The 60,948-nt window shown below is 36.6% G+C and overlaps 3 protein-coding genes and 2 long non-coding RNA genes across 9 annotated transcripts; 2 read left to right on the top strand and 3 right to left on the bottom strand.

Moving 5' to 3' along the window:
* The first annotated feature begins 23,798 nt into the window (after window positions 1-23,798).
* On the top strand, window positions 23,799-24,707 carry LOC110901662 (toll/interleukin-1 receptor-like protein). The gene is made up of 2 exons (XM_022148472.1): window positions 23,799-24,274; window positions 24,392-24,707. The coding sequence occupies exons 1-2, from the start codon at window positions 23,799-23,801 to the stop codon at window positions 24,705-24,707; spliced, it is 792 nt and encodes a 263-aa protein (XP_022004164.1).
* A 10,903-nt stretch (window positions 24,708-35,610) lies between these two features.
* Window positions 35,611-36,006, top strand: LOC110901663 (disease resistance protein RPV1-like). The gene has a single exon (XM_022148473.1). It carries the CDS (start codon window positions 35,611-35,613, stop codon window positions 36,004-36,006), a length of 396 nt encoding a protein of 131 aa, XP_022004165.1.
* A 2,462-nt stretch (window positions 36,007-38,468) lies between these two features.
* Window positions 38,469-39,917, bottom strand: LOC110901664. Its single transcript, XM_035982351.1, has 3 exons — window positions 39,054-39,917; window positions 38,777-38,989; window positions 38,469-38,687 (listed from the first exon to the last, which is right to left on the bottom strand). The coding sequence occupies exons 1-3, from the start codon at window positions 39,915-39,917 to the stop codon at window positions 38,469-38,471; spliced, it is 1,296 nt and encodes a 431-aa protein (XP_035838244.1).
* A 3,263-nt stretch (window positions 39,918-43,180) lies between these two features.
* On the bottom strand, window positions 43,181-46,057 carry LOC110899279. Of its 5 annotated transcripts, none has more exons than XR_004877622.1 (9): window positions 45,589-46,057; window positions 45,346-45,430; window positions 45,121-45,169; window positions 44,739-45,048; window positions 44,511-44,550; window positions 44,329-44,393; window positions 44,142-44,194; window positions 43,970-44,053; window positions 43,181-43,866 (listed from the first exon to the last, which is right to left on the bottom strand). It is a non-coding gene; the product is annotated as an uncharacterized LOC110899279 (long non-coding RNA). The 5 variants fall into 5 exon arrangements; XR_004877624.1 differs by having other exon boundaries at window positions 44,511-44,553; XR_004877623.1 differs by having other exon boundaries at window positions 44,511-44,569.
* Window positions 46,058-48,122: 2,065 nt separating this feature from the next.
* LOC110899280 lies at window positions 48,123-49,808 on the bottom strand. Its single transcript, XR_002570087.2, has 2 exons — window positions 49,733-49,808; window positions 48,123-49,019 (listed from the first exon to the last, which is right to left on the bottom strand). It is a non-coding gene; the product is annotated as an uncharacterized LOC110899280 (long non-coding RNA).
* Window positions 49,809-60,948: the final 11,140 nt, after the last annotated feature.

The following is a 60,948-nucleotide window of genomic DNA, read 5'->3' on the forward strand; positions in this document are numbered from 1 at the left end:
AACAAGTACAATTTGAAGATAGGCTACAAACACTTGGTTTTCAATGTTTATCGTATTAGGATTTTTTTAGTTATTTGATGTTTTAGCTGGTATTTCTATTAGAATGTTTTATACGCTTTCGATACACATGTTTTATATAATTTTGGGTTTTCGTGATCTTATTAGACTTTTTATATAATTTTGTAATATTATTAATTATGTAATTTTTATGAAAAAAGCAGGGAAAATGAAAAATCAAGCTGAATAAAAAACCAATATTCAAGCAATCACAAAATGGTAGCAAATAATTCAACAAGCTCGCTAAATACCCACCAGTTTTCAATGAAAATGGTGGTTAAATGGTGGCAAATCGGTAGCAAACATTGTGGTTAAATGGTGGCAAATCGGTAGCAAACAATGTGGACCATAGCAAACTTTTCAATGAAAATGGTGGTTAAATGGTGGCAAATCGGTAGCAAACATGGTGGTTAAATGGTGGAAAATCGGTAGCAAATAAGGTGGACCGTAGCAAACAAGAACCGGTGGCAAATAATTTTGACCAATTTTGTGGTGGCAAAAGTAAGGTGGCAAAATATAAAAATGGTGGCTATTTGGTGGCATTAGGGCAATTGACACGGGTGTTTTTGTCACAGCATTTTCGGTGGCGAAATGGTGACAATAGGGAAATTGCTACTGTTTTGTGACCAAAAGTTTAATGACAAAAACCCTCTTTTCTAGTAGTGAATGCTATGGTTCTTGTGTTGGATACAGTAAAACCGGTATGATTCCTTTGCTCCGATTTCGCAAAAAGATAATTAGTGTAAATATGTTCTTAGGTTTAACCTCTTTAATTTAGCTTAAATTGAAAAACCACAAAAAGATTTTGCTCTCTTGTTTCTATGTGCTAGTTATCTTATTAAGAATACTCTAGGGTTGTGAAAATTATTTAAATAAGATTTTAAATATCAAGTTCGGTAAGTTTAAAATAAGTTTTCTCATGGAAAATCGGTCGTGTAAGATACATCTAAGTGTGTGTGGGAAATTTCGTAAATTTAAAAGGGTTCGATAAAACTTTGTTCCAAACAGTAATATTTTCTTGTTTCGAAATGTTCGTGTTTCTGAAGTAAAAAGATTTGTTGTTTGAAAGCTTCACAATTTTTATGTCAAGTTGAACAAGTTTAGGGGTTCAGTGCAAATTTAAAATTATCTGGTTCGAGCCTCTATGTGAACGGGATTAAATTTATCCGGTCCGATTTTTTAAACAAATGAGTGGTCCGAATTTTTTTTTTGTTGTTACCAAACCGTGGACCAACCTTAAACACCCCCCCCCTAGTCCGAGTTTTCTTCCCTCACTCTCATTCTTCTCTTGTTCAATCCTCAGAGAGTTTCTTTTTTCCAAACCGAGTTCGCACCTCCTTTCTCACCTCCATACTTCTTCCTTCTTCTTGCAAGTTCTTGTTTGTTGTGATTAAAACCCTAAGTCTTCTTCAAGGTATGTAATCTCTAATCTTTACATCTCCATGGTCTCAAACTTGGTAAGATTTTTTGATTTCTAGGGCTTGGATTTGAACTTAGTGTTCATGTTTCTTGTTAAATTCATGCTTGAATCTTTTTGCTTTCTTACTAATTGATGATATTATTTGATGTTATTGAACTTCTTGAAGTTAGGGTTTCGTAAGAAAATTTGGGGGTTTTGTGTTTGGCTTCAAGAACTTGGTGTTCTTGAGATTGGGGGTTTTGAATATTGAAGAATAATGATTGTTTGAGTTAATTTTGAGCCTCGATTAGTAGAAATTTTGTGAAAATGTGTTTGAGTATGCTTGATTAGGTAACTATTTGTTTGTTTGAAAGAAGTTTTAGTAAAGTTCTTGGTTGGTGTTTTTGGCGCGAAACTTGGTTGTTCTTATGAAGAAGATGACTAGTTTTTTGAAAATTTCACCTTTTTGATCCATCATGAAAGAAGTTTTCTTGTTTGTTGTGTTAAAATCTTTGAGATTCAACCTTTCTCTCTTCCATAAGTTCGGAAGGATCAAAGACTTGATTCGGTGATAAGATTTTAACTCAATGTTCCGAGTTTTTCATGTGTGATAATGTCCGAGTTTTACCGTTCCGTGTTTCTGAGTTTTGAACAGAGTCTTTTCAGCTCTTAGATTTGTTCAAACAGTTTTTCAAATTCCGAGTTTTGGTCAAAGATAGTTGTTCCGAGTTGTACGAGGGTCCGAGTTTTTTTAACCAGCAAGTCTACTGTGTTCCTGAGTTTTACTGTCCGAGTTTTACTCATGTTCAGTTCCGAGTTTTGTTAACAAAATTCTTCAACTCTGAGTTCTGTTAAAAGATCAAATGTCTGAGTTTTATGTGTCTCCGAGTTGTTTTAAAGCAATGAAAGAAGTCCATGGTCGATGAACTGTTCTGAGTTTCAAGAGTCTGTGTTTTGGTTTTAATGCTATCCGAGTTTACTCCGAGTCTGATGGTTCCGAGTTTTAAAGGTTTGATTTTAATATTATCCGAGCTGTTTACTCCGAGTTTTAGATAGAAGGTCAAAAGTCTGAGTTTTATCAATGTTAAACAGGTCTTCAACTGTTCAAAAGTCTGAGGTTTAGTACGTGGGTCCGAGTATTGAAGTCCGAGTTATTGGTATATGTTCCGAGTCTTAAACAAGAGATTCCGAGTTTTAAACAGTAAGACAGTCTGTTGAAAGTGATTCCGAGTTTTACAGTTTTAAAGAAAGGTTTCCGTGTTTTAAATTGTTTCTTCTTTGTTCCGAGTTTTCAAACCTGTTATGTTTATTCCGTGTTTTTCTTTTCAAAACTGATTCAGTGATTCCGAGGTTCATCTTTCAAGTGCTCCGACTTTTAACAGTTCTGTGTCCGACTTTTAATTGTTCTAAACCTGTGTCCGACTGTTAACAGTTCTGAACCTGTTCCGACTTTTAACAGTTCTGAACCTGTTCCGACTTTGAACCTGTTCCGACTTTTTCAACAATTTAGGACTGTCTGATTTTTCAAATGTCTGAACTTTCATCACAGTCTAAGTCCTTTAAATGTGTTTTCACTAAACTGTTTCCAGGTTTGACTGTTCGAGGTTTATTTTTTTATACGTTAACTGTGTGTTCATACTTTTGAAGTTCAAAATTACAGCAGTCTGTGTGACAGTAATTTTGCCACAAAATTGAATATTGAAGTTTACGGTGTGTAAACCGTATGCTGACTGTTCTGCAATTATAACTAATGCATGTGTTTCGTTTTTGGTTTGTTTTCCAACAGAGATGGCAGAACAACCTCGTCCTGTTCGTGAGTTTCATCGTAATCACAATCAAATTGCATTACTAAACGAGAACGTTCGTGGTGGAGCCGAATATACTGATATTATACGTTTTCTTCGAAATTCAAGAATTGGTTTCGCGATTTCAAAAAATATTCACCAAGTGCAAGCGTATATTGAGGATTTTTGGCGTACGGCTCAGATTGTTGATGATTCTATCGAAGCTACTGTTTCTGTAAGCTCTATTGTTATCACGGAGGCAGTTATTCGTGCGGCTTTGCGTTTTGGTGATTTAGATCATGGAAACACGTGCTATGTGCGGGAAATCCGTGAATGCGGGGTTAGATCTTTCGGCTACGTTGGTTCTTTTACCAGGAAGGAGATCTACAAGGGATTGATTATTGGGCAATGGAGATACTTCTTTCATGTGTTGATGCAGTGTTTGTCTGCACGAAAATCGGGAACTGATACGATGGGTCATGATCTTCTTTCTGCAATGATTGGATTAACTTACAACCAGCCGTACAATTTCTCACAGATGATTCTCCAAGCTCTCAAACACCAGATTGGTCTGAAGGCAAATGATAAGCATTTGATGATTATGTATCCTCGTTTTCTTTGTCTTATTTTTCGACATTTGTTGCCGAATCCTTCGTTCGAAGGAACTCTACCTGCCTACACTCAAGCACCCATGCCTATTCGTATTTTCACTGATTGTGCCAGGGTTAACGAGTCCAAAAGGACTGATGCTCGCCCTGTTATGACTCCCTTTCGTGGTGCTATTCTTCAAGGAAACTACAATCCAGAAATTGATCCGAATTGGTTAAACATTAGAAGTGGTGTTGATCAAATCTTTGTTGGAGATGCTCACGAGCCCGTGGTTGTTCAACCTCAGGTTGATCTTCAACAACCACCGGTTAATCTTCCGGAACCTGAACCCATTCAAGAACCAGTGATTTCTGAACCAGTTGTTGTTGCTTCTATTCAAGAAACTGTGTCCATACAAGCTCCAGTTTCTACGTCTTCAACAACAGGAGTTGCTGTAGAAACTGATGATGTGATTTTAGAGCTTGATGCAGCTCTAGATGCAGGTCCGTCCTCCCGTACAGTTGACAAAGGGAAGCGTCCTATGGAAGAAGTTTCTGTGGATGAATCCGTTAATGATATGCCATCTGAAAAGCAATACCTTTTGTTAGTTATGAAGGAACTTCAAGATCGTATCACACCTTCTGAAAGGAACAAACTTGAGTTATTTCACGCAAAGGTTGCTTCTTTCGGTCCCTCTTCCGATTGGAGTATACATTTAGCCAGTTGGAATGATAAAGCCAATGATTTGGATTCAATCTTTTTTAGCTCGTCCTCTTCTGATGATGATGATGAAGACCGTCGTCGTCCTGATACTGATACTGTCCGTGTGCCAGTTCCTCTCAGGACGTATAAGCGACAACGTGTTGCTGTTCCGGATCTTCAGTCTTCGAGTCCGATAGTTGCTTCGGTCACGGTTACATCCAGCTCTGCTCCATCAGACTCCAGAGGTCTTCTAAATATGGAGTTATCTGTAGCTCTCCCGTCACTGTCTTCCTCACTTCCATTCACTTCTTTTGTGGAAGCTACCAGTATGGCAACTTCTCTTCAACCAGTAACGCCGATGATGTCTTCTCCGATTCCTGCAGTACCATTATTTGGGTCGTTATCTTCTCAAATGGGTACGGGTAATGTGTTTACCTTCTCAGGAAGTTCTTCTTTGCAAGCGCTAGATACACGACAAGCACGTCCGAAGGTTGCTTTCGGTCCGAGTCCGCCAGTGCGATCGAAGAAAGGATCTCTGCGTCCTCCAGTTCTACCATCTTCAGGTCCTAGGCCATCTAGTGCACAGCCGTCTGGCTCAAGACCTCCTGCTCCTAGATCTTCTACAGTTTCTGCTTCGAGACCCTCAAGTTCAGGTCAAGAGCAGAATTTTCAGGAATTTGTTCCTGGCAAATTTCAGGATGCAGCCAAGGTTATGGTACAACACAAGACTCAGATCTCTAGGCAGCAGAAAGAAATTGCCTTCTTGAAGAAAAGGGATGCAGTTCGAGACCAGCAGATGGCCCAGCTTTTTCGTCTAACCAAAGATCAGAGTGTTCAGTTGGGTAAGTTCATAACACAAGATGCCTCGACGTCTGCCCGTCAACAGACTTTTGGTTAGTACTACGGATCGGCTTCTCGGCATTGTGACAGATCTCGTGTCACTCCTTGCTGCTCAGGGGGAGATTTGGCTTCGGATTTTCAGGTTCAGGCTAAATGCAAGATGGATAAACTAAAGAAAATCGGAGACGATCTTGACAAGGACAAGGATCCCAACGCAGCGAAGCAGGGGGAGCAGTCAAGGAGCGCACGTGCTCCTGAAGCTGCAACCTCGGCTCATGTTGAGGGGGAGTCCTCGGGTGCAGCTGAAGGGGGAGATAAAGGCCATGTAGATTCTGATACAGGTGCCCTATCTGATTCTGAGTTAGATCCTGCTGCTGATTTGGTTTTAGGAGCTGGTGAAGTGGTTGAGGAAATGGTTGAAGATTGGCGAACCGATGACGACCTAGCTGGTAAGTTCAATTTCATTGAGACTACGAAAAGGAAGAGGATTGAGTACGAGTCCTTACCGGTCAACAGTGATGTTATCAGAGGCTTTGTGTTTGGCTGTGAAATGCCCGAAGAAATCTTTAATCCTATACGAATTCCCGAGGAAGTTAGCTTGGCAGCTCACAAATGGTTTAGAAATCTTCGAGATGAAACTCAAAGGAAGAGGTATTTATCCACAAAAGTTGTGTATTCGGGTCAGATTCGAAGTTGGGATTTCGATGAGCAGCACGGCCTGGTAATGATCAAAAGGACCGATGGGGTACAGTATTTCAGGCCAAGGGCCAAGTTCCTTCAGACTCTTCCAGCTCGTGATCTCCATCACATTGCTCAGCTCGATCTCAACAACAATACAAACGTTGCTAGTATCAGAGGATTGATTCCTCATCTCGTTGCTGAGAGTCGAGAAAGTAAACGGAAGATGTTCAAGCCAGCACTCGGTCGAGGAGTTAAGTACTTAAACAAGCTCATTGGTAAAGAAGAATGGAAGATGGTCTATCCTCCAGCGAGATGCCTCCATAAAATTCCTATGCGAAAGTTTGATCTCGATAAATTTGACAACATAGGTTATTGGTATCTCAATGGCAAGACTGGGGAAGCTGTGATTACCGAAAAGATAGTGACGGTTGAGATTGCTAAAGTTCTGGATCCGATTTGGCTTGTCAACCTTAGAGAAGCACATCTGAAGAAGCTTTGACGCCTGCCTCTAAAATACAATGAAGAAGATCGTGTTCTAGCTGATCAGTTCATCAAGGTGGTTCAGTTCTGTGTGAAGAACAAGGTCTGGGCAGGAAGCAGCTACTCGAAGAGAGGATGAAGATCTCAAGACCAATGAAGACCATGCACTGATCAAGGGGGAGTTTGTTAATGCACTTTAGGTGATAAGTGCATGTCTCCCATTTTATAGGGTCTTTTTTGTACATATATTGAAACTTAGTCCTAGCTTTATCCTTGGACATTTTGTCCAAGTTTTAGGCTAGACTTTTGTCTGAGTTTTGTTTAGGACAAAAGTCAGAGTTCTGCTTTGTGTAGTTTGTTTGTCCGGGCTTTCTAGTTTGTCTTGAAAGTCCGGGGTATGCCTTGTATTTATACCTTTATGTGGAATAGACAAGGCGGCGATTCTGTGCACCTAACCCTAATCATTGTGTGTGTTTTGTCTGGCAGCTACTGTGTGTGAGTGACGTCATTCATCTTCCTCATCAAGAATACTCAGTGTATTCTTGATTTCTCTCACAAATCTTTGCATTCTAGTGTTTCATCTACAGTGGTTAATCATCAGGTGGATTCCGCACACCTGTTGGTGGCTTTAGCTGAGTGAGATCTAGGATTAGGAGGCCTTACAGGTGGATTGGAAATAAACTGGACCATAATATTCACCACCTCTATCAGTACGTAGATTTTTAATCAATTCCTTTTGATGCAATTCTACTTCTTGTTTATATATTTTAAATTTATCTAAAGTTTCATATTTTGCATGTAACAAGTAGACATAACAAAACCTAGAAGCATCATCAACAAAGGTCACAACATATTTTATTTCTAAGCGAGGGAGTATTATGAAAATCACATAAGTCAGAATGAATGAGTTCTAAAACCTTAGATTCTCTTTTGACATCTTTAAGAGGTTTTCTTGTTATCTTGGTTAACTTGCAGGTGTGACATTGATTATTATTCATATCAAAAGCAGGTATCAAGCTCATTTTAGACATGTCTTTCATTCTAAAATAATTAACATGTCCTAACCTAGCATGCCATATTTAACACCCCAAAAATGCCTAATATGAAAATTAAGTGAAAATAAATAAAAACTTAACCTAGCTAATGGAAAAATGTTATAACTACAAGTATAAGATGTGTAGTGTGTAAATTAAAAAGGTGAACAAAGTGTAGGGACCAAAGTTGTTAAGGTGTCACAACTTACATAATTAAAAGAAAAAAGAAAATCAAAACAGACACTAGGGTGTGTGTCTGGGCGATTGTACGAGCAGGAGACAAGGGTGAAACCCTAGTTTCACCAAATCCATCCAATTAAGAAGGAAATTCAAGGAAAAATCGAATGCATGAAGCCTTAATTCGAACATCAAACCTTGTTCATTAACATGGTAAGTTCAATTTCGTGATTTGATGAATTTCAAGAAATGGGTTTCATCTCAATCATGAGTTTTGATATGATATGTGAAAGTTTGATGTTAGAACTACCTTGTAGAACAGAAATCATGTTTTAATTTAGGTTAATTGAAAGATTTTAATATAGTTTCACTTATGAGAATGTGTTATGAATAAGGTGAACAAGGTGGGTATAATTATGTGAAAAATTAACTATGATGTCCTTGTGATACTAGGAATCTTTAGATAATTTGGTGTAGGAGGAAAGTTAGTCATGAATTTGATTGAATGTTGATGAAATTCTAGAAGGACTAGTTAGAATCATGTCCTAGGATGATGGTGTTTAGTGTCCTACGAATGCGAAACCCGCCAAGTGTTCGATGAAATGCTTAAAAGAATATATATGTGAGATTCGGAAAATTATGATAATGTTGCTTTATGATTATACATGTAAATAATGAAATGATGTTCGGATGGACTAAATGGTGGAACGAATATGTAATTGTAGGCGTGAAGAAAGAAAGTTCAAGTCGTAGGAAAACGGAAAACACACAAGATCGAGGTATGTTGTACTCCGACATAAATTCTATTTAGTTGTTAAATGTTTTTGTTTAAAAAGTTTAGGCTTTGCTATATGATTGTATATGTGAAATGAATAGCATAACCCGTGTGAACGGGTTATTGGTAAAGAGTGTTTATGAATGGAAACATAGTATAGTCGGGTTGTTTAAAACAACTTGAGAAAATGTATGTTATTACGTATACTAACTCTTATTAGTATATTGTTACTTATACCAAAACCATAATGTGATGTTTGTGGTAATTCATTAGTAAATGGTTTAAAACATTTTGAATGGTTTACATGAACCGTAGATTGTAAATGAAATTTGCTTATGACTGGCCCTTTATGGGGTAACTGGGTAAAGAGAAAGTAAGTAGAAAAGGAAAAGAATTTGTTCGTAGTAAACGAACCGAATGAAAGTTTAGTCATGGATGATATTATCCGTCATTAACGGATAATTTATGAATGAATGAAATTTTACTCGATCCGTTACTCACGGGTTTGAGTGTATGTAAATGTTTGAAAGGAATGTATTCACCCGTTGTTGGTGAATCGAATGAAGATTATGTACGAATTAAGTGCCCGTCTCAACGGGACAAGAATGGCATGATAAATCCCAAAATTTGAAGTTGTATGTTTAACCCGTTTCATGGGGCGAATAATGAGTATATAAGGTGAATGTACGAATGGGATTAAAGTTGTATTACTAGTTTAGAAGTAACGTAACTAACAAGTTTTAAACTTGATGTTTGATGTAGGTAAATCCTTGGCTTCATAGCTTGGCGACTCGAAACGAACACCCTCGATATCACGCCCATCTAGCGCTTCCGAAGATATCTATTAGTGTGGTCTTAGTTTTTGGTCATATGTACTTTTAACATAAGTAATCTTTTGGTGTCCTTGTGAATGGTTAAAACTTGGTTAGTTGTAGCTTTTGGTTTTTGAGGCGACTTAAACTTGTTTGTTTTTCTTTGGTTTATGAAAATGGGTCTTTTAAGTTAAGGCGTTTTATTGTCAAGCAGGAAATCGATTATTTACGAATGGGTCATGCCCAAATTTTTGCAAAAGTTTATATGCTTTCGTTCAAATTAAGAAGTTTAGAGTTTAGGGCGTTTCAAGTTGGTATCAGAGCCTAGGTTTGAGGGATTTGAACACAATGAAGTGTTCGGACTCAAACCGAAAGCTCGTAAGAATGGGTGTGTTCGCTTTGAGACGCAAACAGAGGTAAATATTCTAAGAAAATTTTTATATAGTAATTGGTGTGTTCGCCCCCCCCCCCCCCAAAGTTGGACAAATGAAATGGGAGCTAAACATTTGCTTATATCAGATCTGGCGCCGCACACAGTTGTGTCGTTAAGTGACACAGTTGTGTGGACCATTGATGCTTGTTGCTGATATCAGGGTGTGTGGCAAGGCTGACACAGCTGTGTGACATTGTACTCAGATAACCAACACAGCTGTGTCTGGGCAAAATTTCCACAAACTTCATATTTTTCTTGAGTTTTCTGCAACGAATCACCAACAAGCTTTCCAAAACTACAATATTCAAATAAAACACAATTAAATGTCGAGTCAATCGAATTTGTAACCAGAAATATATAAAATGGGGGATGATATGTATTAATAATATGTATATTTACCGACATATCAATAATGAAATGTAAAATTGATTGTAGTATGATAAAATGAGTTAACTATGATGAAGGAGAGTATGAAAATAAATCTAATAAATAAAATGAATGTTTCATGTAGATGGCAGACAATGTCAACGTGAATGATAATGTAGCGGCAAGAAATGAATGACGAATGTAAGAGGTTGAGTTTAACACGTATGATGATGAATAATGAATGGAGTAAATACAGATTAAATTACTTCGATGTGTAAAAAGAATATGATTTGTTAATAAATGAAAATGAAAACGATGAGATTAGTGGTAAATTAACTTGAAGAATGTGAGTTAGATGGAATCCGTATGAGGATTCGAATAAATGTATGCTTGATCAGAATTATGCATTAGAGGCTTGTACATTGTGCTTGAATGGTGTGATATTTATGTGTATTTAATGATTTGCTTTGTTTTGAGTAAGAGGCGAATATGTGCTAAATGTGAATCATAAGAGCTTATTAGCAAAGGATATGTTGGAATTATGTTATATAGTTAACTTGAATGATATTTGCTATTTGTAGAATCATGAAGCATTAGCATGTGAAAGTACGTGAAAGTGAATGTATATGTGTATTGTTAGAGGATTACGTAAATCGTATATATCATACAATACGAGTATGAAATGTGTAGAATATTAATATTATGGCCTATCGTATTTAGAGGATTACATGTTCAAAAGTTTAAAGTGTTTAAGCAAGATAGTTGATTTTATAAAAGTCAACAATATAGGGATATAATGGAATGACAATTAGACACAAATGTTAAAGTAAAGAGTTAATGTGTTATGTATTACGTGATTTACGTGTTATGCTTGATGATAGTTTAGTTGTATGGGTTGGAAATGAGATAAGTAATAATAAATGTCTCATTATTACGAAATTTGACTAAGGAAAGTCAATTAACGTAGGAATAGAAAGAAAATGAATAGTTGTATGTATGCTCACATAAGCTAACAATGTTACGAATGTGATAATATGTAAGAATGGAAATCTTGTCAATTGATTCAAGCATAGATGGAAAGCAGGGTAAGAGGAAGCAATGAGGCAAGCATGAACATGAACACTAAAGGTAAGTGATTTCACAATCACTTCGAATATATCTACATGAAGACGTATACGTGTTTGAATATTCGAAATCAAAGTGAAACGTATAAATAAATAAGAAATGTTATGGTACGTTTTGTTGAAATGGTTGGCATAATGTTAAACCGGTAAGACCTCATTATAAGGGTAAATCGGTCATAAATTTTTAGTTGAGAAGTTTTAAGGCGGAAATGAGAACTTGGTAATGTTGATGAAAGATATGGAAAGAATATTAGTTGAGATGTTAGCTAAAGACATTTTGTAAATATGTTCGAATTGAAAGTAAGTAGAACGCGTACTACAATACTTATATACAATAAGTACTAAGTGGTGATTGACTTTAAAAGGGCAAATTGTAGAGTCAGTAAATAATAATTATTTACAAATTTTGGAAGTATTACGTAAGAAATGCAACATGTAATGTAGGATACTCATTAGTAAGAGACATGTTAGAGAACGTAGGTGAATTAACGCCAAATACAGTGAACGAACAAATGGAAATGGTATATTAAAGGATGGTCGTGTATTGACCGAAGGTCGAGAAAAACACGAGAATCATCTCACTTATGCCCGATCAAGCTAGTAAAGAGGGGTCTAACGATTCTTAAAGGATCGAATCAATATAAGAAAGAAAGATAAGAATGAAAAGTTTAAGCTTACGATTGAATGTGAATCAAACTTAAGAAAGAATGGTGGGAACCCCACTAGAAATTGGATGTAGAGTGTCGCGTAGAGACGCGCAACATGAATTAGGACATGGAATAAAGTGTTAAGACACAATACTTGAAGTTGAATGTAGAAGATTAATACGAAAACGTATCATAAGAAATGAAATGGTAAATGAAACAATAGAAGAAAGAAAGGTACGGATGAAAATGTTTGAATCTGAGAAATGAATTCAACCATGTAAGGAATGAAAGGTTTGATCCGTAAGCAAACACGGATCAAACCAGTAAGAATGGAAGTTAATAAATTAAAAGTTCGAATCTGTAAGTGAAGACGGATTAAACAAGTAAGAATAAAAAAAAGAGAAGAACGAAACTCAAATGAGTAAATATTTTTAAAAGTGGATATTAATTTAAGTTATGTTTTAAATCTTGTGTATATATAAATATATGCAAACACGTTTGTATGTAAGAACGGTTGAAAGAACAAATGAGTCATACGGGTCAAATGGCGATCGCCATTTGAACCCGGTATTTAATGTTCGATTTGTTAAGTTTTATGCTTATAGGTGAGCATAATGTATGGGCATGCATTGTGACAGTTTGGAAAGTAATAACCGTCGCAAAGTATGAATAACGAGTCAAGGGATTTGACCCGCGCCAAGTATGTATAAAGAGGTTATGTTTTTATTAGGAGCTTAGGGCTCGATTAGAGAGTGATGTGTCAGAATAGGATAACTGATACACATATGTTAGAATGTATTTACAATTAGACTTTCGAAAAATCAAACGAAGTAAATGAAGTCCTTGCAAGTATGCAAGAATAAAGTACGAATGTGTACCTCGATACGCCCACAATAAGTAAGAGGTGTTAGTCTGACCTTGAAAGGTTAAACTGCGAGAGTTGGCGAAATGACCAATAAAATAAATGGATAGTATGTAAGAAATGGAACGTATGATATGTTTTAGCATGTACGTAAGAAATTTGCGAAAGAGACATAGGCGAACAAACACCATGTAGGACGCAATTATGAAAAGTTATGTGATAACTAATTATTTATAGATAAATATGATGGAATTCTTAGTGAGATGATAGTACGAATTAAGTGCCCGTCTCAACGGGACAAGAATGGCATGATAAATCCCAAAATTTGAAGTTGTATGTTTAACCCGTTTCATGGGGCGAATAATGAGTATATAAGGTGAATGTACGAATGGGATTAAAGTTGTATTACTAGTTTAGAAGTAACGTAACTAACAAGTTTTAAACTTGATGTTTGATGTAGGTAAATCCTTGGCTTCATAGCTTGGCGACTCGGAACGAACACCCTCGATATCACGCCCATCTAGTGCTTCCGAAGATGTCTATTAGTATGGTCTTAGTTTTTGGTCATATGTACTTTTAACATAAGTAATCTTTTGGTGTCCTTGTGAATGGTTAAAACTTGGTTAGTTGTAGCTTTTTGTTTTAAGGCGACTTAAACTTGTTTGTTTTTTTTTTTTTTTGGTTTATGAAAATGGGTCTTTTAAGTTAAGGCGTTTTATTGTCAAGCAGGAAATCGATTATTTACGAATGGGTCGTGCCCAAATTTTTGCAAAAGTTTATATGCTTTCGTTCAAATTAAGAAGTTTAGAGTTTAGGGCGTTTCACCATAATTTTGATTCATTATCGACTTTATTACTAAAAGAAGTAATACACACGGATTCTTTAGAAACGAAACATGAAGATTTAACTTAAACATACAATTAGATAAATATCCAAATCCTACAAAGGTTCCATGTCTTGACAAGATAAACTTATCAGACTTAGTGACCTGTTTTAACCCATAATTATTTAATACAAAAAAATTTCCGTGTGCTCGGAACATACAAAATATAATTTAGTAACAAGTGTTTGCCAGAAGTAAATACAAGCAGAAGTAAATACAAGCTTGACTTTCCCGACACCTTTAATAGGCTCGGTTGCTACATTTCCCATTCGTAATTCAGATCCATCGTCAATAGGTTTGCATTCTTCAAACCACGTTAGATCTTTGCACACGTGTACCGTAGCTCTCGGATCTACCCACCATGCAAATTCATCATCCTGAAAAGAAAATGATTCAGTGATAAAGGAAACATAATTCATAAAGGAAACATAATTCATAACTGAAAAATTATTAAAATCCGAATAATTATTCAAATTAAAATTCAAATTATTGTTCATTCCTTTTGATGGACCTGTATTAATATCAAAGTGTATCAATGGATCCGAATTAGTAGCCATGTCTCCTTTTAATGGATCTAACAATACACCACTATATTTAACATTATCTCAAATATCTAAACATACCAATTTGGTATTTTCAACTGTGCGACCACAAGTTATATGTTTAGTATTTAACTTGGTCCATTTGTTTTTCATTAAAACCATCACAGCCCAATGTCATTGTTTTAGAATTTTCGAGTGGGCCTGGCATTGAACTACACTCTTGTTGATGACCATTAAAATCTAGGGATTTTTACATATTTCCCTCTCCTAAGTAGCTTTATTACATATTTCCCCGACCCATAAATTTAATTACATATTTCCCTTCCTAAAGAAGCCTTATTACATATTTCCTCAATCTCGAAATTTTTATTAGATATTTCTCCAATATCTTAATTTAATTACATATTTCACCTTCCTAAACCCCATATATTACATATTTATCCATTTCATTAAAATAACTCTTATAGAATTACTATTTTACCCCTAATGAGTTTATTAAATAAATAACTACAATATATTTCCTAGCTTCACATTTGAACCCAATTATATTTATTTATTTTTAAATTAAAAAATAAATAATGAATTTATTTTTAAACTAGACGCAGAAGAGGAAGATGAAGATCGAGAGCCAACTCTGAAAAAATTATTAACATTAAAGTAGTAGCACCATTTAATTATACTCTTATACAATTATCAACCCAAAATCAGTCAGCAACTCAACCATTGCGTCAAAACAACAAACTGTTACCAAACAATTATAATGTACCGTTTAGCAACTTCCGTTGCCTTTAAAGCGGCTTTTCCGGCAACCATCGTACCGGTTCATCAATAACCACTATGCTCAAACATCAACAAATAACCGATTTCAAGATCGCGTACAAACATCACCAAATCCTTTCTTTCCCACATTCTGTTCTCCAATCTACAGAAACAAAATCCTTTCTTCCCCACATTCTGTTTTCAAATCTACAACTTGGCCCTCAAACACCCACCCATATCGTGACATCTCCACCTTCACGGCCGGTCTCAATCACCGTTCGATTTGATGTTGGATCTTACTTCCCAAGGGTCACCATCGTCGCTGCCACTAACTCTGCTGGAATGGCGGCGGTAACATTTTCAAACCACCATCTGACGCTCTTCGAAATGTGTATGTGCGGATGAGTGTCGAATGGGTGGGCGTCCCGATGGTTTGCACAGACAGAGAGATAGTTTGGACCCTTTCGGGTTTCCGGCGAGGTTACCGACAATATTTGTTTAATATTAATCGATGACTGAATTGATCAATGATTGAAAAAAAAATAATTCAATTTAGGGTACTGGAGAACAAACTTGATTTATGGATACCGGTTGTTTAAGAGTTTGTTTATGTAACGATTAGGATAAATTGGAAATTAAAAATGCCGAAAACCAAACAAACAAAGTTGTGATTTAAGCCAAAATTAGAGAAATAAGTAGAAAGGAGGAGTTTGTTCATTAGAATTGATTATACCATTTAACAGGTTCCGATAAACCCTCATAATAGTATTTTCTTAATTTGTGTAGCCCCGATTTCTTTAATTTGGATTCAATCTTTCATTAAATTTTAATTTGATGTATTTTAGTGCCTTTTAAATCTTTAACTTGATTGTTCAGACATACATCGCTCATCATTGCTTGGGGAATACATTTTTTTTTCCTTAGATTTAGAATGTGTTGATGATTGTCTTTGTGTTAAGGTTGTTTTTTGCTCAATTCGGTTAGTAATATGGAGTTCATTAATGAAAAAAAATGTTCAATTGTATATAACTTTTGTTATATTTTAGTTTTACAAAGTGGTTTTTGTATGGAAATCATGCATATTGTTTTCACAGGTTACTAATTTCAAGATACTGAGTTACTTAAGGGTCTTATTGCAAGGGAAAGTTAAGAAAAGTTTATGAATAGGGTTGACTAAATTTAAGGGTTTGACCTTGCACCGTTGACCATGGGTTGCTCTAAATTGAGTATCTAAATGGGGGCTGCCCAGTCAAGTCAATCTGGCAGGCAACTCTAAGGGCAAATAAGGAGAGTTGGGGTTGGGATTTCGACGGGTTAGGGCTGTTTTCACTTCAGTTGGAAGTATGAAGAGTGACATTTCTTCGCTGAAATTTATTCCTCTATAGTATGCATTCTCTTGGATTAACTGGGTTCCAAAGAAGGTTTCTATCCTTGCATGGAGAGCAAGTAGGAATAGAATCCCGACTAAGGATGCATTATTATTTATTGCTAAGGAACATTTTCGTTAACTCTAATCACTGCTTTTTATGTGGAGACTACCCCGAACATCTATTCCGCATGTGCGTTCTCTTAAACAGTTTGGAAAGCCATCTCTTAGGTGCAATGTCCCACCCACTTATGCATTTTGCCCTGGAGATTTGTTGGATTTTCATTGTTATAGTCAAGGCTCAAAGAAAAAGAAGAAGGCAATGAAAGAAGTGGTGTTGACGACTTTGTCGAGTGTGTGGAGACTAAGGAATGACATGGTTAGCCACACTTCCATATCCAAAGTAATAAAAGAAATAAAGTCGCTGCTGGCATTTTTATGGGTTAAGTACCGGTCTAAAGAGCAGCTGAAACCGTTGGTCGTCTTTTGGCTGATTCATGGATGTTTATGTTTGGTTTCGGGTTGCATGAATTTTGTTTGTTAACTTGGTGATTATACCGGTACGTCTATTGTCTTGCTAGGCGTTTGTTAATTTTAATAGAATTTTGTTGGTGGTAGTAATCTGCCATAATTATATTTAAGTTTTAGTATGGGTGTAAGGGGCGCTCCACCCGTTGGAGTAGTCTTCTCTCTACCCAGCCAATCCTACTCTGCCATATCAACTCCCCTCTCCACTTCGCATTTTGCACTCAAACATTGGCAGGCAGCACTCCGCCTAAACAATTTTTTCTCTCGCATGTTTTTTGAACGGTGAATACTCCCCTCAAGATTGAGTTTACCATATGGTGAAGGGGGTTGGCGGCGGTGTTCCCGCGGCTAAGTAGGGCTAGGAGTTGAGAAAGCCACTTCAGCCAAGCAGAGACATGGTGGTACCTCACCAATATCACAATTATTTCCATACAACGGTGACACCGCCTCCTGTAACGCGTTTCACCCGTCTGCGTTCTAAAGCGTTCATGACAACATCCCGCCGCAACGCGCGGGTCGATGCTAACTCGTTGCATATAATTATTAAGATAAAGATCGAGAGCCAACTCTTGAAGAAATTATTAACATTAAAGTAGTAGCACCATTTAATTGCATATAATTATTATTGCTGTAATTAGGGTTATGTTTTAATTGTGGTAGTTGATTAATATTATTTATTTTATTTTTTTAATCTAAAAATAAATAGAAATATCTGGGTTCAAAGATGAAGCTAGGAAATATATTGTTGTTATTTATTTAATAAACTCATTAGGGGTAAAATAGTAATGGGAAATATGTAATTAAATTTTTGAGTTGGGGAAATATGTAATAAAGCATCTTAAGAGGAGGAAATATGTAAAAATCCCTAAAATCTAATGGAAGTTTCATGAGTGGGCCGCCACCCACTGTATGCTTAGAATTATTCCATATGTCCAAGTCTTGTGTTGTATTTTGACTTAGCCCCAAAGATGGGCCACTAACATTAATTGTCGAAAGTTTTGCAAATGTAACATTGTGGTGTCTTGGTTTCCCGAAATCAGTTTGTGACATATAATTACAATATTGCAATTTATTACCACAATCAATTAATTTATTATTATCACATGAACATTCTGCTTTTGAAAATAATTCTTTTCCAACAGTACCGTGACTTTCATGTGAATTAAAAACATTTTGTATTTAATGTTGTACGCATGGAACCTTTACCTTCCCTAAACAATCACTAAAGTTATTTGCAATTAAATAAAATTTAGAGAATGTACCCGTTTAAGTTGGTGGATCCTTGGACCCATTTGGACCCGCTCCACTCGAGCCTTTGTTGTTTCCCGTAAGCTTCACCCGACAATCCTTTTTGAAGTGTCCCACTTTGTGACACCGCCAACTTGTCTTTTTGGCTTTCTTGTTTGAATTTTATCACCATGATCAAACTTGTGTTTTTTGCTTTTAAACTTGTTATAATTACTCGATTTCCCATCATGCTCCACCATGTTAATTGAAGACTGTCCAACCACACTTTTACCCTTATTTTTTTCAACCTCTTGAACCCGAAGAGATTCTTCGATTCGAATGTGACTTCCCAATTGAACCAAAGTCAATTCTTCCTTTTGATGTTTAAGGGTGTGTTTAAAATCTTTCCATATTGGGGGGGAGTTTATCAACGATACTTGAATCGGAAATTGACTCATCCATATACATATTATGTTGAGTATATTAACCCAATATGTGCAATAATTCATCGTATTGATCCATAACCGGTCTATTATCAACCATTTTATAGGAACTGAAATTGCTTACCAGATTTTTTTTCTAGATGCATCCTCTGCCATATTTGGATTCAAGAGAATACCAAAGATATTTGGCAGACACTGCATTCTGGTACAGATCAGACAACCCGACGCACATTCCATTCAATATATGCCCTCTGCATATATAATCATCATTTTCCCACTTCAATCTCTTTCTCTGTTAATCCAGAGTTTCATCTTCCACTGACTTAGGTATGTACTCAGAACGTACACAACTTTTAGTGTGGTTAACAAGAAGTGCATCTTCTTCCTCCGGCGCCTAAAATCCCACCCTTCAAATTTCTCCAACTTCGCGAATTTGTTTGTCATGTCGCTTGCAGATCACAAGTCATGTTGAAATAGTTCGTTCTTTGTTGTTTGGATTGATGAAGACCACATTGAATCAAAATAAAGTTGCATGGATTGAATGGAGAGTGGTATGAGAGCTACCAGAACGAACTATTTGATCGGTATACTAAAAAGTTCGAACGGATTAAACTCAATTCGTAACAAGAACATGATTGTTTCTTTGAGAGGTGAAAATACTGTATCAAGCAGATCATTGAATAAGTCGTTTTTTTTTTGTGTTTTATTTTCTTTCGAAAATCTTGTATCAGTCCCAAAAGGATCGGAATAGTTACTTACACCCAAATAACTAACTTGGTATTTAATTAGATAGATATATATGTTCCCATAATATTTGACACAATTTAATTGATTTAATAATATCCAACAATCTATGACAATTGTAAGCAAATGCCCAAACCCACATTTGGATATATTAATCCCATATATTACAATTAATATAATATATAATAACAGGAATATATTACCCTCAAATATTTGATAAATCTTAATTACATATACATTATTAACATACCAGTTAGTATAGTCGGCCCATTGAATTTTGTTAACAAGATCCAATTAATTAGCCCATTTAGTAAAGATATTTGGCCCAAATCCGATTAAACACACTAGCTTGTTATAATAACCAAGTCCGTCATTCCTGCATCACCTGACTCGATTAATATATAACGAGAATACCTATTCAACGAGTTAATCCAATATCACTACAAACGTTGATAATCACTAAAATTACCAACATTATTTACGTGAATTAGTTATAGTTTCAATCTTCATATTAACTTAATAACATATTATAAATTTCAAAACAAATTCATAGTATTTTTATTTATTAAACACACAAGGACAATAACCTAGTATATGTCTATTTTGCTTACTTTCCCCTAAAATCACCTGTAGAACCATTAAGAGATAGTAATGGAACACGTCATACAATATTGGCCTTTCTACCCTCAATATATGCCACTCCGCCAGCCTTCTATAAAGCCATCTATCATCATGGATATTCTGAAGGGAATCGTTGGACGTTGGTATTTACAACGTATCATTTGAATTTATGAATCTCCGTCTACGCTAGTTATATATATTAAAATAGGGAAACTCACTTTGTATGTTGACAAATAAATGCTTAAAATACTAAACCAACCAACTTATTGGACTTGGTTAATATATGTTGACAAAAAAAAGAAGCCGGCTCAATTGGCAGTATACACCCTGTGCCCCATATATAGTATTGCTTCTAAGGCTTTTTCGTCTTCTTCTAAACCATAGTTGTTTTCTCTAATATTCTTGGTTGTTGAAATAGAGTCCAGTAACCATCCCTTTGACCCTTTACTCTCATGCATGCCACGCAGGTACCCATCGACCATCAAGCATATCCGTATAGACCAAAGGGCTTTGGCCAGGCAGTATGAATGTCCCCTCTATCCACATGGACGAAGGTTCGTTTCCCACAATTGGGGTTTAGTTGGATTAAATAGGTATAGATCATGAGTTGTTCGAAAAAGAATATTAAGCATCTCCGAAGTGTATCTATATTGGAGCCTTCATCTCATCAGACGAAAATACACATGCATCCGACATAAAGTCCAATTCGGACACTGCAGTACAAGATTCTGGCAAAACTTGAGCCTTTTTACCAAATGTGTAGCATTTTTTTTGTCTAGATGTCAGAATTTTTATTGCATATCGGATGAAAAACCGCCATCTTAACTAGCCAACATTTTGATTAAAAACAATTACCTGTCATTTTAATATTTGAGAAAAAGTTTTCTAGTTTGTGTAAGGGTTAAATTAATTTAACTAATCAACTTATGCATTATATAATACGATAAGTTGATATTAATGTGATGCATGTATCAGTAATTATTATTATTTTTTTTAAAGGAAACCTTCATATGTATCATAATTATTAGTTAGAGTTCTTTTTATCATTAACTATGTATATGTATGCAGCTAGCTTAAAACATCTTTAATGCATGTTTATCTTTTTATCGGAGAAATCCTTGGTTTGGCTTGCATGTTGCATGTATGGATAGTGACGGAGCTAGCCCATTAACTTAGGGATATCCTAATTTTTTTTATCGTGCTCTCGGTCAAGGACGACGATTTCAGCAGGGACAATCAACGCTAGCTTCTACTCAGCTTTTGTTCAACGGTTGGTTTCTAATTGCCGCCCATAATTAAAAGGTTTATTTTATTGTTTTGGACCTTGGACTAAGCTTTCTTATTTACAAATTGGCCTCCTTTTAATTATTCTACAAGTTTTGGTTTGTAAATGGTTTGAGCTTATAAAAAAATTGGAATTTTAATAATATCAAACATCCTATTTTTTGTCAGGGATATCCTCGTTTATGTTTAGTGGTAATCTTTGTATAAAACCGGAAAAAATTACACTACGATACGGGGTTGAGCTATAGCCCGTGTTACCTCTTTTATAACACGCCCCTGTGTAAGAATGTTGTGATAGGCGAAAGAAAATTCATGAAAAGAAGAGAGAGAAGAGAGTCAGTCATCATGTGGCATCTAAGGAAGTAATCTATCCAGGCGAGCTTCTAGAGACAAACGATGTAAAGACCACATATTGTTTCTATAAATTGTTTAGACCTATATTGACGACATGTAGTCCCCAATAGTTCAAAAAACTTTAGTCCCGTAGATATATTTTCTTGTAGTGTGAGAAGGAATTTAATAATTGTAATTGTAATATAATTTATCAGTTGTTAATGTTGAATAAAAACCAATGATTGTTAAAATTGGTAATTGGTAATTAAATATACAAATAATCACAGCGAGTTCATATTTATTAACGTAGAACTTGTCGAAAGCTATATGGTCGTTATCATCTAAGATTGAATAAACAACATTTATATCGATTCAACAGGTACCCCAAACTAATTGATCATATTTACATAACCGATGTTGGAAACATTGTCTTCTACTGGCAAAAAAAAAAAAAAAAAAAAAAACCCTCGTCACTTCCCTTCATTGTCTTCTTTCTACATGTATTTCGATATTTATACTTGATATTGCACAGTTAGCCTTTTCTATTTCAACTTTATCCATTCACAAGAGCTTAAAGCTCTGAATATGCTACGTTTTCTGAGAGGTGATGATAACCGTAAAACCACCCACATTCTTGCTCGATGTTGTTGGTTATATGCAAATCAGATAATCTACCTCTGGAGCGTAAGTTATGCTCAAATTAGTTGTTAAATGGTTAAATGTATGAAGGGTTCAAATCCGATCTTGAAACATCTAACCATCTTGTTCAATCTTCTCATGAACCATGGTTGCTTTGTTAGCCTAATCATTTCATTCAATTTTGTCATGAATCTTGGTATTTGTTCTCAATTCTGTAGGGGTGTGTACGGTTCGGTTCGGTTCGGTTTTTGGGTAAAATCAAAACCGTAACCGAAAGTTCGGTTTTTGGTTTTTAAAAACCGTTCGGTTTCGGTTATTTCGGTTTTAGCAACGGTTCGGTTCGGTTTTTCGTTTTTTTTTTTCGGTTTTTGAAACAAATTATGTAAGATTCAAAACTTAAACGTATAATTCAAAGTTTAAGAATCTTTCTTAAATGTTTACATTTAAGTTAACATATTTAGTCTTTTAAATAATATTATTCACATAAACCTAACCTTCTAATCTATTTTAATGTTTCTCCAAAGTTTTTGTTAAGACGTTTTCTTTTATAATACTTTGAAAACTATTTAATTTTATATTAAACTTTGTTAGTGCTTGTAAACAATGGATAATGTTAACTCAACTATTAACATAGTGTCCTCCAATAATCCCTGACTAACGGAACCTTAACGACTTTAGTCATCGGTCGCCAGAAAAACGTTTTTGGCCGGAAAACACAACTTTTCTGTCCCCAACCTCTTTGTAACCTTAGATTGAACCTTTAGAAACCTTTTTCTAGTAAAATCCCCAATTATTATGGTCACCGGAAAAAAAACGCGGTCGGAACACTCCTTTTTGGGTAGAAAATTCAACCTTTTCGTACCAAACCTCTTTGTTAGATCGGGCCTTTAGTAACCTTTTTTTCTAGAAAAAAAACTCTAATTATTGAGTTCGCCAGAAAACTCCTTTTTGGCTAAAAACTCAACATTTTCGTCTCAAACCTCTTTCCAACCTTAGATCGGACCTTTATGAACCTTTCTCCGGCTAAAAATGTTTATTCGGCAATCGGCGACTAACGGCGTTAGGGTTCCTTTAGTCAAAGGTCCATTGAAGGCAAATATGTTAATAGTTTGGATTGCTTGTGGTGAGCTTTGAAGTTGAGACTGGTAACGATCAATTAACAATAGTTGGGATTATTTAAATTTATTATTCCATTTATTTTTAGAAGTGAACATGCCCGTTAAAGCTTTGGATCATCTTTATTAATTTCGCCTCTTGAAAAAAAAAATGTTCCTACTTACAAAGATGGTGACTAGAATCATGAAAGGGGATTAAGAGAAACATTTTTTGATGTTTTCAGAAATGAATTTTTGATAACTTGTCCTATACATCTATGAAAACAAGGGTGTGGAAAAACCTAAATTTAAACCGTTAAATTTAATAAATTATAATATTACAATTATCATCGAACAAATAATATAAACACATAGTTACGTTAAAAGCTAAGGGGTGAATTGGTTTCTCCTCCTAATATTCTTATTATGAGCTCTATAGGGCAATTCATCACTAACAAGGATTCTTTCAATCATTTCTTATAAATTTCCAAAGACAAAATTTTTGATTTTATAGTACTTCTTTTCACTAAACAAAAGAAATAGTTTGCTTTGTGTACTTCAACTATATAACTTAATGGCCTCTTCTTCAACTTCGTTCATTCAAAAGAGCTTCACATATGATGTGTTTTTAAGTTTTAGAGGTAAAGATACACGTAAAAACTTCGTTGATCATCTTTACTTTGCTCTTCAACAGAAAAACATTCGTACTTTCAAAGATGATAAAATCAAGAAAGGGAAAATGATAAATGATGAGCTCATCAAATCCATTAAAGACTCAAAGTTCTACATTATAATATTCTCCATGAAGTATGCGTCTTCATCATGGTGTTTGGATGAACTAGTGAAAATTATGGAGTGCCATAAGAACGCAGATCATGTTGTTTACCCGATCTTCTATGATGTAGAACCCTTTGAAGTCCGCAAACTAAGTGGGGTAGTTGGAAAAGCCTTTGCCAAACATGAAAACGAAAATCGTGTAGGCAAATGGAGAGAGGCTCTAAAAGAAGCAGCCAATCTGGTTGGATGGGAATTGAAGAACACTTTTGATGGGTATTTCATATGTCCCCAGTATTGAAGATTAAACATTAAATATAAATTGAGTAATTAAAACAAACTTCTCATGTGAGATTATAAAATCATGCTAACCAAATCGTCTTTAATATACAGGCATGAAGCTAAACTCATCCAAGAAGTTGTTGCTGAGATTTCATTAGAATTATGTAAATCAAACAATGATGAACAATTAATAGGCGAGGAGATTGAGAAAGAGGATGCTCTTTCATCTTTAAAATATGGCTTTGATGATATTTCCAGAAGTATGGTCAAGGGAATGGGAGGTGGTGTGAAGAAAGCTTTAACAAGAGTTGCTTTTGATCAAATATTTTCCCGGTTAAGGATAGTTCAAAAGTCCAACACTGAGTCACATCAGCATGGTGTTATTGAGTTAACACAAAACAACTCCAAAAAGAAAAGAGACCATTGAGTTGAGAAAATTAATGTTTTAGAGATTAACATGTTTATGACTCAACCCATGTAAATATGAGAAGAATTCTTTGTATATTTGATTTTCCATCGACTTTGTTATTCACATTGTTTCCCTTCAACAATATAGTATAAAAAGGTATTTATATTAGTAAAATGATACCTAAAAAGTACTCCACCCGTCCCATTAAAAGTGTCAAATTTTGAATTTTCAAAGTCTTTATTTATACACTTTGACCTTAAATAATTTTGTTTGTGTTAGATAATACTTGATGAAAGTTATATGATTTGAGTGTGTTTTACAAGTGTTTTTATCGGGTTAATTTTCATCAAGTTTTATATAACACAAAAAAAATATAATTAAAGTCAAAGTTTATAAATAAAGACTTTGAAAATTCAAAATAAGACACATTTAATGGGACGGAGGGAGTAACATAATATATATTTATTCCCGTGCTTTTAAATATTGTGAAGAAAGATGCTCATATATATCTGTAAGTGTTATCTAGCAATATAAATTTTCAGCAAAGATAGATGCTCATACCTGTAAATGTAATCTAGCAATATAAATTTTCAGCTTTTTTCAAATTGTTTTATTGATCGACTATATATATAACTTAATTGCATTTTTAAACCCGGAAAGAAATTAAGTTTTTCTATGATTTTAAGCTATGAGGAATTTAATACACTACAATCACATATATATAGATTAACCGTTATCATGAAGATTAACCGTTATCATGATATGCTAAAAGTCGAGTACCGAGAATTCATCACCCCTTCTATATGCAAAACCTTGAATGAGCTCATTAATTGGGCGAGGGATAGAGAGATCGAATTGAAAAGACAAGAGGAACGGGGGAAGAAGTGGCAAATCGAAAAAAGAACAACTCAAGGCACCCCTTAAAAGCCCAAGACTCACGACCATAACAAGAAGGAAACTCCTAAGGGAGGATTTTCATGATGCAAGACATGTGGGAAACTCCATTCGGGCAAATGTTTAATGGGAAAAAGAGGATGCTACAACAGTGGTCAACAGGGGAATCCATACTACAATTGTCCCAATCCCAAAAGGGTATGTTACAACTGTAATCAATCGGGTCATGTGAAAGGTGAATGAACAAAACTCAAGCAAGGAAAGAAAAAAAGGGAAGGAAAGAAGGAAGAAGACCTCAAAGCTAAAGGAAGAATGTTCCAAATTTCATCGAAAGAGGCAAGGGTTCATCCGAATGTTCTATCAGGTATATTTATCCACTCACAAGAGCTTAAAGCTCTGAATATGCTACGTTTTCTGAGAGGTGATGATACCATCCACATTGTTGCTCGATGTTGTTGGTTATATGCAAATCAGATAATCTACCTCTCGAGCGTAAGTTATGCTCGAATTAGTTGTTAGACGGTTAAATTTATGAAGGGTTCAAATCCGATCTTGAAACATCTAACCATCTTGTTCAGTCTTCTCATGAACCATGGTGCTTTGTTAGCCTAATCATTTCATTCAATTTTGTCATGAATCTTGGTATTTGTTCTTGTCAGAAACTCAAGAATAACAACTGAAGTGAAGCTTTATTGAACTCGAAATCTCAATACAAAAATTATATAGTCATCACAGATTGACTAATACAATAATCGATGTGATGATGTAAAAATCTAATACTCTTACGAAATAACTTGCAAGAGAAAAGAGAAGATTAGAAGATGAATGATCTGTGAGCGTGTAGAGGACAGGGGAGGCAACGATCCATTTAAGGAGACCCAAAACCACCACAAAGGGAAATTATCTTTGACAGCTAAATGATATTGCCTTGAGAAAAGTCTTGACAGCCTGGACACAAGAGTCGAAACCTCTAGAAGGGGATCAGCGACACAAGAGGAAGCCCAGCAACAAGAATATGAAGGCCAGCAATGACAGCCCAAAGAGAGATCCAAATACCCTTGCAAAACCAAAGAAGAAATTAAAAATATAACAAAAGAACGAGTATTAAAACTGAGATATGTTAATGTCTTTAACACCCCCCCCCCCTCAGTTTTAATACTAAAAGGATTAGAGAGACCTAAAAACTTACACATTTTTTGATGATCAGCTGGTTGAAGACCTTTAGTGAACAGGTCTGCATACTGGTCCGAGGAGGAAACACCAATGGTTTTGACCATTCCAGAAACGATTTTTTCACGAAGAAAAAACAAGTCAATCTCAAAATGTTTAGTTTTGTCATGAAAGACTGGATTTGCTGTTATAGACAGAGCAGCAGTACTATCACACTTTAATTCAACGGGCAAATCAATTTTAACTTGCAATTCTTGTAACACATTCACCAGCCACATTACCTCGCACAAAGCAGCACACATAGATCTGTATTCTGCTTCGGCAGAGGATCTAGATACAACACTTTGTTTTTTGCTTTTCCAGGAAATTAAGGACTTTCCCAGAAATATACAAAACCCTGTAACAGATCTTCTGCTATCAATGCACTTTGCCCAATCTGAGTCCGCAAAAGCGGATAGCGCAAAATTATCACCTTTTTAAACATTAACCCAGCACCAGGTGCCCCTATCAAATATCTCAACAGCTTGAAAGCAATTTGAGAGTGAGCCGAAGTTGGCTTATGCATATATTGAGAAAGAAAATGAACAGCATATGCTATGTCAGGTCTGGTATGGGATAGGTAAAGTAGTTTCCCAACTAGCCTTTGATATTCATTAACATTAACAAAATTAGCTTCTTCTTTTTTACACAGATTTGTAACAACGTAGTTTGGTTCAATAGGACATGAAGCGGGCTTACATCCACTCATACCGAACTCATTTAGCAAGTCCATACAATACTTTCTCTGAGATAGACATATCCCTTCCTTAGTTTTAATAACTTCAATTCCCAAGAAAAATTTCAATAAACCCAAATCTTTGATTTTAAACTCAGATTGAAGCAACTTCTCACATTATCTATTTCTTGTTTGTTATTACCAGTTAAAATAATATCATCCACATAAACTAACATAACAATGAACACATCATTATTAGATTTGATAAACATAGAGTAGTCACATTTTGACTGATAGAAACCGATTTTCAAAAGCACATTCACGAGTTTTTCGTTCCGCATACGTGGAGCTTGTTTTAACCCGTATAAAGATTTATTTAATTTGCAAACTTTATTATGATCACAGTCATTCAAACCATCAGGTATAGACATGTACACTTCTTCTTTTAGATTTCCATAGAGAAAAGCATTATTAACATCTAGTTGATAAAGAGGCCAATCATTTTGAACAGACAGACAGATTATACATCTAATAGTTACCATTTTCACAACTGGTGAAAATGTTTCATCAAAGTCTATGCCTTCTCTTTGATTAACTCCTTTAGCAACCAACCTAGCTTTATATCTTTCGACTTCTCCATTTGATTTATATTTAACCTTAAAGACCCACTTACAACCTATAGGCTTTCTGCCTTTAGGGAGATCAGCAATAGACCAAGTGTTACTTTCATGAAGAGCACTAAGCTCTTCATTCATTGCATTAACCCAATTACTATCCTTAACAGCTTCTTGATATGAACTAGGTTCAAGAATTTTATTAACATTAGAGGCAAAACACACATTATCAGGAGACAAGTTAGTATAATTAACAACTCTCTCATAACCGAATTTAACCTTGCCTTCGACCACATAGTCACCAAATTTTTTTGGAATAGACACGGACCTAGTTAATTTTCTAGTGGTGGTATGGGTACCCTCAGGAAGGTTTGATTCTTCACTGCTATTGCTAGACTCAACCCTCACAGGATTAGGTTCAGGTTCATCCACTTGTTGATTGCCAGCCATGTCCTTACCAGAGGATGACTGCTGAGTATCAACCTGAGGTGTTGATTCACTTGAACTACTGTGTTGCTGAGTCACAGTAGCTGAAACAGTTTCTACCTTCTCATCATCATTGGGATTTATGTCACTTGAAGATTCATAAAGGTCGAAAAAGTTTGAATTATTTAAACATTTAGTGTTGTCAAGATCAGATTCTGAAAACAACTTAGTTTTATAGGGAAAAACATTTTTATGAAAGCTGACATCCCTTGAGAAGGTAAATTTCTTTTGATCTAGACTCCAAACTTTGTAACCCTTTTTTAAATTTGAATACCCCATAAAGATACATTTTTCAGCTTTTTCATCAAGTTTATCAGGATTATTTAAAACAGTGAAAAAACATAAGCAACCAAAAATCTTCAAGTGACCAAGAGAAGGCTCAAAGCCAAGAAGTAACTCATAAGGAGTTTTACCATTTAACACAGAAGATGATGTCCTGTTAATTAAGTATGAAGCAGTGAGAATACATACATACCAGAATTTTAAAGGCACACCTGACTGAAACAATAGAGCTCTAGCAACATTGAGTAAGTGTCTGTGCTTCCTCTCAACAATACCATTTTGTTGAGGAGTGCAAGCACAAGATGTTTGGTGAATGATCCCATATGACTTAACAAAGGTGGACATTTGAGAGTTAACAAATTCAGTTCCGTTATCACTCCTAAAAACCTTAATATTTACTTCAAATTGAGTTTTCACAAGGTTATAAAAGCTTTGAATGTTTTCAAAAACTTCAACTTTAGATTTCATCAGGTATACCCAAACGGACCTGGAATAATCATCTACAATGGTGAGAAAATATTTAAATCCTTCTATGCTTCGGACCTTATAGGGACCCAACACATCTAAGTGAATTAAGTCACCTACTTTAGAGGTTTTGTGTTCACTTAGAGGAAAAGGGACTCTGTGTTGTTTTGCTTTATGACAAACTTCACAGGGATCAATATTATTTTTATCAGGTTTAAGATTTAAAACATTTAAGGCTTGATCGGCGGGATGACCAAGTCTTGAGTGCCAGAGCTTTATAGTTTCAGCTTTATTAAAACAGGCAATCACAGAATTAAAAGAATTACCACAGAAATAAAGCCCATCAGTTTGTCTACTAGTCACCAGGGTTTTCTTTAAGTACAAATCCTGAATATAACAAGAGATTAAGTTGACACAATATTCGGGGACCACAAATACATCTCTTAAGATAACAAAATTGGATAATTTGTAGCACCCTATTATAGTGACCTTGGCATCAGTACCATTAGGGTGTTTGACTGTTATATTATAATCAGACACGTCAACTTTATTGAACATTTTTTCACTTGACATCATCATGTGCTGATTAGCACCAGAGTCAATAATCCAACTCATATTACATTGGGACCAAGTTTTACTATTAAAACAATAAAATCTCTTGTAACAGTCTAAAGAAGAGAACACATTATGGCATTTACCTCCAACATTTGTCTTAGGCCCATCATCAGTTTTTTTGTCATTAAGCAAGTCTAGAAGTTTAGTGAACTGATCTGAGGTAAGAGAATTCAAAGAGTTGCTAACAGATTTGTCACTAACAGAGTTATTCACAAAATTATTAGATTTAGACCACTGACTATTGGTTTGACTAGATTTAGACCTGCAATTTGGAGGATACCCATGAAGCTCAAAACACTTATCAATAGTGTGACCAACCTTGTTACAATGAGTGCACTTCAAGTTGGGATTAGGACCTTTGTTAAACCTCTTTTTTGTTATCACTGAACTGATTTGTTTTAGCAGCAAAACCGACATTAGGCACTTTAAGACTACTATTTGAAACCCTATGTGACTCTTCCCTCGATATAATTGAAAAAGCAGTTTTAATAGATGGAAGAGGATCCCTGGTTAATAGATTAGTTCTGACAGGTTGGAAAACATCATCTAATCCCATCAAGAATTGCATAAGTTTTATTAACTGACTAAACTCATTGAACTTGGTAGAAGCATTACACGTGCAAGATGGTAACTGAAGCATAGCATCAAATTGTTTCCACATGGTGTTTATTTTATGATAATATTCAGACACACTGGAACCATTTTGACTAACAGAATTAATTTTCTGATATAACCCAAACACTACAGAACCATCAACCTTATCATATGTCTCCTTAAGATCATTCCAAACTTCTGACGCAAGTTTGGAGTACACTTGACCAACATATAACTCATCAGAAACAGAATTTAGAATCCAAGTTAAAACAATAGAGTTGCATCTTTCCCATTGACTAGCTAAGACATCATTAGACTCAGATTTAACACAGGTTCCATCAACAAATCCTAATTTGTTTTTAGCCATTAAAGCAAGTTTTATAGCATTCGACCATACCACATAATTCTCAGTACCTTTTAATTTGATATTAACGATAGACAGATTACTAGAGTCACTAGCATACAAATACAAAGGATCACTGGCATCTAGTTTGCTTATTAAGGTAACAGAGGACTCTGTTTTGTCAGTCATGATCACACAGAAACAGAACAGAACGAAACAGGACCAGAAAAAAAAACAGAACAAGCAGACAGCAATCAAGCAAGCAAAGAGCAGTTAACCGAAATTTTGAAGAGAACCAACCAAGTAACTCACGAATCACAAAATAAAATAGCAAATAATAACGGCAAAGCTAAACCAATGTTCCAGATCGTTGGTTCATCACTCAAGGTGCCAACGCAGGTCTTAGTGTAGGAGCCACCTAAACCTTTAGACACGAGAAAGGAACAATCTCACCGAGAGGGGTTCCCAAGTTAGGGTTCGCCAAATAAAAAATCACAGCCTATAACCTTCACTTAGGGTTATAAGACTGTGAGCAGAGAAGAAAAAAGCAATCCGGAGAAACACCCTTGATGAATCACGAACAACAGGATCTTTGACCGAAAGTAACAGCCCCCGAAGCAAAGCCGGACGACCACACCTCTGATTGCAGGAGAACAGAGTCACCAATACCTGGATCCGAATTAACAAACCCTAGATTTGATCCGGATCTTGCAGATGAACGACGCTGATGAACCACACTCCAGAGATACGCAGCGGAAGGAAATCAGAGCACCAGATCAGCCTTGGAGCTCTGATACCATGTCAGAAACTCAAGAATAACAACTGAAGTGAAGCTTTATTGAACTCGAAATCTCAATACAAAAATTATATAGTCATCACAGATTGACTAATACAATAATCGATGTGATGATGTAAAAATCTAATACTCTTACGAAATAACTTGCAAGAGAAAAGAGAAGATTAGAAGATGAATGATCTGTGAGCGTGTAGAGGATAGGGGAGGCAGCGATCCATTTAAGGAGACCCAAAACCACCACAAAAGGAAATTATCTTTGACAGCTAAATGAAATTGCCTTGAGAAAAGTCTTGACAGACTGGACACAAGAGTCGAAACCTCTAGAAGGGGATCAGCGACACAAGAGGAAGCCCAACAACAAGAATATGAAGCCCAGCAATGACAGCCCAAAGAGAGATCCAAATACCCTTGAAAAACCAAAGAAGAGATTAAAAATATAACAAAAGAACGAGTATTAAAACTGAGATATGTTAATGTCTTTAACAGTTCACAATAACTTAGTTCCTTTTGATCCCTACGTCTAAAGTTGAGTTCCGCTCATGAGTAATTATATAAGAGCTTGGCTTGGGGCTTGGGCTCAAGATTAAGCTTGTTTATTAAATCAGCTTTAATTTAGGGCCAAGCTCGTTTGATTTTGGCAATCTAAAATGGTTTACGAGTGGCTCGACTCGTTTAGACCCCTAACTAAGAGTCGTCGACATAGTATTTAAATTGTATGGTGGTGATCCATATTCCTTTAATTCCATTGGGAATTTATTGTAGCATCCAGTTTGGACGAGTGGTCCAACCAATGAATTGAAAAGAATCAACCTTGAAACAGTTCTTTCTGATTATTTATTTTGGAATAATGGATTTAAATAATTCAAACTATTGTTAATTGGCTGCCACTGGTTCCAACTACAAAAATCACCACTAGCATTCTCAATTATTAACATAGTGCCCTCCAATAGACCCTGACTAATAGAACCTTGACGACTTTAGTCATCGGTCGCCATAAAAACGTTTTTGCCCGGAAAACACAACCTTTCCATCCCAAACATCTTTGCAACCTTAGATTGGACCTTTAGGAACCTTTTTTAGTAAAACCCCAATTACGAAGGTCACCGGGAAAAAAAATGTGGTCGGAACCCTCCTTTTTGGACAGAAAACTCAACCTTTTTGTCCCAACCCTCTTTGTAACCTTAGATTGGGCCTTTAGTAACCTTTTTCTAGAAAAAAAAAAAAAAAAAAAAACAAGTTATTGAGGTCGGCGGAAAACTACTTTTTTGGTTGAAAAACTCAACATTTTCGTCTCAAACCTCTTTCCAACCTTAGATCGGACCTTTATGAACTTTTTTTCCGGCTAAAAATGTTTATCCGGCGACTGGCGACTAACGGCGTTAAGGTTTCATTAGTCAAGGGTCCATTGGAGGCAAATATGTTAATAGTTGGGACTGCTAGTGGGGAGTTTTGAAGTTGAGACTGGTAATGGCCAATTAACAATAGTTGGGATTATTTTAATCCATTATTTCATTCATTTTTAGAGGTGAACATGCGAGTTAAAGCTTTGGATCCAGGGGCGGTTCTTAGAAGGGTTGTGGCAGGGCCACGGCCCGGGCAAGTTTTTCGGCCGTAGTGCTAATTTTCTGCATTTCGATCGAAATTTTTTATATATACTATGTTTGGCCCGGGCTTGCCCGGAGTTTTTTTAATGTCTGTGTCTTTCAGCCCTGACACGTTCAACAGGCAAGATCCGCCACTGTTTGAATCATCTTTATTAATTTTGCCTCTTAAAAAAATTATTCCTACTTACAAAGATGGTGACTAGAATCATGAAAGGGGGTTGAGAAAAACACTTTTCGATGTTGATAGAAATGAATGTTTCATAACTTGTCTATAAATCTATGAAAACAAAGGTGTGGAAAAACCTAGATTTAAACCGTTAAATTTAATAAATTATAATATTACAATTATCATTGAACACATAATATAAACACATAGTTACGTTAAAAGCTAGGGAAAATTGCATATTTCTCCTTTAAAAATACTTTTAATTGCATATTTACCCAAGCCCAATTTAAAGTTGTATACTTCCCCTTATTTGCTAAAATGACTAAGTTACCCTATTTAAAATTGAAAAAAAAATCCTACTCAGATTCATACGAAAAACCAGGTTCAAAATACAAAAAAAAAAATTAAAAAAAAAAAATCTTTGTCTCTCTCAGGCTATTCCAAGGTAGGGGTGTTCATCGAATAACGAATTTTCGAATTATTCGAATAATTTTAACTTTTCTTTGAATTCGAATTCGATTCGTATTCGATTAAAACTTACCCAATTCGATTCGAATACGTATTCGAATAAAAAATCCAATTCATATTCGATTAAAAATTAGAATTCGAATCGAATTCGAATAACTTCGATTTGATTAAGTTTCTTTTAAAACATATAAAAAGCTATTAAAATAAAACATAAATTTTAAAGCAGCTATAAAGCACGATACTACATTAAAAATTTCCAAATAAAGTATCATAAGTCTAACATTCAAAACGAGAATTCGGGATAACCACTACAAGTTAATATTTTTAGGGTTAGAAATCTATTGATAGATTTACTACTTAGGTTTTAGTTATGGGACATGTAGTGGGTTTGGTAGCGGGTAATTTTAATACTTGGAATAAATTTTAAAAATAATTTATAGTATAGCCCAATAAAAGTTATATATGTATTATATATAAAAATAATAGATAAAATGTATAATTTTTATTTGAATTCCGAATTGAATCGAATTTGAAATTATAAAATCGTATTCGATTTACTTGACTCGAATTGAATCGAATTCGAATTCGAATTCTTATAATCGAAAGGAATTTTTGATAATCGAATCGAATTTAATCGAATTTCGAATTTTTCGAATTCGAAACGAATTCTGAACACCCCTATTCCAAGGTCGTGGAATAAACGGCTGATGATTACGTTGGCAGCAATTCTATCTCTCAAGCAATTCAATCGCCAACGATATCATCTTTCTTAGGCGATTCCTTCTCTCTCAGGCGATTCCATTCTCGGCGCCGGTGATTCAGACAGTCGCGACTCAGCCGGATGGCCATTCTTCCTTAGTCACGATTCCACAGCCAACCGTTTTATAGGTGCGATTCGATTTTGATACTTGTTTCATTATCATGGTCTAATTCAAGGTTTGATACCATCAGCGATTAAAGCCTACTTGGTTACTTGATGCAGAGAGCAGAGTATACAAATTCAAAGTCCACTCACTCCATATGACCATATATACTTACTAAATTTATTGTTGTATATGTTTTGCCTAACCATCTTTGTTTTATTAGATCTTTTATATATATGTCCTGTAATCGTTCCAAATCATTAAAGATACATAACAGATATATTATCATGGTATGCTCTACGAAGCTTGATCAGTTTGTGTGTTTTCAAAAGAGGTAAATATTTAAGTTTTGTAAAATTAAGGGTAAAATAGCCATTATATAATTTATCTTTAATAAAATAAACTAAAATGGGTAAATTTGTAATTTTAATAGTTTATGACGGGCATATATGCAATTATAATTTTGAATTGGGTAAATATGTAATTAATAAGATATATAAGGGGAAATATGCAAGGGGTATAACCCGTATAAATTGTGTAAATATGTAATGAATTGGGTATATAAAGATAGTTACGTTAAAAGTTAAGGGGTGAATTGGTTTCTCCTCCTAATTGCATCATTTTCCCAAAATTAACCCGTATAATTACCAATGCTTGAACATTGTTTTCTTATTATAAACTCTAGATCGAGGGCAATTCATCACTAACAATGATTCTTTCAATCATTTCTTATAAATCTCCCAAGAAAACTTTTTTGATTTTATAGTACTTCTTTTCACTAAACAAAAGAAATAGTTTGCTTTGTGCTCACTTCGTGGCTTCATATAGTACTTCAACTATAACTTAATGGCCTATTCTTCAACTTTAGTCATTCACAAGTGCTTCACATATGATGTGTTTTTAAGTTTTAGAGATAAAGATACCCGTAAAAACTTTGTTGATTATCTTTACTTTGCTCTTCAACACAAAAACTTCCGTGCTTGCAATGATGATAAAATAAAGAAAGGGAAAATGATAAATGATGAGCTCATCAAATCCATTAAAGACTCAAAGTTCTACATTATAATATTCTTTAAGAATTATGCATCTTCATCTTGGTGTTTGGATGAACTAGTAAAAATTATGGAGTGCCATAGGAACGCAGTTCAGGTTGTTTACCCGATCTTCTATGATGTAGAACCTTTTGAAATCCGCAAACTAAGTGAGGTACTTGGAAAAGCATTTGCCAAACATGAAAAGTAGAAGCGTGTTGGCAAATGGAAAGAGTTAAAACAGTTTTATTATTCAATCTAACGTGTTATGAATTTACATCGAGATAGATAGATGGTAAACGAGTAACAAGTTGCGCCACAACCCTTTTTGAATAACAAAACTAAGGTGTTGTTTGTTTTTTCAGAGGTAAAACGTCTCCGGTCTGCTGACCACATCTGCAGACATCTGTAGCTGAAGAGGTGGACCAAACCTCTGTAGTCTGCAAGAAGAAGACTGTTTGTTTTTTTAACTTCTACAAACACAAAAACTCTAATCAAACAATCTATCAAGAACTCTAATCAAATAATCTATAAAGATGAAGAACAACTATAATCAAAAAACAAAAATTCTAATCAAACAATTTCTCAAGATAAAAGTTAATACACTCCTAAAATATGAATAAAAGTTAATAATAGAATCATTGGTCAACAGCAATGTAAACAAAACAAAATTAAAACCCTCCTATGAATTTAAAAATTGTTACATCCCTAATAAAGTTACCAGCCATAGCTAGCCCTCGAGACCAACAGTATGCAAAATCACTACTTTCCAAATTGAAGGTTTTAACTTCTTAGCTAGAGATGGTTTCTGTTGAAGACAGCACACAACAATTCTGATGCGTGTCACCATGGCATTTATCGTTCATTTCAACTTCAAAATAAAATTTGCTTCTTTTAAAGCGAAACATGGAGAAGACGTTAACAAGACTGAATCAGATGTGGAGGTGTAGGAGGAAGGGGTAGAGGAGAAGAGAAGATGCTAGGGTTGAGGATCTATGTTTTGAAAAGAGGGCAGAGGAGAGGAGAAGAGGTTTGAAGGCTTGAGTCCACATCTGCCCCAAGAAGAGGTCGCAGACCTTTTTTTAATGAAATCACTTCAAGAAAACAAACGCATTGCAGACTCAAACGTCTGCGCGTGGTCTGCGTGGAGCAGACATAAGAGGTCAAGAAGAGCTTTTCATAAAAAAACAAACATCCCCTAAGTCTTTTAAAAACTACGCCCATAGATTTCGGGGTTATAATATTATTATGTATACATGAATGCATGAATGTGTGTATAAACAGTAAATATAATATGAGGGCACGATAGCTACAATAGTAATAGCAAAAGACAAAAAAATAATACAACAAAATGATATTAAAAAAAGATAGAAAATGTCTAAATACTTAAACAGACATATTTTTTATTTTTAATGATCGACTAAAACGCTTTTCAAATGCTTTAAAAAAGTTTATTTTTGATGTTCTAAGGTAATCATTTTTCTTTACAAGGATTGGTATTTCATCAACTGATACAATTGATTCATAGAGGGTATGCTTTGTAAACACACTATATTTAGACATGTCCAATTTGTATGATTTAAAAATAAGATTTGTACAAAGTTTATATCCATTGTACTCACTAGTAGACTACCAAATAGAATACATTACTGTATGTTTTTTATATATAATGAAAATTTGCCGGTGCGTAAATAGCTTCTTTTTTTTTCCGAAGACGTATTATATGATTTTTTTTTCGAAGACGTATTATATGAAAAGATGTTTGTATCACTTCCACATTTTATTTTTTATATTTTTCTGCCTGTACAAAAAGTTAAAACGTTTGAAATTTTAGTACTCATTATTATGTTAAATAACCATGTTGGAAGAACCTAATCATGAGGTAACATATCTTAATCAATCACTTGTTCTTGACAAGATCACATTTTATATAAAGCAATATTTCTGTTTATGTCTCGTTAGAGCACCCACAATAATGAATTTTAGCCTGTTTTAAGAGCTAATGTAGTGTCTGATGACGTTTTAGGCTATCACCCAGTTCTTTTTTTTTTTTTTTTTGGTTTAATATTTGTCTAGTGAAAACTATAATTTTATTCTTTTGATCTATAAAACAATAATGTTTTGAGTCTGTTAAAAGTATAAGAATCACTCAGTTAAAAATTTGAGTCGGTTCTAAGCCCGAAACCAGTATCAAGCCCACACGAAACTAAAATTATGTCAATCTTTACCTTTTTTTGTTCTGGTTCGGTTTGATCCGGTTTTAGACTAAGGTACACCCTTATTAGACGACCATCCCTAAAACAACTCCTTTACAATAAACTAAGTCTCAGTTTTGCTTTGATACAAAAAAAAAATATTGCTTCCTGCATCATGCTTTGCAACATTATACCATATGCTTTAATTAGCTATATACATGGTTAGCCATGATGTGATTAATGGTCTTTATTTGGTGGCTATTAGCATTATCAACACATTCCCACTAAACCTCAGTCTTGTTCAGGACAGTTAGAGGTGTCAAAGGCGCGACCTGTTAGGTATCGGGTCAAAACAAGAAACTTTTTACTACCTTTGTCCAAACATAATGTGCCATATCAAAAAAAAAAAAAAAAAAACACCACCATTAGAAATCATTCAAACCAGCTTTACATCTTTACGTGTTCTTAAAACATCAAATCAATATTGTATCATTTCCGTATTATCCAAATCATTAGCACGTCGTCCAACCCTTTTCAGATTCTCCTGAAGATATGACAACATTGCCTGCTTTATCCAACAACAAGTATGATTAACCACGTACCCTGTAACCGAATGACGCCAACATCTTGAAGGATGCAAGGCGCAGAAACGACATGAACTGTCCGGAGTTCTGGACGATGATTCCTCACGGGACAACTGTTACCAGAAAAAGAAGAACGATTTATGACGGTTATTACCAAGTCTGCAAAGGAGAGTAGAATAAAGAAGAACGATTTATGTTATACCTGTAGAATAAACTCCCAGAAATCCGAGATGCAAATAATAAGATTATTAACCCGGGGAGAAACCCATAGCATGGAATCAGAAAGATTAACCATATTGGCAGATCCTGAACTTGTCCTTACTGCTATCCACGAGATTTCATCGAGCGGTGGCACAAGGGTTTCTCTAAGATATTTTGGTATTATAACATTCTGCATTCCAGCATGCAAATAGAACTGTAATTCCATAGCACAAAACCTAACAATAAATAATCAAAAAAGCATGCTTTCAAGAAGATACCTTGTCTGAATTAGTAGAAAACTCCAACCTTTTAGCATGTTTCAGACAATGCAGCATTTCAGTTAATCTTGTGAACCAAATCTCATCACGCTTTTGGTTCAGATCAGGATATAGCTCAAGATAAGCTATAGTAAGACCGGGTAAGTTGATGTTTGGATCCGGAGCTATTGTACTGCCATTGTACTTGAAAGAAGATAGGTTTGGGGCATCAATGGTGAGACCCACGGGCTTATTGAATCCGACAAACCATAACTTGTGGAGAGAATTACTTGAGATGTTAATACATCCAGTCATATCACACCCACCAAGTGTCAACGTCTGAAGATGCGGAAACCTTTCGTTGCAGTTTATGAACATCATGGTGTTCATAGCAACCCCGACTAAATGCAAAATCGTTAACTTTTGGCAGTTAATAAACTCAATTGTGCATGGTCTGACACGCGGTCCGTGGAAGTATAAAGTCTTAAGATTTGGTGTGTTGAGGTACAAATTCTTTAAGCTTCCACAGTATTTTAAGTGAACGGTTACTAACTTTAAATTCATAAGCTTCAGGCTTCTCATCCCTGGGCATTTAGTTAGAGAAAGAAACTCTACTGACTGGAACTCATCATTCAAAAGCTTTGGAAATTCCAGCTCGTTTAACCGCTGCTTGGTCAGCCAGAGTACTGCTTGGTTTTGTGCACTTAGTCGGCGCCATTTTCTCGATAAAAAACGGACATTATCTTTGTCTAGTGGTGGAAGAAAAGACATCATATGTTGAAGTACATTTTCAGGCAATCTGGAGATTGTGTCTTGCGGATCAAGAATCCCATGTTTGCTTTCCAAAAATCTTTCCCAAGAAACCTTTCTAGCATTTCGCCGCATCTTGATACCTTGCAGAAGGGTTTATGACTGCAAAGGTTGAATAATCCACTATACAAACAGGAAGATATATAAAGCACCAATTTTTTAGTGCATTCAAAACATGAAATAAGAGGACATGTGTAGTTCCTAGGCGATGGTTCAGCTATCTAGACGCAATAATTACCAATTGATTCAGTTTTTTTTATTGCAAGTTATTTATTAGCTGCCGTTCAAAACAAAAAGTTATTTATTACCTTTTGAACTTTTGGTTTTCATGTTTTACACATTTTGTTATTCAAGCTTTATTTTTTTTTTTTTTTGGTGGGGGTTAAGTTTTTTTATGAGGTACAGTTTTTTTTTTTTTTTTTTTTTTTTTTTTTTTTTTTTTTTTTTTTTTGTAGGGAGGGGGGGGGGCCCTTAGGTTTTTGAGTGGTGGTGGGGTGGGTGGGGTGGGGGTTTAAATTTTGGGTGGTGGTATAGTGGGTTTAGGTTATTGAACACTTATCACTCTATAAATCTTTCTTACATTTCTTACAATTAGAAGTTTTTGTAGAATAACTTAACCCATATAAAAACGGTTACTTAACCTTCAATTAGCAGGTCATCACGCATTGCTCAACAAAAATGGGAGGTGAGAGACAGGGCGGGTGGGAATACCCGTGACGACCCAGGAAAACCACAACACGCAGTGGCGGAACTAGCCCATTAAATCAGGGGTATCCCAAAAAATAAAAATTGTCGTGCAATCATACAATATTAAAAAACGAAAATAAATAAATAAAGTAAAACAAATACGTAATTGATTTGTTCACTTATTTTTTCATAGTTGAAATCGTTTCATCACCTCGTCGTCTTTTACTTTGTGAAGAAAATCATTTTCGACCGCACAAACCATGACATTGTTCAAAAATTCCGGGCCCATTTGATTGCGTAAATCCGTTTTGACAAGCTTCAATTTAGAAAAACATCTTTCAACGGTTGCGGTTGCAACTGGTAAAACAAAAGCTAGCTCCACTACCCGATAAACCAAAGTACAAGAACTATGTGTTTCCATTTCAACCATAAGACGCGCAAGATCACTTATTCCATTCAACTTTGCAAATCTACCATCACGGCGGTGTGGATCGTCTTGAATCTTTCGCAATCAAGACGGATCGTCCTAAAACAAGACGAGAGTGAGTCGACGGTTCGGTTGTTCTCACCCGTATAGGCATGAAAGTGTTGTCGGATTGTCCTCCAAAAAGGACCGCTCGAGCGCCTACCCGGCGTGTGGTGGCTCAAAGCTTCGACCCACAACTCGCAAAGTGCAATATCTTCATCTTCGGTCCATGCAACGGCTGCGATCCTCTGTTTTTTTTTTTGTTTTTTTTTTTTTTTTTTTGTGAAGTGGTGGAGCTTGTAATTTAAAAATGAAGAAGTGGGTTGTATTTATAGTGTGAAATTAGAATTTTTTTAAAAAAGGTAAGTTCTTTAAAATTTTGAAAGTTGTTGATGCATTTAGTGTGGATGCCGCTAGTGACATAACAGGTCAAAATCTCTCAAAACCTTTCAAAATTAGAATGTTCGTTTAATGAACCTTTATCCAATGAGTCCTACACTCGAATAGGTATAAACCACATTATATCCGGACTACGCTTAATCTAGCGAACTGATCATATTCTTAACTAGCGGATCATGTCTAAGGAACTAACCTATGACCCGTATACATTCTAACAGATAACTTATTCTGTTCACTCCGAACTATAACCCCCCCCCCCCCCCAGAAATTCGGACTTGTGTTTTAATACTTTGACTTACGGCTTTTGCTATATTAAAACCATTATCGGTTGGAAGTTAGCAAAAAGGTAAATAGTCGTAACTTTTTTGTTTTAAAACTTGGGGTATGGCGAATACGCCACTTGGAGCGGGTATTACTATATATTAATAAAGGAAATGAAATGAATAGTGATTTTAATATTATAATAATGTATGGTTTTTTTAATACTTTATTATTTTATTAGAGTAAACTGCCATTTTGGTCCCTGTGGCTTGGGCACTTTTGCCATTTTAGTCCAATTCTCAAACTTTTTAAATCTAGGTCCCTGTGGTTTCACTTTTATTGCCATTTTAGTTCAAAATTCAAAAACCTCATTTTTTTACTGTTGCAACCTGTCTATTTTGTCCTTTTGTGCATGGACATTTTTGTCTATCTGATTTTCATTTAACCTATTAAAAAACAATGATATATTGTGGGTCCAATCACACCCACACTTCTTCTTCTACCTTACATAACAACCACCATCCATCAACACTTCCACCACCATCAATCTCCACCACCGCCACCATCTATCTCCACCTCCACCACTGCTCAACGTCACACCCAATTATTATAATAATACAGTTTTTAGGCTCCAATTTCGCACTTATTTTCGTCATACTTCAACTGCCATCTTACCACTTTCTCACATTAAACAACACATTTTCTCCATCCATTGATGTTATTATCGAGTCTTGGTGCTAAGCACCCAGATTATCTATCAGAGTACATATATATATTTTAATCTGTATATATTCTTTTACCGGAGTGAATGCATTCTACTTAATTAATTACCACCCAATTTTATTACTTTTCTTCATTGAGTCATCAGTTAAAGCAGGAAATTTTATTAATCTGACGCAACTTATAATGGATCTGGAATCTTGTATTCATCAAAATCATCAAAAGGTGAGATGGGTATGTTGTAATTTGCCAAAATACAAATTAAAAACACCCATTTGAAAAACTTATCTTTTGTGTACAGAAACAGTCATGGAGTACAGTTTTGACATTGGCTTACCAAAGTTTAGGTGGTGTTTATGGAGATTTAAGCACATCACCCTTGTCAAACCCGTACTCTTTATGGACCATGGAGAGAACCGGCGACGTTTTGGTTGTTAGTTAGGGTTCCGTGGTAGACAGAGCCGAAGCCGCCTTGGCTGAGACGGTTGGAGCCGGAGAAGGAGGCGGTGGCGGCGCTTGGGCGGAGTAGGGGAGGTTGTGAGGTGGTTTGGAGGAGGGGACGGTGCGTTTGCGTGTAGTGCACTTGCGGAAGCAGAAGGTTAGGGCTAGGATGAAGGAGAAAGCGACGGTTATTGGTGGAATGAGATGGAGCTGGTTGTGGTATGGTGGATGGATGTGGTGGTGAATGGCGATGGCAGTGGCAGTGGTGGTGCACGGTGGTGGGGAATGATGGTTGATGTGTGAGAGAAAGAAAGAGAGAGTTTGGGGATATGGTTATAGCAGAGATATAATTTGGGGAAGAAGATGAGATATAATTTTATTTTATTATTTTAACTAGGAGTAGCGCCCGCCGCGTTGCGGCCGGGTACACATTAATTTATGATGGAATGGAAGCTGAGTCTTTGTTACATAAGGATGTTTCTTTCAGTAACATCTACAAATAGCATATACAAAATGGTCTCTAAACAGTAAACACCGACTTCTTTAGGTTCTTGTAAATTGAAGATTAAAAGATTCACTTAAAGATCTTCTATTCTCACTTGATGCTTAGTCAAGTGACTCATCTGACTTGACTTTTATTAGTCATCAGCATTTACCATCTGTTCTAAAGATCCCTTTAATTCCCACTTTCGGTTGCCTAACTTTCTCGATTTGCTTTTGCACTCTACCTTCAGTCTATCTTCAATTCCCCTTATATTTCTCATTTTCTCTAGCACCTCACCTGCGCTCCATAACTTCAATCTGCCTTTAATTCATCTTCAACTCAACCCTTTTTACACATCTCAATCTAAATCTTTCATCCAACCATAAAGATTTATCACTCTTCAAAACTAAATGAATTGTCGTCGCATAAACCTCATATCCATCTCCTCATTAAGCGCAACCTTTAGTTACCTGCAATATTCTTTAGATGACTTGACCTTTGGAAAATGAATTGCATGACACCTCACTACCGTTGACTTTTCCTTTCCATATATCACCAAAAATAGACTGTGCCAAAAACATTAACTTGTTAAATAGATATGAAGCCAGTTTTAATCATCCTTTAAATAAAATGTCCCAAAAAGCCTCAAAATAATTATTAGTTAATTACCTCATTAGCTTTAAGCATGTATATGTTTTTAAATCCAACTCAAAACCATAGAATTACAGTAGCAAGAAGCTTCATGGAAAGAAACTGCAAATTTGTTTATTAATTATCAACAAACTAAGTTTTTTTTTATTTAACTTAAATAGATAAATACCAATAAAATATATAACTCAACTTGATTGTGTAAGGACTGAACATATCATCCAACATGAGGGCCTTTCCAGTTACCTACATATCAATCAATCCCATATGAAAACGTGAGATCATATATAATTAACATATTATTCTGATTATAGGTTGTTAGAATAAGCCAATCTTCTTTTTTTAATAGATAAAGACAGAAAGAAAGAAGACCAATTAACCTTGTCACACCTAGTACAATGGCTTGTAACAGCTTCATCCTTCCACTTATTTTCTCTCTTCTCACCTGAAAAAATATATATTTGTTTGTTATTAATAATCAGTTTCATATTATTCAAAAATCTAAAAAAAATTAAGATGGTATTAATGCGAATAGAAGTATGAAAATGTGGACGATGGGTACCCTTTCAGTAAAGCATGGCTATCAGTAGCTTGGCCTCGTCCTGCTTTAACATGAATGAACTCAACAAAGAAAGATTCTTTAGCGTTTAGATGTAGAAGAACAGAATGAATGGATTGATTTATATTAGATGAGATAAGATCAAACTTACGGGATAACCTATTCTAGCAATTTATATAAAAGTACGACATGAAAAGCAATGCCACGTCGATGAACATTATACAAACATACCTTTAATTCCAAGGATCGTAGGAGGATTCATGAAGTAATGTCCAAGGATAAGAAGAAAAAAGGTTGCCTTGTTTTGCCCCAACTCGCCCATTTTACAACCTTTCATCCAATGACCACCCGTTCAAATGAAATTTGTATACCTTCTGATTAATGGTGTGGCATTGTCTGTAAAGTACTGCCGGTCACAGGAACACCAGACACGTACGATTACATATTTTGAAACATCAGACGACTGATTAGGGAACAACCGAGAAACCATTGTGATTTGAGCGAAGACCAGAGTCAATTAGGCTAATACACGATTTTTAACCTAGTATAAATATATAATTGTCAAAAGTAAAAGCGAAAAAGATGTGATGTATGAAGATATGAAAAACAATACCCAGTCCAAGAGCTGAAAGCTTAACATCATTGTGCTGCTGCATATACCTCTGCAAATAGAAACAAAATTACAAAAAAAAAAAAAAAAAACCACTAATAATGTTAAAAAGATCACAATTAAGACCAGAAAATTTGATCACACAATCCAATTAATCTAATTTAGCATTCTAATTCGGAGAAAATTGAATTCACAGGATAAACATTTGATTGTTTCAGATGAATTTACCATGGCAAGATTGACATAAAAGAACAGAGGCTTCTTGGTGTTAGAAACTTGCTACCTAGGGTTTCGCAAATCCAGCAAAAACGGTCTGCAAAATCAAAAGAACGGATATGATCTACAACACTAAAAAATCTCATAACTTAAACAATCACAGGCCACAAAATAAGTAAACCTAAATTACATAAAACTGCAATTTCAAATCAGATCTAACAACATAACATGTGAATACCATTAAATTAAAATCACCTGCGTACGGATAACAGATCTGATGTCTGAATCTTCAATCGGACAGTTGAAATTAATCTCAACTTCTAAGTAAGTAGAGCAACTAAAGTCATAAAAACTGAACTCAGTACCGGAATCTTAGAAAAAGTCTGGCTGACGCGTGTTGCCGTCGCCGGTCACCTATCCGGCTGGTACCGGAAGAGGACAGGACACGCGCCGGAAGGGGTTGTCGCCAAAGCATCGTCGTTCCTCTTTCGTACGTCGCCGAAACTTGATCGATAATTTCTACTCGTGTACCATCACAAACCCTGCTCGTCGCCACCAAGGACTACCGTGATAAGTGAAAACCTAGTCCACCTCTTGAGCCACCATCACCAAAATCATTCCGATGACTGGCGAATATCTGGTCGCAGATTGTGTAGAATCTTTGAAAACTGAGGGGAAAATTGTAGGAGGCAAGCGTGGCAAAAGAAAAAATCGAAAAGGTTGGTGGTCAATTTGAAAAGGCAAAAAAAGTCCTGCCGCACTGTAGCACTGCTACAGTGATAGGAAATACTAAAAATATTAATTTTTTTTTTACTTTTTTTAACTGTATACATTATTTCTAATGACTTTTAGACAATCCCATGTACAATTAAAAAGTTATTACAACAAAACTTGTAATGATCAAAATACCCTTTACTAAATTAAGGAAAATGACAAAAAGCCAAGTTTTTTTTTTGAGAAATCTAATCTTATTTTGCTTTTGTACCAAAATAGCAAAAGTGACCAAACCTCAGAGATCAAAATGGCAGTTTACTCATTTTATTATTATAATATTAGTTATTTTCTTTACTTTTTAACTTTAATCTTTTTTTTCATATCAGGGGTTGGGATAAACTTGGTGTCAACCGGTATCAAACCAGTATTGGTATCGAAAATACCGGGACGATCCTTTTCGGTATTAGTACATGAAGGTAAAATCTGACACTAATACCGAAAACGTCAAAAGTTGGTGCCGAATTGATATTGGAAATCTTTTGGTTCGGGAAATTCAGTGCTGCTACCCGTTACCATTTCTCATCCCTGATCACGGTTACCGTACGAACAACGATATCGTACAACTTTTTTTTGTTGATTTTCTTCAACTTTTAATTTTTTTCTTTTTTGAGTTTCAGGGGTAGGGATGAGCTCGGTGCCAACCGATACCGAATCGGTACTGATACCGAAGCTCAAGTCAAATGTGACCAAAGCTCAAGTCATCGTAGGTATCATACGGCCACACACACTTTTTAGTGGCCTTAGAACTTAAAAATGTGGCTAAAAGGTACCAACATTTTTTTGTTAAAATCTAGCATTTTCTCCATTATGTGTGGCTAAAGGGTTGCAACAACCACATGAATTTAATTTAAGTGTGACCGTTTCTATTATATAGTCACATATATTTACTAAAAAGTATGTTTTAGCCACGTCAATTTGAAAAAAAAAGTGTGACAAAAAGTGTTGTTGTAATCAAACATTTTGTCTATTAAGTATGGCTAAAAGGTATTAACGGCCACATGAATTTACTCTAAGTGGGGCCGGTTCTATTATACAGTCACATGAATTTATTGTAAGTGTGGCTAAAAACTTTTACTAAACACACAAAACACTTTTGGAATTTTAAGTGTGACTATTTTCTAACTTTTGGTCACACATATTTATTTTTTCTATGACATTTGTTATCAGTTCGTCACACGATAAAAACAAAGTAATGATGGTGTGACTATTGTCTAACATTTGGTCACACATATGTGTTTTTTCCATGACATTTGCTATCATTCTGTCACATAAACAAAAAACAAAGGGATGAAAGTGTGGCTAATGGTTATGTATAGCCGCATTAAATTTTGTAATTATACGTGTGGCTATTCTCTAACATTTGGTCACGGAAAACTTCCTTTTCCCATGAAGTTTGGTATCATTCTGTCACACAACAAAAAAACAAAGTAACTACGGCGTGGCTAGTGGTTATTTAAAGCCACACCAAATTTTATAATTTTAAGTGTGGCTATCGTCTAACCTTTGGTCACACATAATTTTCTTTTCTCGTGACGTTTGATATCATTCCGTCACACAAATAAGAATCAAAGTAACTATGGTGTGGCTAGTGGTTATTTATAGCCACAAGAAATTTTGTAATTTCAAGTGTGGCAATTGTCTAACATTTGGTCACACGTAATTTTATTTTCCCATAACGTTTGGTATCATTCCGTCACACAATAAAAAACAAAGTAACTATGGTGTGGCTAGTGCTTATTTATAGTCACACGACATTTTGTAATTTTAAGTGTGGTTGTTGTCTAATCTTTGATCACACATAACTTTTTTTCCATGACGTTTGGTTTCATTCCGTCATAGAAACAAGAAACAAAGTGACTATGATGTGGCTAATGGTTATTTATAGTCACACGAAATTTTGTAATTCCACGTGTGGTTGTTATCTAACCTTTAATCACACATTTTTTTTGTGGTTCTATGTGACCATTTTCTTGTAATTACCTTTTTGTTAAATAAAAACTACAGTGAACATTAGAAAACTAAAAACCAAATGCTATTAATAATAATAACCCAAAATCCATACATAAGTATTCAATTTAAATACCAATACTAACCTATCTACAAAACTTGCAAATGAAAATGACTTTACACATAAACTAAGAACTATTTCCAGACTGTTTTCTTCAAGTCCGCATACTCATTGTTTTAGACCTAAAAGTGCTGCAAATTTGCATTCATGGGTTCGTGGCACATTACTGCTGTTGTGGTGGGGAGTAAACTTGTAACTTGTGGCCAATTCTGATGTTGTATGATCCTCCAATTGTTTTATTCATGCTACTTGTAAACCCATGTTATGGTAATTTGCACATCTAACACATGCTCATTCTAGTAGACTGAGATAAAGAACTTACACACATACTTGTCAACATATATATGCTTGATCTGTCCATAGCTGGAACACCCGCCTTCCACATCATCTTAGTTAATGTCCAAATCAAATTTTGGAACAACCTTTAGGATAAACAAATGTTTGTCAATTCAAGCTCAGAATCAAAAGTATCCATAATAACTTAGTTGGGCCAATGGTGGCAAGGATCCTGAAAATCAAAGAACACAGAAATGAAGTGAAGTAGATAAAGAATCAAAGATAAATGGCCAAAAACAAACTGTATAAACTATCATATCCTAAGTTTCAGCGGTAGCTACTTCATGCATTGCACAATTTAGGTGTAAACGACCAATGGCATATTAATCCAAAATGCAGCACCAGCAAATATCAAAACAAAAACAGCAGATTCACGCGCTTTTCCAGAGGTAGAAGATATCCAGCTGCTCGTTCTTCATTACCATCAAAAAGCTTCAAAGCTTGTATAACTGCATCTCTACTGAACCCGAGTTCAACAAGCTTCCCGATTTTGGCTTCAAATAGCTCCCTGAACTCACAAACATACATAAACAGAGTAAGTAAGTAAGAAATTCATTTTCTGATTAGGTTATATTTGAATTTATGTTTAATTGAATTCATTATAAACACTAAAAAACGAATTAAACAAAGAAATGTACATGTGTAGAACTGCCACTAACAGGTCCAGCAGGTTAAACAAAACAATGCAAATATTAATCAGTGTTATCCTTCCATACTAGGGGTGTAAACAAGAGTCAGGCTGCTCAAGAGCTAACCGAGATCGGTTCGTTAATAGTTCGAAAAGACCCATGTAAACTGTAAAATGAAACAGGCTGGCCCATTTAAACTGCAGAATGAAATAGGCTGACCCATTTAAACTGTAAAATGAAACAAGCTGACTTATTTAACCTGTTTAATCAAACAAGTTAACACGTCAACCTATTAAAAAATAAACTCATAAAATAAAAAAATATTGTATATGTTCAATCTGTTTACGGCCTATTTACAACGTGTCAGCTTACTAGTCGTGTTGGGTTCATCAATTCAAACCACTACACCTCTACTCAAAACCATCTTTATTCTGTATGTAACGTATACCACCTAACAGTGTACCTACTTTATACAACAAGTTAAATCACATGCATCAACTTTTTTACATCTAAACCACTTTTAACTAAAGTTTTGATTCAAAAAGTTCCACTTTAAATTTGAAATATCACTTTATTAAGTCAGATAATCAACCTAGCTATAGCAAGGCCCCATATAATGTGCTCATAAATTGGGATGAACATTAGCACCACAAACATCCCCAACACCCTGAAAAAACAAATTACAAAATAATGATCAAAACTGTTTATAAATCAGAAAACAAGATTATAGACAATTAAAATTACTTACAGCGAGTACCGGTGAAAGGGGAGCAATACGAAGGAAGCCACAATGAGAAGAATGTGACAACCCTCACAAAACCAGGTATCCGTACGACATAATTAACTATTAATTGTTGCCTAATTATTGTGCTTAACTGAGATTTCTGATAAACTGCTACTTGATTGTTGATACTTGTACATATCTGCATCATACTTTGATTTTTCCGTCACTACATTATTTACTTACTGGACTCTAGTGACAAACATGATGCACAAAAGCACAGTAGCATTTGAACGGATAACCTAGTGAACATGCTGATATAGCCAGCATCAGGCAAGCACTGCCTCTAAAGGCCTGAATGAGCCAGAAATATTTTACTACACCCATAGTGTGTGTAGGGATACAAGGGTTGTATAACTGCGTCTTTAGGAATAAGATACAGAGATTGGATGTGCCTAAAACGTACTCTAAGCACGAAACACAGCACTTTTATCAACATACTAGCTTCTAGCTAATTAATAAAGTGCCAAAACATGAGGAAATATTCCCGACACTTTGCAGAATAAATTGTGTCGCTAAAAATATTATTTACGACGCTTAAAGGATTACTTAAGCACTTTAACGGATTACTATCCAACCGAACAACCGGACTATACCCGGAACATAAAAATATTGCCAGAAATATTATTAGCCTTTTTCTGAGCCAGTTAGGGTCCCTGATTACCCTAACACCCGCTTTATAACGCGTCACGCAACTAACGGGGTTAATCTCTAAAAGTAACCAACTTAATGTAACTGAGCACTAACTGAACAATCGAGATCCAACCGGATACCCCCCCCCCTTTGGGCCGGTTCCATCCTCATGGAACTAGGAGTACACTTTTTGATTATTTTATTGTTGATTGTGGATATCTAGAGAGCATAAAAATCCGTTGGACGATGAACCAAGTTTTGTCTATAAAATGCACACATAACCCACAAGACTTGTCATCCACATATCACCAACATTTTCTACTCTCTCCCTCTTGCTCTCTTCTCTGCCGTAACCCACCCCCACCACACCTCCATTGCCGGTTTTTGATCTTGCCATTCCAAGCTTATACAAGTGTCGAGGATCACGTATAAGGAAGCTTGATGCAAGCGGAAGTTGAAGGACCTCGTTCATTTGCTTTTATCCACGCCATTTCCGACTAGATTCTTCCCTAGCCCCGAGCTAGAGGTATAATGTTTAAAACTCGCTCTTGATCGTATCTAAAGTGGTTAATATGATTTTTAACGGTTAAAAGTTGGAATCATGCGTTTTGAATCTTTAAAGGCTACTAAAACTCGAATATTGTTGGTTAAAAGCTTATAACGCGTGTAAAAGTCGTAGTATTCGAATATGTTGGTTATTGAGGCCCGATCTACGATGTGGTGGCTCTTATCATCGTTTAACCCGAATTTGTTAAGATCACGAATCTTGACATACGCTTGTTTCTATCGGTACAAGGGTTAAAAGGTGAAACTCCACCACACGAGAAACATGAACTTGGGTAAAAGTATTTTGACTTGTAAAATAGTAGTTAAAACGAGCCGATCTACGTATGTGCAAGTGGTATATTCGTAGAACCAAGTGTCGAGAAAATCATGTTTTATAAAAGTTGGATGACATGTTAATAAATATGATTTTTACAAACTGCAAGTGTATAAACACTTGTGAAACGAAAAGATCCGACAAAATAACAATTTTTACAAAAATTGTCGGGAAGTTGTAAAGAATGATTTGTTCCAAAAACGGGGTTTTTAAAAGACTAAACTATTTTATACATAGATCCACTAAAAATAAGGTGATCTACACTATGACTTTCGGAAAAATTACAAGTTCATGTAATAATGCGATTTTACATACTAGTCTACAAGTTTAATGTATTGAAACTGGTTTGAAGTATCGGAACTTGATTGGTTGATTAAAGAAATTGTTGGAATGATTTTGTAAAAGAAAATGATACGCTTGAAAGCGTGGCCACCTCCAGTTACAGGGGAAACTCTGGCGAAATTTTTCTAAAAATCTAACACTTAGGATTATTTACAAGTGTTAAACTATTTTGAAATGTTTTCAAAATATATTTCGCCATGACTTTATTTATTAAACAATCGGAGGTGGGATTTTCACAAAAACTAAACGTGGTAAATATTTATTCGATAAATATATTTTTCACCACACTGTTTATGATTATTTTGTGAAAATATATAAATATTATTTTTAGAGTAAAAATAATATTTACAAACTTTGTCGAACCCAAAATAATACCAACGCCTACACGACAAACATATAAGTTACAACGGTAATTACTATTACTGCTAAATCGCCAAAACGTAACTTACGCTTTATCCGGAAATATTTGTCACACCCCCAAAATCCACACGCGGAGTATCACCGCTTGGGAGCGTGACTGACCAGGATCAAGCCACCAATCATATTGAACATGTAGTTAATATTAAGTAAAATAAATGTAAACTATCCATACAATACGATAGGTGTTCAAAACATAACCATAGTTTCAAAGTGTAGCGGAAGCATAGTAAATAAACCAACAATAGTAATAGTTTTAAATGTCATAATAGTTCAACGTAGAAACCACGATCCTTGCCCACAACGACCCGCTTCTCCAGTGCAAGCTCCAAGTACCTAACGATCTGCAAGGCATGTAACAGAATGATCAACAAACTAGTTGAGCGAGTTCACAGTAAGTAAATGCGTAATAGTAAGTAACGGGTGGCTCTACAGGGCCTATAGTAAATTATACATGTGGGGGCTTCCCATGTTATGTGACCACTAGACTATTCGTATTATCCCTGTTCTTCGTCCGAGAACAGTAGTGCGTATGAGGTGTGCGTAGGTTTTTACGCACGTATCCTTTGTATCGAGGATAGTAATTAGTATATGACCACGTAGGTGTTATCCCGACCTACGGAAGAAGTAAGTAATGCGTACACGTAGGTTTTACGTGCGTGCCTGACATCCGAGGCAGTAATGGCATATGACCACGTAGGTGTTATCCAACCTACGGAACCACGTAGGTGTTATCCCAACCTACGGAACCGTCCTGACATCCGAGGACCATGATAGGTGATAGTCTAGGAAAAACGTTTGTACATTATAAGTCAATTGAAACCTTTAACCCATTCCCACGACCCGGGAATCCCATGCCTTAGTAGGAGTGTGAACTCACCTTGGTTTGCTCGGTATGCTAGGTTATGCACTCACAAGTAATTTAATCACGTCCTATTGTATGCACGTATAACAAATCAGTTCATGTTCGCAATGATACGCATGCAATCTAATGTCACATAGTGCTTGATAGCCAATATCATGCATCAATCATGTATCACATAACAGTCAGTTTGCATATCGGCACAACACGTATCATTTCACATTTAATCATCAGCTAGTGTACACGAATACAAATGTTAACATTCATCACCAAGCATGGCATGCCAAATAAATCAAGCATACATTCCATCATTCAAAGTATGTTCATAACCATATATCTTTCGATCCACCCTTATCTTTCGGTCCACAGTTATCACAGTTATCTTTCGGACCAAATGTTATGTTTCGAACCTAATGTCATCTTTCGACCAACTGTCATCTTTCGGTCAACCTAATTATGTTTCGGTCAATGCTATCCTTCGGTCAATGCTACTATGGTTCGAAGGACAAGTACCTTTCGGTCACAACAACTATGTTTCGACTAACAAGTATCTTTCGGTCACAACTATGTTTCGAATAACTACCATCTTTCGATAGATATCAGTTACGTTTTCTCAAAGTTTCCAAGTTTATCCGTGATTATCAATTAACACAAATTCAAGTATTCAGTTACCTCAGAATCGATCAAACAGGGAGTTTTCATATTAAACCTCATGAACCCTAACTTAGCCACATGAACAATAATAACATAATCGAACCGGCCCTAATTCACTATCATGCGATTCTATTAAAACAACATCAAAACCTCAAGTATAGACAACCAATCATGCTAACTGAACCGTTCGAATGCATCACATACATAATCGATTAAACAGGTTAACATCATACAAACAATCCGGCCGATTAAGCAAATCTGATTATATGTCCGGCTGATCAATCAAACATGTTCGGCCGGCTACATCTAATAGGCTCATGTTCGATTCACACATTCATACTCGATAAATCAAAAACACATAATCCCAAATCAATGTAGACACTAACCGAAAATCTGGATTACGGAATGAAATCCTTCGAACAGAGAATGGGTCTGCTATGCCGTCACACACACACAATAGAACTAGGGTTTTTTTGAAACTAACTGTCGACTTACATGCATTCACGTATTTAAATCGTATCACAGGAATGGGCCAAGCCCATCCGAAAGACTGGGCCGAAAGATGTCGAAGGATATGTTTCGTGATCCTTCGGGCCGAAAGATGTCGAAGGATCCTATCTTTGCTCGAAGGGTATGTTTCGAGATCCTTCGAACCTAAGGTTATCTTTCGTGATCCTTCGATCTGTATGTCATGTTTCGTGACCTGGACTAAGTGTTTTAATAATAATTCTAATATTATTTTCTACCACAGCAAGTAATCACATATAGGCAAAACGACAATACGTTTCATTAAAACACAACGCGTACAATTTCAAGTCCACAATCCAAACAACTAAACAGTCAAAGTCAACGCGCATTTAATGCGAAAGTGAAAGTCAGAAACTCGAGTTGTCACATTATCCCCAACTTAAAAGAAATTTCGTCCCGAAATTTGGTACGCACTCACTGAGGAAGCTAGGTAAGTTACATCGTTCACTGGTTTTCCTGGGGTGTCACATCATCCCCCCGTTGATTTGGAATTTCGTCCCGAAATTCAGTAGTAGCAGCTTCAGCCTCAGAAGTGGATGCATTGGTTTCGAATAACTGGGGATACTTTTCTTTCATCTGATCTTCGCGTTCCCAGGTATACTCTGGGCCACGCTGGGAGTTCCAACGAACTCGAACAAGAGGGATTCTCTTGTGTTTGAGGACCTTAACATCCCGGTCCGTGATTTCAACTGGTTCCTCGACGAACTGCAACCGCTCGTCGATAGTGAGTTCCTTAAAAGGAACTATAAGGGTCTCATCTGATAAGCATTTCTTCAGATTCGACACGTGAAATACATTGTGAACTGCACCGAGTTCAGGAGGTAGGTTTAATCTGTAGGCTACTTTGCCAATTTTCTCAATGATCTCGAACGGTCCGACGTACCGCGGATTGAGTTTGCCTCGTTTACCAAATCGAACCACACCCTTCCAGGGTGAAACTTTCAATAAAACCCGGTCCCCGACCTCAAATTCCAATGGCTTTCTACGCTTGTCCGCGTAGGCTTTCTGACGGTCGCGTGCTGCCGCCATGCGTTGTCGTATCTGCGCAATCTTTTCTGTGGCGTCCACTACAATCTCTGGACCCGTAATTTGACTATCCCCCACCTCTGCCCAACTGAGAGGTGACCGGCATTTACGTCCGTACAATGCCTCGAATGGAGCGGCTTGAATGCTGGTATGATAGCTGTTATTGTATGAAAACTCCACTAAAGGGAGGTGCCTTTCCCAGCCGTTGCCGAAGTCGATGACACACGCTCGAAGCATGTCTTCTAGAGTTTGGATAGTTCGCTCAGACTGCCCATCCGTCTGAGGATGATATGCTGTGCTCATGTCTAATCGTGAGCCGAAGGATTTGTGCATCGCTTGCCAAAGCTCCGACGTGAATCGTGCATCGCGATCCGAAATAATAGAGGTAGGCACTCCGTGCCTCGAAACAACTTCTTTAAGATAGACGTCTGCGAGAGTGGAGAACTTGTCCGTTTCCTTGATCGGCAGGAAGTGTGCAGACTTGGTGAGTCGATCAACTATGACCCATATTGTATCGTTCCCACGCTGAGATCTAGGTAGACCTGTAACAAAATCCATGGAAATTTCTTCCCATTTCCATTGCGGTATCTTAGGCTGCTGAAGTAGACCAGCTGGTTTCTGATATTCAACCTTGACTCTCGCACAGGTTAGGCATTTGCCAACATAGGTGGCGATGTGGGCCTTCATACTAGGCCACCAATAAGTAGTACTGATGTCGTGGTACATTTTATCTGACCCTGGATGTACCGAGTAGCGAGACTTGTGAGCTTCATCCATTACAAGTTCGCGTAAACCGCCATAAAGTGGGACCCAAATACGCCCCGTTACATAGTAGGCGCCGTCTTCCTTTTGTTCCATGCGTTGCCTTGAGCCGCGTAAGGCTTCAGCTTTGACGTTTTCGGGTTTCAGTGCTTCTAAGTGAGCAGCTCGTATCTGTGCAGGAAGACTAGACTGAATCGTAAGCTGTAGCGCTCGCACGCGCTTAGGTAGATTGTCTTTCCGACTGAGGGCATCAGCCACCACATTGGCCTTGCCTGGATGATACTTGATGGCACATTCATAATCGTTAAGTAATTCGACCCATCGTCGTTGACGCATGTTCAAATCCTTCTGCTTAAGGATATGCTCGAGACTCCTGTGATCGGTGTAAATCGTGCACCTGGTACCATACAGGTAGTGTCGCCATATCTTAAGCGCGAAAACAACAGCTCCCAGCTCCAAATCGTGCGTCGTGTAGTTCCGTTCATGAACCTTGAGTTGCCGAGAAGCGTAGGCTATCACTTTATCACGTTGCATCAACACACATCCAAGACCCTGGATGGATGCATCACAGTATACCACGAAGTCATCTGTGCCTTCTGGCAATGAAAGAATAGGTGCGCTGCAGAGTCTATCCTTTAAGTACTGAAAAGCGGTCTCTTGCGTATTACCCCATCTGTAAACGACACCTTTCTGTGTTAGCATAGTAAGTGGTTGCGCGATCTTTGAGAAGTCTTTAATAAATCGCCTGTAGTAACCCGCCAAACCCAAGAATTGGCGTATTTCTGTCGGTGTACGTGGTGCTGGCCAGTTTCTGATCGAATCAACCTTGGATGGATCGACATGAATCCCATCCTTGTTCACCACATGGCCTAAGAAGTGGACTTCACGAAGCCAGAAGTCGCATTTTGAAAACTTTGCGTACAGTTGCTCCTTTCGAAGAAGTTCCAAGATAAGACGTAAGTGCTGCTCGTGCTCCTCCTGACTCTTGGAGTAAATCAAAATGTCGTCGATGAAAACGATAACAAACTTATCAAGATAAGGTTTGCACACCCTGTTCATAAGATCCATGAAGACTGCAGGCGCGTTCGTAAGCCCGAATGGCATGACAAGAAACTCGTAATGACCGTAGCGAGTTCTGAAAGCGGTTTTGGAGACGTCCTCATCCCGGACTCTCAGCTGATGATACCCTGACCTTAAATCAATCTTGGAATAGTAACACGACCCTTGCAACTGGTCGAATAGGTCATCTATGCGCGGAAGAGGATAACGGTTCTTCACCGTCACCTTATTGAGTTCGCGGTAGTCGATGCACATCCTGAACGTACCGTCTTTCTTCTTCACAAATAACACTGGAGCTCCCCAAGGCGAAGAGCTTGGACGAATAAAGCCCTTTTCCAAGAGCTCTTGTAGCTGCTTCGACAGTTCTTCCAGTTCGGTCGGAGCTAAACGATACGGTGCGCGGGCTATTGGTGCTGCTCCAGGAGCTAACTCAATCTGAAACTCGACTTGACGATGAGGAGGTAAACCAGGTAAATCTTCAGGAAACACTTGAGGAAAATCACGCACAACTGGTATATCCTCCAGCTTCTTTTCCTTTGCTGATGCGTCAGTGACAAGTGCCAGAATGGCAGTATGTCCCTTTCGTAAACATTTCTGCGCCTTTAAGAAAGAGATGATGCCAACCACAGCACCACTCTTGTCACCTTGTACTTCGAGAGGTTCTTGACTGGAGCGAGGAATACGAATAACTTTTTCTTTGCATAAGATCTCCGCGTGATGTTGGGATAACCAATCCATACCGATGACGACGTCGAAACTACCTAAAACTATGGGTATGAGATCAATCGAGAAAGTCTGACCCGCTAGAACAATACTACAACCCTTGACTACCTGTGCGGCTTCTACACTTTTACCATTGGCTAGTTCTACAACGTGTTTGGTGTCTAGGGGCGTTGGTGTACGTTTTAATAATTTACTCATTTTCAATGACATATAGCTTGTATCAGCACCCGAATCAAATAAGACAGTAACATAAATATCGTCGAGAAGAAACTTACCCATAACCACATTGGGATCATTCACTGCGTCACCCCGACCTAGCACAAAAGCACGACCCCGAGCTTCGTTGCCATTGTTGTTGTTGTTTCCCCCGTTATTGTTGTTATTGTTCCCGTTGCCCTGATTGTTGTTGTTGTTCTGGTTCCTGTTTAGCTGAGGGCAGTGTCTCTTGATGTGACCTTCAGCACCACAATTATAGCACCCCTTGTTACCCTGTTGCTGATTCTGCTGTGCCGGTAGCTGCTGCTGGTTCTGGTTCGCAGGCCGAGCGCTTCTACAATCTTTGGCCTCATGACCCATCTTGAGGCATCTTTGACAACGAACCTTATTACACTGGCCACTGTGATGTTTGTTGCAGGTGTTACACTTTGGAAGGTTTCCTCGATACCCTCCCTGTCTGTGGCTGCCTGAGGAGTGCTGACTGGGACTCTGGTAACTGTCTGTCTTTCGTTGCTGAGCTTGTGACTGTACTGAAGCTGACCCCTTGCTAGAATCCCCATCCCATTTTCTCTTACTTTCACTGGGAGTAGCAAGTGTAGTAGAAGCAGTAGCGGTAGCAGTAGCACTGACACGCTTAGGCAGTTTATTCTGTTCCACTGCCTGATCGGTGATGCGATGAGCGAGACGCTGGATTTCCTGGATGTTGTTGAGGTTAGCCGAGGTAACGTGGCTCTGTATTTCTGGTGCCAAACCTTTGAGATACAACTCAATACGCTTGTATGGAGGGTCCACCATAGTTGGACATAACACAGCCAACTCATTTGATCTCTTAGTGTAAGCTTCGATTTCCGAACCAACCATTTTCAAGTTATACAACTCGTCCTCCAACTTGTGAATGTCTTCTCTAGTGCAGTATTTTCTCTTGATCAGTTCTTTGAAATCATTCCAGGGTGTGGCGTTAGCAGCTGCCAACCCTAAGATCTGCACTTGTGCGTTCCACCAAGTGAGCGCAATCCCTTCAAGTGTGCCAGTGGCGAACTTCACCCTGCGAGCCTCAGGGCATTCACACATTTCGAAAACCGACTCGAGCTTTTCAAACCAGTGGAGGAGTCCAACTGCTCCCTCCGTGCCACTGAACGAGCTAGGACGACAATCCATGAAATTCTTGAAGGTGCACCCAGGTTGTTGCTGAGCGGGTTGACCTATTGTGTACGAATAGGGCAAAGTTAAGTACGAGAATTAATGTAGGATCTAAAGATCCTAGTGTCTACACTGCAGGGTATACTACCTGCTTGGGCGGCTGCAACTGCCGCAGCAATGAGAGCCTCTAGCTGGGCTTGAGTCATGTTAATTCGTGCGGCCATTGATCTTCACATCAAAGGCAACATAAGTGAGAAGGGTTCGCGAATAGTGCGATGACAGAAGAGTGTAAGCACATAAGTATTCTCATGCAATGACAAGTTGTGAGCAAGGTAATGTAAGCATACTACGAGCAAAGTTCTATGCAAATTTTAGCATGTAGGCAATAAACATAAACCTTATTACCTAGGAAGTTGAGTCTTGCACGTGGAGCGAAGCGTCGTTGTGGATCGTTGAGAGCACTGTTCTGGTTATAGTCTGGTTTTAATAAAAACGTTTTTCCATATTAAAACCAAGTTCTCTATAACCAATGGCTCTGATACCAATCTGTCACACCCCCAAAATCCACACGCGGAGTATCACCGCTTGGGAGCGTGACTGACCAGGATCAAGCCACCAATCATATTGAACATGTAGTTAATATTAAGTAAAATAAATGTAAACTATCCATACAATACGATAGGTGTTCAAAACATAACCATAGTTTCAAAGTGTAGCGGAAGCATAGTAAATAAACCAACAATAGTAATAGTTTTAAATGTCATAATAGTTCAACGTAGAAACCACGATCCTTGCCCACAACGACCCGCTTCTCCAGTGCAAGCTCCAAGTACCTAACGATCTGCAAGGCATGTAACAGAATGATCAACAAACTAGTTGAGCGAGTTCACAGTAAGTAAATGCGTAATAGTAAGTAACGGGTGGCTCTACAGGGCCTATAGTAAATTATACATGTGGGGGCTTCCCATGTTATGTGACCACTAGACTATTCGTATTATCCCTGTTCTTCGTCCGAGAACAGTAGTGCGTATGAGGTGTGCGTAGGTTTTTACGCACGTATCCTTTGTATCGAGGATAGTAATTAGTATATGACCACGTAGGTGTTATCCCGACCTACGGAAGAAGTAAGTAATGCGTACACGTAGGTTTTACGTGCGTGCCTGACATCCGAGGCAGTAATGGCATATGACCACGTAGGTGTTATCCAACCTACGGAACCACGTAGGTGTTATCCCAACCTACGGAACCGTCCTGACATCCGAGGACCATGATAGGTGATAGTCTAGGAAAAACGTTTGTACATTATAAGTCAATTGAAACCTTTAACCCATTCCCACGACCCGGGAATCCCATGCCTTAGTAGGAGTGTGAACTCACCTTGGTTTGCTCGGTATGCTAGGTTATGCACTCACAAGTAATTTAATCACGTCCTATTGTATGCACGTATAACAAATCAGTTCATGTTCGCAATGATACGCATGCAATCTAATGTCACATAGTGCTTGATAGCCAATATCATGCATCAATCATGTATCACATAACAGTCAGTTTGCATATCGGCACAACACGTATCATTTCACATTTAATCATCAGCTAGTGTACACGAATACAAATGTTAACATTCATCACCAAGCATGGCATGCCAAATAAATCAAGCATACATTCCATCATTCAAAGTATGTTCATAACCATATATCTTTCGATCCACCCTTATCTTTCGGTCCACAGTTATCACAGTTATCTTTCGGACCAAATGTTATGTTTCGAACCTAATGTCATCTTTCG

This window comes from Helianthus annuus, chromosome 13 (assembly GCF_002127325.2).
Source record: "Helianthus annuus cultivar XRQ/B chromosome 13, HanXRQr2.0-SUNRISE, whole genome shotgun sequence".
NCBI lineage: Eukaryota > Viridiplantae > Streptophyta > Magnoliopsida > Asterales > Asteraceae > Helianthus > Helianthus annuus.

Coding starts and splice junctions, on each gene's coding strand:
- LOC110901662 (XM_022148472.1), top strand. CDS start 23,799: ATGGCCTCTTCTTCAACTTCGTTCATTCAAAAGAGCTTCACATATGAT. Junction 24,275..24,391: donor TTGAAGAACACTTTTGATGG/GTATTTCATATG, acceptor TTTAATATACAG/GCATGAAGCTAAACTCATCC.
- LOC110901663 (XM_022148473.1), top strand. CDS start 35,611: ATGGCCTATTCTTCAACTTTAGTCATTCACAAGTGCTTCACATATGAT.
- LOC110901664 (XM_035982351.1), bottom strand. CDS start 39,917: ATGCGGCGAAATGCTAGAAAGGTTTCTTGGGAAAGATTTTTGGAAAGC. Junction 38,990..39,053: donor TTTCTACTAATTCAGACAAG/GTATCTTCTTGA, acceptor ATGGAATTACAG/TTCTATTTGCATGCTGGAAT. Junction 38,688..38,776: donor TCTGGGAGTTTATTCTACAG/GTATAACATAAA, acceptor TTCTGGTAACAG/TTGTCCCGTGAGGAATCATC.